This window comes from Adiantum capillus-veneris, chromosome 23 (assembly GCF_014529385.1).
Source record: "Adiantum capillus-veneris isolate H3 chromosome 23, ASM1452938v2, whole genome shotgun sequence".
NCBI classification, from domain to species: Eukaryota; Viridiplantae; Streptophyta; class Polypodiopsida; order Polypodiales; family Pteridaceae; genus Adiantum; species Adiantum capillus-veneris.
The window spans coordinates 29586267-29658355 of NC_140953.1; the positions used below are offsets into that span (position 1 = coordinate 29586267).

At 43.3% G+C, this 72089-nt stretch overlaps 1 protein-coding gene across 2 annotated transcripts; it reads right to left on the reverse strand.

Annotated features, from left to right (window-relative positions):
* Positions 1-13987: 13987 nt before the first annotated feature.
* LOC147427576 (chaperone protein dnaJ A7A, chloroplastic-like) lies at positions 13988-39723 on the reverse strand. Of its 2 annotated transcripts, none has more exons than XM_086497681.1 (6): positions 39381-39723; positions 16696-16825; positions 15785-15842; positions 15673-15715; positions 15447-15579; positions 13988-15371 (listed from the first exon to the last, which is right to left on the reverse strand). In XM_086497681.1, the coding sequence occupies exons 1-6, from the start codon at positions 39488-39490 to the stop codon at positions 14508-14510; spliced, it is 1338 nt and encodes a 445-aa protein (XP_086353807.1). In that variant the 5' UTR covers positions 39491-39723; the 3' UTR covers positions 13988-14507. The 2 variants fall into 2 exon arrangements, with proteins under 2 accessions (XP_086353807.1, XP_086353806.1); XM_086497680.1 differs by having other exon boundaries at positions 16696-16828.
* Positions 39724-72089: the final 32366 nt, after the last annotated feature.

The following is a 72089-nucleotide window of genomic DNA, read 5'->3' on the forward strand; positions in this document are numbered from 1 at the left end:
GTTAAGTGAGCTGTGGCTTGTCAAACCCTTATTCGCTTGGCTAAGTTCGCGCCAAGTCACTGACAATTGTCAGAGGTTTTCTCTTGTTTTGCCACAATCATGCAGTTCTTGCGGGTTTTGTGTAGGCTTGTTATGGTTGTCAATTGATCTTAATGTTACTGCTACTTCATCTCATTTATTGCCTAGGTCTTATACTATGGTACCAAGGCATAGAAGTGATGGGGTTCTCTCTGTTATTTGTCATTAAGCCCTCATTCACTTGGGAAAGTTAGCACCAACACTGTAAGAGGGTTTTTTATTTTTGTCACAATCATGCAGTTCTTGCTGTGTGTGCTTGTTAAAGAACCAATAGAAATTAATTGATGTTTCTTTCAGCAATTGCCTAGGTTTTATGCTATGGTTAGAAGTGATGGGGTTTTCTTAGATCAAAATATTGCAGGTTATCTGTTGGGTGATTTTACGGTAAATGCTAGTTGAGGAGTCTGAGTCTCCTTGCGATGTCTAGAGTGGGAAATGGGTTTTTTTTTTTTTTTTTTTTTTGGTGGCATTGGCACTAAATTAGAGAATCAACAAGCGTAGAGTTTGTGAAATGGGCTTTGTTGTTTTACTTTGGTGGCATTGGGACTAAAACAGAGAATCCACAAACAGAGAGTTTGTCGAAGGACTCTCATGAAACTTGGATTTTCAGTTCATATGACAAGAGGAGAGGACGATGTGCCATGCCATATACGTCACGGATTTATTTAATTAATATTTACTTACGTAAATTCAGATGCCTAATGCAATAAAGGATGATTTGATATAGTAAATATGGAGACTTAGCTAACTCGGTCTTCAATACAGCTTGTAATTGTCAAATTTGTTTGGGTAAAGGCCTTGCGCCTTTCCTCGGGCCAGACGTCCGGTGTCCGGCCACTTGTCCACATGTGTACATGCCCTTATTCATCATACGTATATGAATAAGGAGCACCTCACTCACTACTTTCTGAGGTTGCTCCATCCACACTCTCGTGCTTCTCCCCTTCTCCGCACTCATAGCACGCATCCGCGCACACGTGTCCTCACAAGTGGTATCAGAGCTACGCCTTCTTGGCGACAGACACATGAGCGACAGAGCTTGGCCATGGAGGCTTGAGCTCGGCGGCAGCAAATTCGGCTCGGTGGCGTCGGATCGGAGCTCCTCGGTGAGCACCCGATCGAGATTGCGAATCTTGACTTCTCTTGCGTGTGCAGCCCCTTTGCAAGTGAGGGGATCTCAACAGAAATTGAGCTAACCCTGTGCAACAAATCTGAGAAGGCCTTGAGGCTTGTGTGGAAAGCAAGGCTTGAGAGATCTCGGCCTCGAGAGGAGCTTGGACGATTGGGAATTGGGGGAATGCAAGGGCTGCATCAAAGAAGCTCTCTCTCCTTGGAAAAGCTTGAGAAGGAGATCTGCAGAGCCGGCCAGAGATGGCAAGTCGAAGCAAAGGGAAGCTTTTTTTGCCATTGAAGGCTTGCAAGGAAACAAGAACTCGAGCAAGGAGGGGAAGCCGAATTCCCAAAGCTCTACAGTAGATAACGAATTTCAAGGCAATTTCGGCAGGGCCAGCATAACGAGCTACCATGAGCCGTGAGCAATGCATTCGAGCTTGCATGTGAATAGAGTCAAGTGCAGTAGACAGCGGGCAGCAAGCAGAAGAATCGAGGAGACAGAGCACTGGGCAGGGCCGTGAGAGCAGCAGAAACATTTTGGCATTCTTGCTCGTGTGTGTAGTTGCACACACTCCGGAACCTGGCTCGCTCGCTCTCCTCTGCAGTCGACAATTGACAGAGACAAAACTCGTCAAATTGCAGGAAATCATTTTTAAAAACAAAACCTTTTACACACACTTAATTGTGTGCAGGAGCCACAGGGGCCCTCGACACCCCGACTCTTGACCACCTTCCCCTCGACTCCGCTCCCACGGGGTTCTCGATCCTCGGCCCTCGCCTTCCCCCTCGAGTTCTCAACATCGGAGTAAAGATAGAGAGAGAGGGAGAGATTCTTTCATCATGAGAAAGCTTGAGAAATAAGCGAAAGCGAGGCAAGCGAGAGTGAGTGTGCTCTCGGCACATAGCTCGGCTCAGCTTCCGAGTTTCAGCGAGCATCACCCGGCATCGACCCGTTTCTCGGTGTTCTCCTCGGCATCGGAGACTCCTGTCCGACAACGAGTTTTCAACACTAATTCGGCATTTTTCTTGGCATTCCTCCTCTATGGCTTCGAGCATCGGCTTCGAGCATTGACGGTTGGCTTCTGCGACATGCTTTACGATTGGGCATCGATAGCTCAGCACCAGCTTTAAGCATTGACGGCTCGGTGCATCGGTTTCGACACCGACCATTCAGCTATTCAACTCGCGTACTTCCATCCGGCCCGGCGGAAGACGGCATTGACGACGATTTCCCAACCTCGATACAACAGGAAATCATTAGAGCGAGAGCGACATCGGCTCTCCTGTGGCGCCCATTCCGGAGCGGATTTGGCTCCGACGTACTCTCCACGGCATTACGACTTCGACGTTTTCTCCAGTTTTTCGGCTTCGACGGCACATACCGACAAATACGGCTCCGACAGTTCATTTCAGAGCGGGTTTTTCCCTCGAGCGTGCTTAGCTCTTGGACGGCGTTTTCGATCGACGTGTTTATCGACCGATGAGGTAGTGTGTGTCAGTTTACTAGCGATTTTGCTCACAAGTTGCACAGTGTTTGCAGTACGGCTCATGCGGCACCTGTAGTGCTCATGTACGATTGTGTGGAGCACTTCAGAGAGCTTTTTTGTATGGTTTGGTGCAGTTTCAGGTTATGCATGCATAATGCGTGATGTAGTGTGTGTCAGTTTACTAGCGATTTTGCTCACAAGTTGCACAGTGTTTGCAGTACGGCTCATGCGGCACCTGTAGTGCTCATGTACGATTGTGTGGAGCACTTCAGAGAGCTTTTTTGTACGGTTTGGTGCAGTTTCAGGTTATGCATGCATAATACGTTCAGGAGTGATCTGTTTTGCCAGGTTTTGGCAGTGCTATGTATGTCATTTGTGGATTTTGCTACTGAGACACTAAGTGTATTTTCATGCGTATTTGGTGAGTTTTTTGAGTTTTTGCTTAGTTTTCAGAAGGAAATTTTTTCGGATTTTTCCCAGATTTTTGCCATGGTTTATGCGTATTCGTAGTTACTCTCTGATGGTATAGTGGACGATATATTCCCACTTTGATAGTGATCAAATGTTTACTCTCACTTTTTTTTGCAGGTTTTGTCAGTTTGGACACGGTTTGGTGTTTTTGTACCCACTCTCGCAGGAGTGAGGATTACGTATGCTTGTGTGGCTATAGACTATGTTAGTCACAGGTTTCACAGGTTTTTGCAGGCAGTTGCTTTTGTGAGATGCGTTTTGAGCTAGTTTGCTCTCTACTTACGTATATGGTTATGGGCTTTACGCTCGTTTGAGTTGTTTGTCTCAGTTTATGCTTGCAGATCGTAGATTGTGAAGTTATTTTATGTATATGTGAGCATCAATTTTGATGCTATTGGTCATGGTTTTCATGATTGCGTAGTGATCGAGTGATCTCCCACTTTGTTGTCATTTTGGCGTTCACTTATGGTAGCATACATGTGTGACAGTGAGTGACGGCAGTTTCATTCTTGCTGATACGTACGATGTTGGCATTGTGGTCACACATGGCACATTAGGCGTTGTTGTTTCACGCGTATGAGATAGTAGCGGAGATCTATGCATGATGCACATGAGGTTTTGACACATGCTAGAGCAGTGGCTTCATATGCCAGTGACAATGATGTCACAGTTGCCTTTAGCATTCCTCTTGATTACATGTCTTTGAGCAGTGATACTTCTCCACGTTGGTTGTTAGATGAGGATGCAGTTTTTCACGTCACACCGCATCGTGATTGGTTTAGCACCTTCTCTAGTGGGAGTTTTGGTTGTCTATACTTCGTCAATGGTTCGCATTTGACATAGAGGTTGATGGAGACATTTTTTTGCCTTTGCCCAGTGGTGCGTCATACACGTTAGGACATGTACGTTATCCTCCTCAGCTTAGACAGAGCTTGATCTCACTAAGACAGTTAGCAACTTTTGGCAGTCAGATACTGCTTAGAGAGTCGTCTAGATACATTGCGGTTCACTAGTGATTGCCAGGAGGAGCCCGCAGTGGCCTAGTATATCCTGTATATGTGTCTGAGGTTCGAAACTTTGTTTGAGCGAGAGACGAAACATGTCTCTTTCGCAGGTGAGCTTCACCATGCTCACGAGACAGAGCCTTTATTTGTGCAGGATGTGCCAATAGACTTTGTAGAGACAGAGATAGAGCGACAATGCTCTAGTGAGAGACAGGAAGTGTTGTCAGACTTTGTGCAGGCAGAGATAGAGCAGGTCTGGTCCCTAAAGACGCAAAGAGATATGGAGTTTTTTGACATGCTCATGTTAGAGGCTGATGAGTTGGTGTCAGGACACACAGTTTTGCCTATGGGTGACAGAGACGTAGATTCTCCAATGTCGGTGTTGACACATCCATATGCAATGGGTAGTCCCGATGATGCAATAATTGTAGATAGCGCAAGGGAGGCGAGTACAGTCAGGTTTGCGCAGATTTCATCAGCGTTCGGACGTCCCATGTTCGACTTGTTAGTGTCGAGGTCCAATCTAGCAGCTGCAGTGGGAGCATTTGCAGCAGGGGTTGTGAGTCGTGCGATGGTTGATACTAGCATGATGCATAGTGGAGTTTTGCAGACCATACAAAGTAGATTGCGGGATTTACATGCAAGCTTTAGCGTGGATACGCACGCTCGCCTACCACCCTTGCCAATGCATACAATGATACAATAGAGTAAGCAAATGTAAATTCCTTTTGAATAAACAATTTTTTTGTCTTATAAGAATTTCTCGCTTGCTTTGTGAACAAATTTAAAAGTATGCATACCTAGGATCATGTCTGCCAACGACGTCTCTAAACACCAAGTAGAATTTGTCACTCTACTTTAGGAAGTATGATATGGACTCAAGAGCAGACATACTTGCGGTAGCTAAGTTTCTCAAGCACCAAATAGATTAGTTGTCCATTTTGGAATGATGTCATAGGGTAGAAAGGGATCCTTTGCCCGCTAGGAAACCATGGACTAATGACTAGGCTTTACCTTTTCTACCTCAATAGTCAAGGACGACTATGATTTCAAGAAAGAGGTAATGTCATAAAAATGTACTTTGTGACTCTGCCTGTTGTTGCTGGCCAACCCTAGAGGGCTGGGGTTGGGCCTGTGGTATAGGTCGGGGTCTCCTCCGTGGACAAGCCTTCGCAAGATGGCCCATTGTCGACAAATGAAACACTGATTTGGGAGGCCCGAATACTCCACACTCTGTCGGAACCAACCCCCACTCACCCGAGGAAGTAGTACGACCTTCGGGAGAGTGTGGGTGTCCCTAACCAAACTCATACTGAGGGAATGCCGGCCCCCTTGGTAGCTACTGAGGCTGTCGTGCGAGGTGTCTCCAGGACAGTCCCAATTTCTGAGCCTATCCTGGACAAAAGTGGTAGGTACTCCCTCCTCAAACCAGGAAAGTAGACGGAGATGGGAAGGTCTACCTCTTCTACCAAAACATCCGAAGCTGGGCCAAAACCGTGTCTCCACTGTCGAAAGTGGGCTCGAACTGCTCGGATGGTCAGAGGGTTCATCGCGATGACCTTGGACGCCATCTCGGAGGTCTCAAATCTATCTGGTAGTAGCCGCGTCCGAGGAACTGAACGTCCAAGATCTTACCCACCTCTGCAAGAAGGCGGGCCTAGAGAAGGTCATGCAGCTCTCCTCTGTTGGGTCTGGTACAGAGAATCTTGCAGATGACGGAAGTCACCTGCAAGCATTCCACCTCTGCGGCTAGGCTCGCTTGCTCGATCGGTGAGAGAGAAAGTCGATGGTGGGCTCAGCAGGGTCGGGCGAGGGGACTTCGTTGGAGTCCCTGTGTAGCAGAGCTTGAGCTTCCATTTGTGTCTGTTGTTGTGAAGAAGAGGTGGAGAATAAGGGTAGTGTGCAAGCGGGCGGGGGAGTGGGCAAGCAGGCGAGTAGGGCAGCGGCGGGGGACAGGCGAGGGACGGGCGGGGTTGGGTAGCGGATAGGCTTAGCAGCGGGTGGGGCAGGGGGCAGAGGGCGGGGGACTGCGCGCAATAGGGGAGGGCGGAACGGCAGCGCAAGGGCAGGGGGGGCCAATGATGGCGAGAGAGGGAGCTGCGGAGGTAGCAACGAGCGCCCTATGTTCGACGATTTTGAACTTACGAGTTGCAAGAAGAGCTAAAGCGCTTGCACATTCTCTCTCTCAATCAACCTACATTCTTCAAAATCCTTTTAGTCTAACCTCGTGCAAAAACCACCGCTTCTGTATATAACACGGATCCATCCACTTCGACTTTATTAGAAACATGCTCATGCAAGCAATCCATAAACTTGCTCAACTTCAAACAAAAAAAAAACAATATTTTACACATCAGACCTTGATAAGCAATCCCCAAAGATCCTCGAACTCCTACTTGATAAGCAATCCCCAAAGAGCCTCGAACTCCTACTTGAATTCTCAAAAATGGTCGTCTAGAAGCTTTGCCTCAAACCATCCAGCTTCTGTTTTACTTAATGCAGTTGTGTATCTGACACATACTTGCATCGAAAGGCCGCTTCCAAAGCCACCCAATTCAACTTTTCATCATCACGTAATCCTTCATACCACTTCTTTGCTTTTCTATGAACCAGGAGCAAAAAAACTTGAACTGCACCTTCTGTCCTTCACAAACTGTTGTTTAGTAGAAACAATCCGTAGTCCTGTAGTAGCCATGTTTTTGTGTCTTCAACCCCAGTGAAAATTGGAAAACCCAACCACATTTTTCTTCAGCCGCACCTAATCCGCACATCCAGCATCGCCAAAACCCTGCACTCGCCTTCAATCAGGAGCAATCATATGCTCCTCCATGGGGGCACCAGAAGATGGAGAGGGGGAATGCAAACACACCCAAAAACACTCACAGATTGCCTGTTTATAGCCCAGGAGACTGATGTTATATGAGAGAGTTAGGAAACTTTGAAGTTGCTCTCATTTGGGCATCCACAGGTATTTCATGCATCACATTGTGGGGCACTTGAATTGCATCAAAGCTTCATGGGGAAATTTGTACTTTAATGCAAAGCAAAAGACTATTGGGACAATGTTATGTAAAGGGATGCCTTGTTGTATTTGAAACTAAGAAGCCCAATCAATTTCAATGTACCTACTCGGTCTATAATAAATAGTTATTGCCGATTGTTCATTTTCTTAAAAGGTGGTGACATCACTTTTATGGGGCTACTTTTGGTAATAAGAGTCTGAAATGGATTTCCAATTAAAAAATGAGTACATTTAGGAAAGCTTGGTGGCGGAAATTTTATAGGACTTCGATCTTAGACTCCATTACTATCATGGAAAATATAGTGAGGTGGTTGATACCTTGAGTCACATGCAAGCCATAAATGTCAGGACAAGGGTAGGACCACGGGGCATGGCCCTAGCTACACATGCAGGTTCAGAGGTCTCCTAAAAGATAGAGGAGAGAGATAGGGTGGAGAATGGCACACTAGTATGTCGTATCCATTTCAAAAAAAGACTTAATAAGCCAAATATTTCAAAATCATGTTCAGGAGAGGCAAGGAAGCTTGGAAAAGGGCGACGAGCTCGACGATGCGCTAGCTGATCCTATTCTGGAGAGGCAAGGCAACCTCGAAATGGGCGACGAGCTGGGCGATGTGTTGGTTGAACGAGCAGGGCAAGCCACAGCTATGCACGACGCCACGAGGGAAAAGAGAGAGAGAGAGAGAGAGAGAGAGAGAGAGAGAGAGAGAGAGAGAGAGAGAGAGAGAGTAGCGGTTGAAGATCGCTAGTCGTACTAGTGGATACTAAAGCCTTTAGTAGGCCAAAAAAAAGCTTCATGAGTTTTTTTGAAATTTATTCAGCGTAGTGTGTATCACGCATGCCATTCACCTGCATGGCTTAGAGTGGTAACTACTGTTGTTGGCCGCCTGCGTTTGAGCTCTACATTCATACTCCTTTTACAAAGGGACTTCAAACGAGGTGAAGAGGTAACTAGTCTTGCTTGGTGGGCCTTGCTATATAACATCTATAGAATACAATAAGACATATGCAAATTTACATTTAGTATCTAGCACTCAAGGGAACAAGAGTATGATTAATTTGGCAAGGGCGGCACTGCGTGAAAGGGATATACATTTGAAAAATGCTATAATGTTTATGAAAGGAGACAAAGTTAAGTGCATCAATTATTTGAGATTGTAGGGATGGTTAATTGAGATTATATCCAAGCAAGGTTGTCTACTGATGAATGTTTTTTCTAGTATACCTGCTACATGAAAATTCTTGCAAACGGAAAGTATTTCAAAAAGAAATTTTTCATCAAATGGTTGGTAGCACAGAAGGTGGATGTCAACTGTGTTTTACCTTTCTTCTTTTGTAGTTATTTGTGTTTTTCCTTTCTTCTTTTGTAATTATTATGAGTACAATGAATGAGGTTAGCGATAATTGTAACCTCACCTTCTGTGTTTTGTGTTATGGCATCGACAAAGCATGTTGCACCGTTTGCCACACCGATTTTCAAGTTGGTGTTTTCAGTGATCATGCAGCACACGCCAATTGTGATCAAATCTAGCTCGTTGAACTTAGGGTCTAGGAGGCACTACTGAAGGACATTTATGTTACCTCCTTTCATATTCATTTCAACTTTTGTAATGTCAATTTGATTGTACAACTTATTCAAGGCCAGGTTGTTATAGTATTGGACGTCTAATCTGTGAGTACAAATATCGGAGTAGAGTTGTTGATGTAGTCATGTATATGTGCTTCATCTATAATGCATGCACCCAAAGTATAGTTGATCTTATCTACAATTGGTTTTCTTTCACAAATAATGGTCAAGAACTAAAGCAATTCAACGTCCGTTGCATATCTTATAGAGCATGACATCCTGTAGAAAGTTGCATGTAGACAGTGGACCGAGCTTGTGATATGGCATGTGTTACAAAGCTCCCGTGCATGACTACAAACTGGGGGTAGCTGGACAAGATCACCGAGCAAGAGAACACATTTTTTTGTTGAAGGGATCTACCAACGTATTGCTTGTTACGTTGACATTTTGTCTTACGATAAGGTAAAAAGTCTTTTGGGTTAACATGGATAACTCCTGTATAATTATAATATATGCCTCTATAACATAGATAGCTCCTTTATAATTATAAGATCTGCCTCTTTTTTGTCCAAATATTACCTATCGGTGTCATGAATAGAGAGGGGTTATTGTTGATTCGTGGTTGGTATCTTGAACTAGTAATGGATTTTAGATGCAATGCTGCTAAGTCTTGTTATTCCCGCTCCGATGGCAAAGCGCCCAACAATAATACAGAAGTGAGGAGAGTAGGAGTGTCTATTTCATTTGTATGTCGGCCTCGTTTATCGCTATATATGTGAGGTATGCCGCCGTGTAGGAGGGACATATATCTAGATTGTGAGCAAAGATGTCAGATTGCATACTCCAATGTTTATACAATGCAGTAATTTTAAATCGTGACCTAGCATATGGACGGTAAGCTAGTTTCAAGTTGGTTGCAGTTTGCTCCCTAGCTTATTAATACTTGGACTGTAATCTTCTAGGTTTGGAGAACATCATACTGACACCTAGTACGAGAGAAATGAGAACATATATAGTATGACATCAATTATTTCGACACTTAGTATGATATCAATTATTTAGAGCTAAAGTAAAGATGCACAAGGTAAATTCACTACTGTGATACACCACATGCATTCACTACTGTGATACACCACATGCATTCACTACTATAATACATCACATGCATTGGCTAGCATCAGCATGTAAAGAGTTGCGTGTGTAACTAACATGTGCAGATGTTAATCGACATTAAGTGTATAGTCTTGAAAACGAGATCCAAATAAACCAAAGCAAAGGAAGTAATGCAAAAAATTTCTAAAACAAGCAAATAGATAAAGCATGAATGAGCTGCAATAATAAATGAGGTGCTTTAATGACCTGCAATGTTGTACTACTGCTTTTCGATACAGGCCGATTTTTGAGTCGAGCTACAAAAAAAGCAATGTGAATAGTTAAACATATCGTCTTGCAATGAAACGTCATAGATTGAAAGTGCAAAGTATACAATACACGTCATACAGAGGTGCCATACAAAAGTATGATGGAGACTTGGCACTGTGGTCTCTCCAAAAAATTATAAGAACCGAAAGTCGTGCCCTACTCTCTACCATTTATGTGTTGCGCCAAGCAAACGCATGCGCTTGAAAAATTAGATGCAGATAACAATCCTTGCAGTGTTATCGAGCTGGAGTCGCGCTTGTACAATTGGATCGTGTAGTGTTGTGAATATATGTCCTCCCTGCCATACACAAAACAAGCAGATGTAACTTTATGTTCCATGTCCTCTGATCAGTATTACCAAGAAACGAGTAAACGTCAAAGTGGACATGAGGACAAAAAAGTTTAGGAGGATTGATCACACCAAAGCTTATAATGGTTATCCTCAAGTAATTAAGCCAGCGGCTTCAGTGCTTCGAGGAGCGCCATATAGCAGGAGGCTCTGAGACGTGAATCTCAAGGCAGGCAAAGCGCGAGGGGGACACTTCACAGCAGCGGGGAAGCCAAGGGCCGTGAACTGAGAGAAAAAGGGAGAGACAAAAACGCAGCAGAGAAGCCTCTCTCTCTCTCTCTCTCTCTCTCTCTCTCTCTGGCAGAGACATACCTTCAGAGAAAGCTGTGAACTTAAGAGAGGTGGTGCCTTTTTGAACCTGCACCCAACCTGCCACACTGCTTTCGTCAACTTGAGATCGGCAGCGCGGCATTTTTTTCCTTGTTACTTGCAGGTTTTCATTAAGCTTTTCACGACCTCTTTTTTGGGCATTCAAGCGGTGCGAAGTGGTGGCTTGTGTGATCAGATAGAAGAATAAGAGCCTCTGGCTCACCAAGTAGTGTGGAGATGGACTATTGAATAAGTTGTAGGTGGAAATGGAGATTTTTTTTTTGCCCTCACGAAGGGCACAAAGGTCGCTCACGGGAGGAAGGCCGCCGGAAGCAGCCCCTACAGATACGAGTCGGGGAGACCAGCGTGGGAAAGGGGTGAAGGACCACAGTTGGGCTCCAAAAAGCATCGCTATGCAGCTCCAAGCATGTTTCGTTTCTGAAGCGCGGTCATTGGAGCAGCAAAGCAAGCTGCGCGAATCTCTCTCTCTCCCTCTGTGTTGCAGATCGGCATAGCGAGCTCTTGTTTTCATATGGTTACCGACCACAAGGTATAGGGTAATTCCCAAAAATTATACAATTTCGAGGTCAAACTGCAAGGCCTTTAATCGCTCACTCTTAAGAGTGAAGCCATGATTTATGCATAGCTTAGGGTCTAAGCATTGGCAGGCTGTCAAGAGGATTTTCAGCTACCTTAGGGGCACTTTATAGGGAGGCAAGGCAAGGACTCTCCTGGAGTAATGCAAGCACCCAAAACAGTCAATCAAAGAGGATTTTTGGAGTCGGTAAGCAAGTTACAATTAAAGTTTAAAATCTTTACTTATAGAATATTGCAAAATTCTCCACAATACACACTTGGCAAGCAAAAGTTGCTTTTGTTAAGCAAGGTTTTGAAGTCAGAAAAAGCTTGATAGCTCAGTTTCCTAATATATATGCTCTTAGCATTGGCAATCTAAGGTATGCTTTGTCAAGTGCAATGGTGCAATTATGATATACATTAATTGCAAGTACAAAACATAGCAAAAACTTGAAATTTTCGAACCTTGTTACCCATTTGGTGCCAATTGTTGCAAAAGCCAGAAGTAAATGGTTTTTGAAGAGTGAATTTCAGTTTGATTTGTCAATCCTTGCTTGAATCCAACTAATAGCCATGGATTGTGATAAACTTAGAGCGGTCCTATGCACTATGTAAGCCCCTTGGCTTGGTTCATGTCGGCACCCCTGTGAAAGACCAGGTGCTTGTTCATATGCACCTGCAAAGTGCCCTCAAGTCTGTATATTGATAGCAAAGTAAAGCCTTACATCACATAAGGATAATTCACTAATGAACATGATGATTGAAGATCACAAGGGTCGAGCCCTGATAGTAGCCAAAGTGAAAGTCAAAATAAAATCAACCTTGTCGATCATCAACAAATAATCGACCTTCTCAAGTGCCAAAGCCATGTTCGTTGAGTTGAAATCGACGACAAGGCACTAAGAGTTGGGGTATTATGACAGGTTGAATTGTGATATATCCATGCCAGCTTTGGGGGATAGTGCAAGGCACTTGAAGCCGTCATTGTAGCCAAGGGCTTATCTATTTATTTTACTCGGTCGCATGCAAGGTGTGCAAGTAAGGCGGATTTCATTCCACCCAAGCATGTTGGGTATTTCTAGAGGTTTTGCTCGAGTAAAAATTGGCTCACTATATCAATGCAACCTTAGTCAACTTACTCTTCATCTTGTACCATTCTTCCTTTGAAGTTATTGAGTCGCCAACTTCACACCTCTCTCTCTCTCTCTCTCTCTCTCTCTCTCTCTGGTATTATCATGTTTGCATTTCTCTTCCACTGCACTCTTACAGACTCTACACTCCAATATATAGTGCTCATAATGACTGAAGGGAATTCTATGCAACTCAAAGCATACAAAGAGTTTCTAGTATCTCCAACAAAGAGCTGTTGCACTATATTATCTCATATATTATTACAGCATCATGTCCTGTATCCGGCAGGAATTACTATACTTGTAGCTTCCTGATTCTCTCAGGTATTAAACATTGCATATGCTCAAATTTTTCTAGCTAGATACGTAACTTGGTTTACTTCAAAAATAAAGATGATTCTTTCCATTTGTAAAATTGTTCTACAAAACTCGATTTTTCGTTGCGGAATGTGATGCTTATATCATGTATTGCCCATTTAGCATACCATGCATTCTATCTGAAAACGCTTGAAAATTACTAGCAGAAAATATAGAAAACAAATAGAAAAAACTACCTGTCAAACAATTGTAGCATACCATTCCACGAAGAGAGCTGGGGAAAAACAATACCATCACTAAGTTTCAACCACATCCAATCAATCTATCCATGTTCAGTGTCCCATACCACTAAAAATTGTATATATAAGTGGTTAGAATGGAAACTTTGAAACCATAGTTTTCATCAATTTGTGGGAAACCATACAATGCACCCATTCCTCCTAAGAAATCACACAACACTTATTGGATGTGTTTGCTTTAACCAAATCCAAGCATGTCATCTAAAATCCTAAAGTACTTTAGTTTATTGCATAAAATAAAGCATAAGACACGTAAATGCTATGCCACATGACCTTGAATACAAGGCTTAAAACAGACATGATTGTAGTATATACTCAATAGTCCAATCCTTCGTTCTACATACCATTCGAAGCACGCAAAGTATCTAAATGTAGTACTCTCCAAGTCCTTAGTAGAGAAGACCACAGATTTTGGAAACATTGTTGACCACACAAAAACTAGATCTGCGTCGGACAATTTTCATCCTTCGACAATGCAAAGCACTCCACCTTTTCAGAAGTGAAATAGAGTAGTATAAACCTCTTGGAGTGCAAATTTCAATAATGTCCCATTACTGAAAACGTGTCAGTCTATTTCTTCAGCAGTTACCAACTTGAAACACTCCTATAGGATTCGAACACCTGCCTATATAGACCAGACAATATACATAACTAGCTGAACATTATTATTCATGGATCACATACGATCACAAAATATATATATATAGCATGAGATTGGTAGCTGTGTAGGCTCAACTCACTGAGAGAGAGTATCCATCATGACAATGGAAACCTGGTGCACATATATGGAGACAGTTAGGAATTCCAGCTCCACTAACTTGCATGCTTTTAATCCAAGCAAAGGACACTTAAGAGACCATTGATACCAAAGAGAAACAGAGTATCATGCACTTCTCCAGTCACTTTGAGAAGGATTAGACCAGCTCAATACATTACTTTTCCCAAGCCTTTACAATTCTACTGCAGACAATGTCACTAGAACTCATCTTGATATAGTAAACATTAGCCATGTATGTGTGACTGAAAAATAATTGTATGTTCAATAAAGAATACCCTTTCAACTTCTCCTTGGATCAAACTACTGCTGCATTACAAGCTGCAGCCAGCTTCAGCATTTTCTGTGGAAGCAATGTACTCTAGTTCTATACTAACATGGCAACTGTTAGGGGGGAACCATCAATCTCAAGGAGCTCAGCAGCATCTTGACAATGCAGCCAATATAAGCTGGAATGGCCAGCTACCTTCTCCACTTGCAGATGATTCCTGCATAATGTTGGGATTGATGGCCACTGCCCGACTCACTCCAGCCGGTTCCACCCCTTACCATAAACGGACGCCTCGTGTGCCCCCAGCAATGTATATCTACCGAACATTCACAGGTTGGGCATGGCTCAACTCAGACAGCTGTTCTATAAGCTCTCTTTCTTGAGAACTTAGATGTCGCGGAATATCGACTTGAATACGGACCAACTGATCACCCCGGATGTTCGGCTGACCCAAGACAGGGGCACCTTTCCTAGCCATCACAAGAGTAGTCCCCGGTTGTGTTCCAGCAGGAATCCTCAAGTCTGAATTACCATCTACTGTTGGAACCTTAACGCAAGTGCCCTTGATCGCATCAATATAGGAAATCTTACAGGTATATAGTATGTTGCTGCCATCCCTGCTCAACTGTGGATCTGGCCTTACATACAAGGAAACCATCAGGTCACCAGGCGGTCCTCCTCTCTTGCCTACACTACCCTCAGCGCGTACTCGAAGCCGATTTCCTGACTCGACTCCAGCAGGCACTTGAACCTTTACAGTCTTCTTCTTTCTAGCCCGCCCTTCACCTTTACAAAGGTTACAAGGGGTTGTTGATTGGCCAACCCCTCCACAGGTGTTACAGGGGAAGATTTGTCGGAAGTCTCCAAACGGAGTTCGTGTCGATGAGACGATTTGCCCCTTGCCACCACATCTGTTGCACTTCTTAGGCTTTGTGCCTGGTTTATTTCCCGACCCATCACATGTGTTGCAAAGATCCAGTCGGGAGACTACTATATCCTTGTTCACGCCAAAGATCGCTTCCAAGAACTCAATTTGTAATTCATGCTGCTCATCAGGGCCATGTGCGCGCCGCTTTCGGCTTGAACCCATACCACCCAAGCCACCCATACCACCAATTCCATCCATGTCACCCATGCTCTCAAAGAAGGCTTCAAACAAATCAAAAGGACTGCCATACATCTGTAACAACAAATATAAGAAGGTTAGCCCTTCAGTCCCATAGTATTGTAAAAGGTGAGATGAGATTGAACTTACAGAGTCTCCTCCGGCACCAACACCTTTCAAGCCAGCTTCACCATATGTGTCGTAAATCGATCTCTTGTCATCATCAGATAGAACCTCATAAGCATTGCTTATATCTTTGAATTTGGCCTCAGCTCCTGGATCCCTGAACATTTAACGAGGAAAAATCCACATAAAAACATAGAAATTTCCTCGACGAGCAAAAACTAAATAATCAAAATTGGTATGATACACATACTTATTCACATCTGGGTGGTATTGTCTCGCTAGTTTCCTGTAAGCTGCATAGGCAATGGTTAAAAAACTTCAAATTATGCAGACCTTATCAACAGCTTACACATTAAACTTACAGGTTTTAATTTCTGCTTTGCTGGAGTTCCTAGATACTCCCAGCATGTTGTAGAAATCCTGCATCAATTAATATCATTTTTGTCACGTGGGGCGAAGTTAAATACTGCAACAAGCACCATGCAATATATACCTCCATTACCACACACCTAAGATTGATCTAGTTTGCTAAGAGGAAAGATTCAGGGCCAAATTCTCGGCGCCTGTGGAGCATAATGATATAAATTGACCACACAGCTCATGAGACAGAATGCACAAACTGGATGGAGAAATTTAGATTTTCTATGGTTGAAAACTCATGAGCCAGAATGCACAAACTGTCATTTATGGATGGAGAAAATTAGATTTTTATGGTTGCAACTTGAAACCTTGTATTTCAGTGGCGAAAGATATTGTCCCACTAAAAAATTTCATTGAGATAAGCTCCCGGAATGCTTTGTGAAGTTACGAAGAATATGCTTAGTGGAGACTGTGAAGCATTACATTACACAGGAATCAACAAGCCTTGTTTGATTAGAAGGCCCATTCTCTTGGATCCACTAGTGCTGCTGAAGGCAACAAGGATTGACCGACTGTTCCTCAAACAACCGTTGACTCTGATATGAGTCAATTCTTCACCAGGTAATAAACCATGCACAGAAAGGTGCTTTGAAGACTATATTCATTGTTATTTCTAGCACTGCCACTGAAAGTATGCCACTTAGCCAGAGGGAAACAGGAGGAAACAGCTCATAAGGAAGCTGGCCAAAGTTGAATTGATCTTCTCAACACACACAAAAACAACCAAATTGACAGTAATTTACACTAAAAGTGCTGAGAGAATCAATATCCATACTACTGTGCATTGCCTTTCAGCGTCCACAATGTAAACTCCAAATTTCAGCATAGCATGAGAAACACTTTCGAAACTTACTGAATCGGCCTTCACATTGAGCCGGAAAATACGACTACTCCATTTCTGTGGTGTTCTTAACTCTAAAGACTTGAGTGAAAAGGATCCCCTCAATTGACAAAATGAGCCAATAAAACCATCCTTTGAATTCCTGCTATACACCACAGAAAAGAAAACCATCAAAGACTATGAATGATAAGCAACACAGGCTCACAAAAGATACAACTTACATGCATGGAACAGTTTTGCAACTGGAAGTTCGTATAAAGAGGATTAAGCTACAACTTCTCAAAACTACGAGTTTATCCAGTGGGTAAAGGCATTGCCTAGATATGAAGGAAAATGTATAATTGAGTAAAAAAGGAATATTCCCATCGAAAAGTGGCTATCAAAGGATATGTGACCTTTTACTACACAACCCTTCATTTTCTTTTATATGGAAAGAACTCTTGCAGACTGCTTTCCTCCGTACAGCCAGAATACATAAATTTATGTTAGGAGTCTGAGAGGTTGAGAACAAGGCTCGTGTTGTACTCACTGTACATGACTTGTAAGACCATTCCTCAAATGTATTTTTGTACTTTTTCCTCTGATCTATCTTGGGTATGTGCCCTCAAGATGTTAACTAATGGAAGAGGTTTCCTGTTTAAAAAGACTTCTTCAAGAACCAATAGTTAAATAGTACTGTCAATCCATTGATTCCATGCACGTGGGGCTTGTTTTAAGCCATAAAGTGCCTTCCGCAATCTACAAACCTTGTCCTCCATACCTGCTACCTCAAACCCGGGTGGCTGTTCCACATAGACTTCTTCTTGCAAATTGCCATTGAGGAAAGCTGATTTTACATCCATTTACAAAATAATGCAGATTCTGGTCGATCTAGTTGTAAGAGCAAAAGTATCTTTGTAATCAAAACCCTCTATCTGTGCAAAACCCTTTGCACAAGGCGAGCCTTGTACTTGTCCAATGAACCATCAAATTTGTACTTGGCTTTATAAACCTACCTGGTGTCGATAACCTTGTGCTTCTTTGGTCTGTTCACAAGATCCCAAGTGTGGTTACGCATGATGGTATCATACTCTACCTGCATAGCTTCCACCCGCTTTGGATTCTCTTTTGCCTCTTCAAGGCAGTAGGCTTTTGAACCTTTGTGTCTCTGTCATGAGTTCGTAGTTGACTATCTAGAGCCCATCTTCACTCCTCTATCCTCCTGGACCAACGAGGTGCACCAGGTGTATCATCAATAACCAGTGGATCCCTACCATCCAAGAGCTGAGACACCCAATTTGGAAGTGGTGTTTTCCTAGTGGCACACTTATGCTCTTCTGCTTCTTCTATTTGAACTTCTTCTTGCCTCCTATACACCGTAGGGACTGGCTGGCCTGCTGCTCGTGGTTGAGGACTTCTTGGGTATCAAGAGACATATCCTTATGCTCCTCTTTTATGTTCCACAAACACCACATCTTTGGTTTGATGAATGCACTTGCAACATAACCGAAATATGGATAGAATCTCCCATTCGTACAGAAGATCCAAGGCATGTTCTTTGATGCTATCCAAGTCTTTTCTCAAAATAAGTAAGAGCCTCAAAAGCATCTTCAGATTGTCTGCGAAAGCATGAACTCCACAATAACTCTAAGAAAGTGAATTCTTTCTCCTGAAAATCCATTATCTGGGACATAAATTTTATCACAATCAAGTTGAGGATGGACCCAACAAAGATTCAAGCTGTTCAAGAATAGCCTCCACCTACATTAGTACATGATGTGTACAGCTTCTTGGCTCCATTGCTCTTATTATAGACGCTGCATCAGACACTTCGCACACGCAACCGTTCCTCTTCACAATCTTACAAAGAAGAAAATCCCTTTTATATGGGGACTTAAAAAGAAGGAAGCTTTTGAAAAGCTTAAATATCTTCTAAGTCATGGACCTATCTTAACCCAACCTAAGAAAAACATTCGAAGCTCAATGTATGCATCTGGGGCTTTGTCACAAGGCTGTGGTGACAACTAATCTTAGTTGTTGGTTTCTTTCCCTTGATTTTTACTTAATTTTTGGAAACCCTCTTTTTGAAGTCACAAATGGCCGGACATTGTGTGGCCGACGGCCGAGAGTCACCCGCAGTCGGGATGGGCAGGTCGCCACGAGACGGTCGGGCCAGTCGGCACTGGAATCCGAGCAGTAAAAGGGTGTCTAGGCTCAATTCAAAGTCATTTAGGCCCCTCGCTACACTTATAAGTTGGTGAGTTCTAGGAAATTAACTCAAAAGAGGCAAACTGGACACTTGGCGGCTCCAGAGAAATCTGCTAGCTTGCATGAAGAGGGGGGGCGCCCAAATTTGTGAGAGAGGGCTGATTTTGATCATTCAAGTGCTACTCTATGTGTGAGTAGTGGGTGCAAGTGATCACAGCTTTGATGGAAAGCTTGCCTTCTCCCTTGCTCTATGTAGCACGATGATTCCGCTCTTGTGCATCTCTCCCCCCCTTTGAATACAGAAACGTGACGCCCCGCTCGAGGGCTTTTCATCTGTATGTACAGTTGTGTGGGTTCATGCACGATTGCCGAGGCAAGAGCCTCTTGCACAGGTACTGGATTAGCTAGTTGCTAATCCCCCGCAAGTACAGGTGAATTCGGAGAGATTTCACGCAAGAAATCTCGTCCGATTCAAAGGGCAAGTAGCCCTACAGGTGCGGGAGCTCAAGGGCTTGCTACAAATGCCTACTGTGTATTTTTGCAAGTTGAGGTTTTCAACCCTAATTGATCCCTGATACCCCAGAAGCTTCAAGGAAGTGATGGGATCACTATACAGGTGATCTAGTGCATTTTCAGGGCAGAAGACAAAGAAGTCAGTGTGCTACAGATTCTCACTAGGATTTTATCTGTGAAGCCTCCTACTGCCGTTATGCTGCTGAAATCGGGCTAGAGTAGGCCATTTTCAGCCCAGTAAGAGTGGGACAGCTCGTAGGAACTCGTAGGTTTTATTTCAAGTTAAATAAGAATAAGAAATACCGAAAGGGACGCCAGTCTTTGGGGCCTACAGGGTGTCGTTGTCTGCTTGGTAGCGCTCTAGCTACCAGGCCATGGTTTGTTTGAAGTGTTAATTCCAATCACAGGTTTATTCGTGATTCGTGAAGTTCCTCTCTGTTGTAAAGTTCAAGTAAAGAATCGGGTGAAAGCTAAAGTCTACCGCCCTAGAGCCGGTTTCAGGCTTGCATTGGCTCACTCTTGAACCAACAAGGCCATGTTGTAGCCTTTGAAAGCCAACGACTAAGACACACAAAATTGCATGCTTCCATATATGAACAACAATTGATGGCACTTATTCATAGTCTCTCCACTTGGAAGTATTACCTCCTCGGAGCACATTTCGTAAATAGAGTTGAGCATCAAAGCCTCAAATATTTTCTCTCTTAACAGAACTTATTTGAAAAACAAATGCAATGGGCTAATTTCCTTTCTATGTTTCACTTCTAGATTTTACATCCTTCTGGAAGCAAAAAAGTACTAACCGACGCTCTATCCTGACAACCAAAAGTGGACGCCATATCTAACGTGTGCCATCAAAAATTCACCGCAGAAATATCCTAAAGACCCATATTGCTAAAATATGGTAACAACTTCAAGCAAGACAATCTCTTTTCCCTTTTTCCATAAAAGATGGTTATCTTTTTCATCATCAGGCAATCTGTGGCATGACCACTAAGACAAAAGGTAATGGACGAAGCTCATGCTTCTTCTGTCACATGCGCTCTTCACTTGCGCTATGTGGACATGCTTCTGCTACAATCTAGCACGAGTCATTAGCTTAGGACTGAACCTCTAGCAGGACGTGCATGTCCAAGCCGGTCATAGTTGCATACCCTCTCTTGCACCAGTACAATCATTTCAACGTAATGGCATTTTCCGCCTGAACCACCTCTTATACGTCATTTATTTGACTTTTGAATTCTTTTTTAAATTTGTGAGTTTGTTGGAAAACTTGCCCGACCCAGCCTGTAATTCTTATTTAAAAAACCCTAGCGTTGGAAGAGAAGAGCAGAGAGAGGAGCCTCTCAAGCACAGTGGTTGTTTTTGCCACCCATTGCATTAGCGTTTTCAGCCTTGGTACCTCGCCGTCATCATCGTCTTTGGACGATCAGCTTTCAGCCCAAAGCAGCCAGCCATTCGCAGATTCAGCCCAGATCAGCTAGCGGTTTTGCATTTCAACTTTCCATGCATTGGCGGTTGCAGATCCTTGCCGCAGCAGATCCACAACACAAGTACCTAGCGTTTTCAATCTCAGCCTTGACATCGTCGTCATCGTCAAGTACCGCAGCATCAATACCCATTAGCAGTAGCATCCAATCATTGTATGAGCATTTGTGCAAGCACAGAGAAAGTACTTGCTCTGGCAACAGAGCAAGGGGGCCATTGAGGGTTGGGACCCGACATCTCGTGTCGTCTCCTCTCTCTCTCGCACACGCTCTCTTGTCTCTCTCTTTCTTTCTATTCAATTCAACCTTTCAAGTGAAGTAGAGTGCTCCTTCTCTTTGTGCGGAGTACTAGATCGGAGCTAAATCTAAAAACACTTCCGATGCACCAATGTAAGAGCTCTGTGTGTGCTTCGGCTTCCCGAATTCAAGGGAAGAACTACCAAGAACCCAAGAACCTAAAGAACTCAAGAACCAAAGAGCCATTAAGAACCCAAGCAGAACCAAGAACCCAAGGAACCTCTCCCGGTTTTTTTCCTGACAGAATCTTTGAGTTTCGATCATAGAGTTATAAGCTCCCATCTTCATTGCCCTGTCTTTGAAGGAAGATCGACATCGGATACAAGAAAACCAAGATCTTGAGCAGCAAGATCTACTTGCCTCATATGCGGATATGGAAGGAGTTGGAGACGGGATCCCTAAACCTCTTCTGCACTCGCATTCGCATGTAGTGTGCATCCACTTCCGTCGACAAGAAACCCTTGGAAATACCTCCGAGCACCCTTACCTTTCAGCTTCACATGCAGTGTTTTCACAATAGGACTATTCAAGTGGTAGTACTTGCTCCCAAGGCAAAGTCAATATGAAGGCTGGTAATCTGCGACAGTAGTAAGGGTACCTACATCCACAGTACCCACGATTTTGGAGAAATCAGAAGCAGTCAACATCAGAAGTACAGAAAGAATCCACAGATAGAAGTCGGCAGTTGTGCCTCACCTTTAACAAGGGGGGATGTCACGTGCACTCTTCACTTGCGCTACACGGACATGCTTCTGCTACAGTCTAGCATGACTCATTAGCTTAGGACTGAGCCTGGCACCTCTGTGAGCCTCTAGCAAGACGTGCAGTCGAGGCAGGTCATAGTTGCATACCCTCTCTTGCACAAGTAAAGTCATTTTAGCATACAGGCATTTTACCGCGTGAAGCACCTCTTATAGGTCATTTATTTATAAGTGACTTTTGGAATTCTTTTTAAAAATCGTACGTTTGTTGAATAACTTGCCCTACCAAGTCTATAATTCTTATAAAAGAAACCCTAGCGCTCGGAGAGGAGAGCAGAAAAGCAGAGTAGATGAGCCTCTCAAGCACAGTGGTTGTCCAACAACACTTCCGCTGCACCTGACATCTTCTTATGCTAGACATCAAGGAATTACTCCCACTACCAAGCCTTAGAACTTTTATTGGCCCACTCTTTGACCAAGTTGAAAAGCATATCCAAGAGTGTATACCTTGACAAAAGGTAAAGTATGACTGACATAAAGTCCTAGCTCTCACAAAGTGATGATGTGTGGCATGACCAACTACAAGAGAAATGGCTGAGTGGACGAGAGAAACTGATCCGGCTAACTTGAAGAACTTATGAAGCACAAGCCATGGGGCGTCCCAAACCCTAAAAGACAGAAGCTTGAACCCTTAAAGAGATTTTCGTAAAATACGCTGACGTGGCAGATTGTACGAACTACTTGTGGCAAGACTGTACAAATTTTCGGATTTTACGCTGTTGTGCTAACGTGGCAGGACTATGACCTTTTGGCATATTAGGCATTCTCACACAAAGGCATCCACATCTCTTCTCAATGTAGGCCAGTAGAAGAATGTCTCAACCACTTTAACTGTAGCATCGATACCACGATGCCCTGCATACGGTGAGACATTACTCTCTTCCATAACTTTGCGTCGCAATGGCTTTGTGACACACAATCTGCCATGCATCATCATGAACCTATCTTTGAGAAGATAGTGTTCATGACGTTGTCTATCCATTAGCTGCTCGAAGACCCTTGCAAAATCTGCTCGAAGACCCTTGCAAAATCTTCATCATTTGCATATTGTTCCCTCATATCATCAAGTTCATGATGATAAGGAATTGACACAACTGAAATTTGTGGCTTCCTTGACAAGGCATCAGCCACAACGTTCTTCTTGCCTTCCACATGCACAATCTGAAAATGGAACATGGACAAGATATTTGCCCATCGCATATGCTTCTCAGATAACTTTGCCTGTGTCAAGAAGTATCGCAAGGTCTGATGATCCGTTTGGACAACGAAATCTGCACCTAGCAGGTAGTGTTTCCAACTTACGAGCGCATGAAACACGGCCTGCGGTTCTTTTTCATAGACTTGCATAGTCTTTTCTGGCCCTTGCAAGATTCTACTCTCATAGGCTACTACCCTGCCATCTTGCATTAGCACTGCACCAATGCTACTACCACAGGCGTCACACTGGACCACAAATGACTTCCTAAGATCTGGCAACACAATGACTGGATCTGAAGTAATCTTTTCCTTTAAGAGATTATAAGCTGAAATCTCTTTCTGTGTCCATCTAAAGGTGATTGCCTTCTTTTGAAGAGCATGTAAAGGTGAAGCAATCTCAGCGAAATTTCGGATAAACCTTCTGTAATAGGAGCATAGTCCCAAGAAGCTTCGGACATCGTGCACCGTCTTCAAATCTAGCCATGACTTGATCGCTTCAACTTTTGCAGGATCCATTCTGACACCATCCTTTGAGACAATGTGTCCCAGAAAGTGAATCTCTTCCAGAAAAAATTCACTTTTCCTTGCATTGATGAGCAACCTATGGCTGCGTAGCTCTTTGAACACAATGGCCAAGTGATGCCTATGCTCCTCTTCATTCTTTGAGTAGACTATCATGCCATCAAAGAATGTACCAACAAACTGCTGGTGTGGACGGAAAATTCTCTCCATCATCCTATTGAACGTAGCAGGAGCATTTGTGAGACCAAAGGGAATCACTAAAAATTCGTAAAGGCCAAACGTTGTTCTAAACGCAGTCTTGTGCACATCCTCTGATCTAATGCGGATCTGATGGTACCCACTCTTTAGATCTATCCTGCTAAACATAGCTGCTCCTTCTAATTTGTCCAAAATATCATCAATTCTAGGTATAGGGAACCTATTCTTAATGGTATTCTTGTTCAATGCATGGTAGTCGATACACATACGCCATGAGCCATCCTTTTTCTACACCAACAACACTGGAGATGAACTGGGCTGAATCAGCCCCTTTTCTAACAGCTCCTGTACTTGGCTCATTATCTCTTTCTGCTGAGCCGCACTAACCCTGTACGGAGGCTTATTTGGTGGGCTACTGCCTGGCACCAAATCTATCGCATGGTCCTCGGGTCTCTCTGGCGGTAATTGAGACGGTAATGAATCGGAAAAACAGTCACTATATTGTTTTAAAAACATTGACCTTTCTTTATCTAACGGAGATAAATTTGATTCATCACAATCTGACACTTCACGTACAAAAACCAAGTACGCAGAAAGATGCTTTTTCATTACAGAAGTAATAGCAGAAGCTGATACAGTGGGAATAGACTCCCCTTTAAGCTTTACATCCAGAATGTGAGTCTTTCCCCTGCTCTGTATAGTGATCTTTTTGTTGTAGGCATCCATGATTCCCTGTACACGAAACAACCAAGAAATACCTAGCAACACATCACATCCGTCCAGTGGCATGATGTAAAATTCTTCAGCATCTACATAGGACTGGATATGTAGGCGCAACTTTCCGATGATGGATGTCATAGCCTCTGTATGGCCACGACATGCCAAACCTGCCTCTGTTGTATACCCCATCTCTTCAGGTCTGATTCCCAACTTTGAAGCCAATTCTGGGGAAATGAAGTTGGCTTTGGCACCTGGATCAAAGAAGATGAGCATTGTTTGATCCCTGACCTTTCCCCATGCTCTGCAAAGCTCACTTGCATCTAAATTTGGCTTGTCGCCCACCATATCTGGCACTAGAACAACCATGGGCCTCTTTCCTTTCCTATCCTCCTTGTCTTCAGAATCAGCTGGCCTTTTCTTTTGAGGACAATTGTAAGCAATGTGGCCAGGCTGCTCACAGATAAAGCATTTGTTCTCTGACCTCAGGACCTTCTTTTGCTCTTCCGACTTGCGAGGAAAACGTCTTTTCCATTTCTTTGCTGGTCCCTTTTCTGATTCAGCCGTAGCTTTGCCTTTCCCTGCATTGGCCGGCTCCTGAGTCGCTTTAGGAACCTCATTGGGAACGTACTTCTTCGCTGAATTTTTATTGGCTGATCCTTCCTTGATGCCCGTATTAAATTCACAATCTTCTCCCCTTGAGCAAACCATTGTCAGTGTTTGCTACCTCGATGAGCTACGTCAAAGTAGTGACTTTGGTCTTCGTGCAATACTTTCTCAATCCTTTGGGTAGGCCACAACAGTATTTTTCAATCTGTTCAGTCAATGGCACAAACCTATAGGAAGTTACTGGTAGTAGAGCTTTCCAAAACTTCCGATTGTAGTCATCCAAATTCTTGCAATTGGCAGCATTAAGCTGGTGCCATTCTGTCATGACATCTGCTTCAAAGTCATCAGATAACCATGCTGCTGCAAAAATCTGCTTGAAGTAACTCCATGTGGACGGAGCTTACCCTTAAAGCAATAAAGTTGTCCACCATTGTCCTGCATTCCCTGTCAAGAAAGTGGCTGCCTTGCGGACCTTTGAATCCTCTGTAAAGTTTCCCCCTACATAAGCCTTGTCAAACTGCTGGAGGAATGAGAGAGCCTTCTTCCTGCCATCAAACCTTGTAAAGGTCGTGAATGTCACACCTTTGCCACCTTCTTTGTACGGAGTTGGCCTCTCCAACGGCGTTAAGTTGTCATATGGAAGTGACTGAAACATGAAAACACTGTTAGGGTTCATCTGTGTTCCTTGATCGCTATTAAGTTGACCTGGAAATGCCATATTTGGCTGTTGATTTGTAATTCCAGCCATACCAAAATTTGCCTGTGGCATCCCAAATTGGCCCTGAATGCTTTGAAACCCTGGTAGCATGCCCGTGACACCATACATGGGGTTAGGCATCATTGTTTGAGCACCCCCGAACACTGTTTCTGGCGTGTAAAACTGATTTCCACGTGCATGACCAGCAATGCTCTGGAATACCGATCCACCTCCAAAATAGCCAAGGTGTATTGAAGGTGGTGGGAAGAGTGGTTGCATAGCCTGTAGGTTGCTTCCCTGCCCGTTAGAACCAGCTATAGGCTGCTGAAAGGTGGCTGGCTGAACTGGTACAGCTTGAAAGACTAGCATTTCAGCCACCTGTTCTTGCACCTTAGGCACAGCTTGTGGAGACTGCATGTTCTCTGTTAAGTGTACAGGTGTTTCCATTGATTCTGCAGTATGAATCACCTGTGCTTGAGCCTTAACAGGCTTCTGAATATGATCCAGTGATTGTAAGGTGCAACGGAATAAATGTTGTATTTTCTCAAGATTAGTGATCTTTATTGCTCAAGGTTCCTTTTAGTTCTTAGGGAAAGAGAGCTTTCCGTCTTGTAGAGTGCTGTGGTCACGGACAAAGTGAGTGGATATTGTGCGTGCAAGTGAATGAAACTGAGAGGAGGGAGAAGAGATACGACACCGAGAGGTAGTAAAACCCTCCTCCGAAGGCCCCACTCTCGTCGGCGAGAGTGGTCTACTTTGATTGCACAAAGGTATACAATGCGAATGCAATGGGACTATGCCGATGACGACGACGACTCGATGGCTGGATCTGGGATCTTTTATCTGCTGGTTTTCATGGTCTTCTTGGTGGCTGAAAATGACTGTTTTGGGCTGTGTTTTTAAGGCTGAAAATGGGACACCATCTGCAACCGTCTTAAGGGGAAACCTGCTACTTTATCATGGCTGAAATCTGCGTTTATAAAGGGGCTGAAAAACGCTAGTCAAGCTGAGATTCTGCTGTATAAAAACGTTGAGATACTGCGGACTATGGCTGCGATTGATGAGTTGCAGACTTGTTGCAAAAACGCTAGCAATGGCTGAGGTTCATGCTTGTTGAAAACGCTACCAAGTGCTGCAGATCTGATGTGCTAACGATCTTCAAACGCTGAGGATGGGGCTGAATGGCCTAAGTCCAAAACGCTATGCCCTTGGGGCTGATCTGCAGGTGGGACTACCGCAAGAAGGGGGAGGACTTCAAGCGATGGCTGCAAGAGGGAAAAACGCCAGGCATGGGAGGTGGATGGCGAGGGATCTTGATGCTGAGGGGGGTACTACTAAGAAGTTGCCTGTTGAGCGGGAAGCTCCTGCTGCCTCTTCTGCCAGAAAGTGTGAACTTTGGTTTGCTTATATATTAACTTAGCAAAATTGCCCTACCTACTTTTGTTGGAAAGTCACTTAAAAATAATAAGTGAAAATCCCAATAAATAGGAAAATAGGCTAAATGCACTGGAAAATTCCCCTAACTGATGCTAATGGATTCTGATGGGAATTTCGATGATCATGTTGTGTGCAACCGGAGGATATGCATATATGCTAAGTGGCTGGGCATGCACGGTCTACGAATAGACTCACAAAAGTGTCAGATCACTGCTATTCTAAACTGATCGGAGTGACTGAACCCTACTGTGGTGTAGCTTGTCCACGGACACATAGAATTGGGATGTCACGTGACATCCCCTCCTTTTCAAAGTGAGATACTGGTACCGAACTGTATGGCGTCAAGGGAGATCGCCAACAGCATCTGGAATCCTGGAAGGGACTCTTCACCGGCCCACTCTGATGTGTGGGTCGTGCGGTACTTGAACTTCATAAAGGTCTGCAATGCTTGCTTCTTTGGGCCGCGCCGAAAGCGACACAAAGTCTTTTGAATCTCCTTTCTTGCGTCAACTGCGTCTAGAGTCTTGCTTCTTTCGTCTTCAAAAATCTCCATGGCTGAAAATTCTTAAAACAATCTCCAACACAAAACCATGAACATACCCATTCCATGTAAAGTGAAGGAAAAAAATCTTGTCTTCTCTAAAGACTGTGTATGCAATGTAGATGAACATAGAGATGGAGTGACAACCAATTCATCAAACACATGCAAACAATGAGGTCGAATCTTTTCTGTTTGATCGAAATCAATCAACTGTGGCAAATCACAAAGGAAATGCCCATGCTTGGTGCTCATACTATCATGTGCTCTTTCGAAAACTGTGTCTTGCCACGGAAGAGACATGGAATGTGACTTCCTGACATACAAACTTTTCAGCTTTTCATGAACAATCTGCATACATTCGTGTTCATCCATGAGAGAAACGTGCTCAACATACAATATGTCATGCCTAGGAAAAGGGATCACATAACGATGCTGACAAAAATACAAGAAACCTTCACGAATGAAACACTCGAACAATGCGTGCGTATCAATCATGCGAACACATAATACTTCCTGTAATGGTTCTTTGGACCAAGGCTCGAGAGCCAAGATCGGTTCGTCCTGAATGATCGAATCGTCCTGTGGGGGTTCTTTGGGCCTCGACTCGAAAGCCAAGATCGGATCTTCGCGATTGATCGAATCTACAACGAGGTTAGCTTCGCTAGAAAAAGCATCTACTAACACATCATCCTTGTGAACAATCACATCTTCTTCATGCAATTCATCATGCTTGTCTTTTTCATCCAAATCATCATGCAAATCATTATCATGCAAATCCTGTGTGTCATACTATGGAGAAAAAGAGATTGAGAGAATCTCCTTATCCCGAATCCTTTCAACCTTGTCCTGCATATTGGAAATGAGAGATTGAGAAGGAGCAGTGTCCATTCCATGAAAGACAATAGGAGAATCACTTTTGGCATTGAGAGTTAAAGTGCTCGCCTCCCAATCAACGAGAGGGTTGATTTCACAAAACCATTTCATGCCTAAAATCATATCACATCCTGAGAGAGGAGAAACAACAAATCTTCTAGTGAAGGCAGTCTGTTGAATTGCAAACAACACATCAAGGCACTCCTTCGTGATGAGAGCGTCCATACCAAGACGAAAGCCAAAGACCTCGATAGGAGATCTCGGACTAACTTCAAGGCGGACTCTCTCAACAAGAGAGGGGCGGGCTGATCACATTATGCATACTACCTAGGTCAAACAATATGACAAAACGGTGCCCCGACGTACAACCATAACATTTAATGAGAGAATCATCAATGGGAGGGTCTTGAGAAACTGTGGGCACAATCGTGTTATCATTCATTGCATTGACAGATGTAGTGGGTGCTGGGGGTTCTTTAGATTCATTCGATTCAAGCTTAGGACATGTTCTTTTCATGTGACCCTTAATGTGACAATGAAAACAACGACCTTCTTTAGAATACGTGCTTTGTTCTTCCGAAGTGATGTAACCTCCTACAATTCCTTGTGCTACCTTTTCATCCGGAGTAAGCTTAGGTTTAGCAATTGTGTTAGCCTTACTCTTAGATTCATTGAAAGAATTCTTTGATGAGATACTGTTGGAAGATTGGTTCGAAGAGTTATCATTCTTACCATTCTTACCGTTTTGCGGGTTCTAAGAAGTCTGCGAGGTACTTGTGGAAGTCTTGTTCTCCTTAGGCTTTCCTTTGTTGTGCTTCATCTCGTGGGCGAGAACAAGGCTACCGCTTTGTTGAGATCGATTGGATCGAGTACCTCGACATCATACTTGATATACTCGTCCAATCCGTAAAGAAATGCCTCCTTGCGCTTCACATCCGATTTGCGTAATTGAGTGCCGAGCTGCAAAACCCGATTAGAGAAAGACATAACCGCCGTACCGTTTTGCTCGAGAGCTCGCCAATCATCCTTTAGTCATGCAAGGTACTGAGGTGGCATAAACCGCGCCTTAAGCTTGTCTTGGAAGTCGGCCCAACTAAAAGAGAGGGGCGTGAAATCGTCGGCTGCCTCTAGGTGCGCGGCTAGCTGTGCCTCTTGCCATGCCTGATACCATTTTATGGCATCACCGGCAAGGTACATAACTGCCGTCAAAACTTTGCTATTGCTTGTTTTCTTAGTTGTCGCAAAATAAGCATTAAATTGATGCAACCAAGAATGAATAACAGTAGCATCCATCTTACCGTCATACTTACTGAAAGTCAACTTCTCTGTGACTTGATTGTGTGAATCCGCATCGTGGCTTGCGCCACTTGACGAACTCCCACAATCTTTGGGTGGTTCGGTCTTCGAGGCTAGGATTTGAGCTATAAATTCTTGATTGCGAAGCTTCCTTTGAGCTTCACGCTCGGCCTCCTTTTCTGCTTTGCGTTCTTTTCGTTCAGCGCGCTCGCGTTCGAGAGCAAGTTGCTGTTCTTCTTGTTTTGCGGCAAGCGCAATGCACTCACGTTCCTGAGCAAGGCGCTCACGTTCCTCAGCAAGTCGATTTTCTTATTGTCTTGCGGCAAGAGCAATGCGCTCACGTTCCTAAGCAAGTCGATTCTCTTCTTGTTGTGTAGCAAGTTTGTCGTTTCTTTCATCGCGCTCGCGGTCCTTGGCTTCTTGTGCACGGTCCTTTGCTGCTTGTTCATCTGCTTTGCTTGCGAGTTGTGCCAAGGCAACTCGATTCGTTTCTTGTTGTTGTGCCATCATGTCCAACATCGACTTGACCATCATCTCCATAGGAATGAGGACAACTCGTGGCATAGATGGCGAAGGGGGAGGGTTGGAAAAATCTCCTGGTGGAGAGAATCCTTCGTCGCCTCTCTCATGCTCATCACCTGAATGCGAAGTATCCATGCCGCTTCGGGTGACGACCATGCACTAGGATCTTTGGTTCTTAAGTTCACGAGGAACTTGGGTCTTGAGGTTCTTGAGGGTTTCTTTCGCTTGTAAATCGCGTTGGAGAAGGATCTTCTCTTCACCTGAGTTCTACCCTTTTCTGCGGGTGCACCCCTTGGCGGCCTTGCGCTCACTTTTCCCACCTCACATCGATTGGTCGGCCGCTAAGTGCACGGTCCGCTCTCAATGAGTGAAAAGAGACACAAGGGGAGGCTGTACAAGCCCTTCTTTCTTGGGATTCCTGTCACTCTTCAACAAAACACGATTAGGAATCGCCACGCCCAAGTAAACTTGGGTTCGTGCGACCGCAGCAAGCAAAAAAAAATTTATTGTGGTTCTTGTGGTTCTTTCCTTGAGTAATGCAGAACACTTCCAAAGCTTTGATACCAATGTAAGGTGCAGCGGAATAAATGTTGTATTTTCTCAAGATTAGTGATCTTTATTGCTCAAGGTTCCTTTTAGTTCTTAGGGAAAGAGAGAGCTTTCCGTCTTGTAGAGTGCTGTGGTCACGAACAAAGTGAGTGGATATTGTGCGTGCAAGTGAATGAGACTGAGAGGAGGAGGGAGAAGAGATACGACACCGAGAGGTTGTAAAACCCTCCTCCGAAGGCCCCACTCTCGTCGGTGAGAGTGGTGTACTTTGATTGCACAAAGGTGTACAATGCGAATGCAATGGACTGATGCAATGGGACTATGCCGATGACAACGACGACTCGATGGCTGAATCTGGGATCTTTTATCTGGTGGTTTTCATGGTCTTCTTGGTGGCTGAAAATGACTGTTTTGGGCTGTGTTTTTATGGCTGAAAATGGGGAACCATCTGCAACCGTCTAAGGGGAAACCTGCTACTTTATCATGGCTGAAATCTGCGTTTTTAAAGGGGCTGAAAAACGCTAGTCAAGCTGAGATTCTGCTGTATAAAAACGTTGAGATACTGCGGTCTATGGCTGCGATTGATGAGTTGCAGACTTGTTGCAAAAACGCTAGCAATGGCTAAGGTTCATGCTTGTTGAAAACGCTACCAAGTGCTGCAGATCTGATGTGCTAACGATCTTCAAACGCTGAGGATGGGGCTGAATGGCCTAAGTCCAAAACGCTATGCCCTTGGGGCTGATCTGCAGGTGGGACTACCGCAAGAAGGGGGAGGACTTCAAGCGATGGCTGCAAGAGGGAAAAACGCCAGGCATGGGAGGTGGATGGCGAGGGATCTTGATGCTGAGGGGGGTACTGCTGAGAAGTTGCCTGTTGAGCAAGAAGCTCCTGCTGCCTCTTCTGCCAGAAAGTGTGAACTTTGGTTTGCTTATATATTAACTTAGCAAAATTGCCCTACCTACTTTTGTTGGAAAGTCACTTAAAAATAATAAGTGAAAATCCCAATAAATAGGAAAATAGGCTAAATGCACTGGAAAATTCCCCTAACTGATACTAATGGATTCTGATGGGAATTCCGATGATCATGCTCTGTGCAATCGGAGGATATGCATCTATGCTAAGTGACTGGGCATGCACGGTCTACGAATAGACTCATAAGAGTGCTAGATCACTGCTATTCTAAACTGATCGGACTGACTGAACCCTGTTGTGGTGTAGCTTGTCCACGGACACATAGGGTTGGGATGTGTCACGCGACAGTGATCCAACTTGCTGAGACGGAAGAGGAGGTTGTAGAAAGGCTAAAAACCTCGGGTTCTACATTACTTGTGTGAACATAGCCACAACAGTAGCCAACTGGGTCCTGAATATATCATCATCCGTCTATGGTGGTCTTGAGGACTCACCCACTTCATGTGTCTGTTGACCTTGTGAGGAGGAAACCTCTTCAGTCACATCATCTCGTCTGTCAGCCATAATTGCAATTTCCTGTGTGTGGTCTATGATCCCTTGTGTCTTCAAGCCCAAACTGACCAAGGCTCACTTCTATGGGAAAAAGTGATTTAATCCCGGCGATGGAACCATGAAACCGGCTTGTTTAATCCTTAGACTTAAACCTTATTTGCTTTCACCCATTTAATTTGTCGCCCACTTTACCTGTACTTTCAAGACACAACAAAGGGGAAAGGGATACAGGCTGCTAGATTGCACCTGTATGAGAAGACCGACACCAGACTGGCCCCTAAATTAGGCGCCCCTTTCGATATTTCTTTATTCTTTAACAGAGGGAATAAAAGCTGTGGTTCCCTACAAGCTGCCCCGCACAACCTTGGCTGAATTTCAACTGTTCTGGCCCGATTTTGGCAGCATAACTGAACTAGGACCCTTCACAATCAGTATTCCCACGCACTGGATGACTTTCCCGACGCATACGGACACTTTGCAAAACCTGGCGAGAATCTGCAGCACGCTGAATTCTCTGTTCTCTGCCCCGAAAATGCGCCAGATCACTTGTACAGCGGTCCCCTCGCGTACCCGAACCTCCTGGGGGTATTGGGGTCCGTTTAGGGCCAAAACCCTAAACCTGCAAAAATACACAGCAGGCTGTAATTCACTGTTTCGGGCTCCGTTTCGCGTGCCGGTCGCATCCGTAGCAAGCCCTCGATTTCCCGTACCTGTAGGGCTACTTGCCCTTTGAATCGGACGAGATTTCTGATGTGAAACCTCTCCGAATTCACCTGTACCTGCGGGGGATTAGCCGCTAGCTAATCCAGTACATGTGCAAGAGGCTCTTGCCTCGGCAATCGCGCATGAACCCACATAACTGTACATGTCACCAACGTGTGACTACTATCTATCCTTTTTGTTGATTTCTTTCTTATTATTTATTTACTTTCACTTTTTGGAAACACCCCTCGGGAAATCTAACTGCCCTGCATTGCATAGCTAGTGTGGAACTGTCCAGAGGGAGTCCAGGCCTGAGGGCAAGAGAGCACTAAGGTTGGACAAGGACTATGGTTAGCCAAAATGGGGTCATTGACTAGCCAAAGTGGAATCCTTTGCTACAGAGGCTACATTTCAGTTATGGGTGTGGCTGCAGTGTACAAAGGGGGTCAGATGACCTAGAGAGATACAATGACAGCATCTCCTAAAATTTAGGGCAGTCATAAAATGTTCCTCTTGTCATTCCGGGGATAATGACGCGAACACATTTTCAGGTCCCAAAATAATAGTTCCCTAAATTTTAGGAGATGCTGCATTGTATCTCTCTAGGTCATCCGACCCTCTTTGTACACTGTAGCCACACCAAGAACTGAAATGTAGCCTCTGTACCAAAGGATTCACTTTGGCTAGTCAATGACCCCACTTTGGCTAACCATAGTCCTTGTCCAACCTTAGTGCTCTCTTGCCCTCAGGCCTGGACTCCCTCTGAACAGTTCCACACTGGCGTGCAATGCAGGGCAGTTAGATTTCCCGAGGGGTGTTTCCAAAAAGTGAAAATGAATAAATAATAAGAAAGAAATCAACAAAAAGGATAGATAGTAGTCGCACGTTGGTGACACATCACAAACAAAGTGAATGGACATTGTGCGTGCAAGTGTATGAGACTAAGAGATAGAGAAGAGAATACGACACCAGAGACGTAAAACCCTCCTCCGAAGGCCCCACTCTCTATGGCGAGAGCGATCTACTTATGGTTGCACAAATCTCTACAATGCTTGGACTTGCCGACGATGTCAACAACGATGAGAATGACGACGAGACGGGCTGAAATCTGGAAATGCTAAAGGCTGAAATCTGCAAATCTTCTATCTGCTGAATTCTGACTCTATATCGGTGACGATGTCGATGACGACAGTAGGACGACGACGCGTTGAAAACGCAGATGCTGAAATCTGCGTTTTCCTGGCTGAAACTGCAAACTTCGTGGGATCTGACCGTGCGGCGAGGATCTGCTACGTGTAGGTGAGATCTGCGAGGTTTGAGAGTTCTCCTGCCGTATCTGACTGTTGAAAACTGAAAACGTTGGTATTTCTTGATGTTCCGTCGCGGTGAATCTGAAAAACGTTGAAGTGTGATGCTGATGCAAAAAACGCTAGGACTGAAAATGGTCTTGCAATGGAGAATCTGCTAACGCTAGGGCTTCTGCTTGGTCTGCTGTCGCCAGGGATCTGCAAGAGCAAAAATGTTGGCTGATTTAGTCCAAAAACGCTAGGGCATCTGGGGGTTCTGCTGAGAAGTTGCCTCTTGAGCGAGTGCTCCTGCTACCTTTTCTGCCAGAAAGTGCTAGCGCTAGGTTTCTATATATACAAACTTAGCAAAATTGCCCTACCTACTTTCCAACAAACGTCACTTTAAAATAATAAGTGAATTCTCAAAATAGGAAAAATAGGTTTAAAAATTCCCCTGATAGATTCTGATGGGAATGCTTATGATCATGATGTGCGCAACCGGAGGATACGCATCTAATCTAAGTGACTGGTCATGCACGGTCTGCGAACAGACTCACAAAAGTGCCAGATCACTTCCTATTCTAGACTGGCTTGACTGAACTGAACCCTGGTCATGTTGTAGCTTATCCACGGACACATAGGGTTGGATGTGTCATGTGACAGCAGAAAAGTGGAAACGACCCGCAGACCTAGCTCTAAAAACTTTCCATAACATCAAAATACTGACAAGTGGTTTAGGGGACACCTAGCTAAGATAACTTTCCATAACATCAAAATAATGACAAGTGGTATCATGTCACAAGGCGGGCACCACGTGCCAATAGAAACGAACAGGCTGAATAGACTTTTAGCACTTCAATAACAACTGAACTGAAAGAGAGAGACGACACGCGACACGGAGTGGCGGAATTCCACCCCAGAGAGTATTGGCCCCAAACCTTGGAGCCCCTTTTGGTATTTCTTTATATTGCATCATCAAAGTACGTCGGTACTCCAGACTCTGCACCTTCTCCATGAAGCATGCCAGAGAATGAGCCCTAGCCTCATACTTAAAGGCCCTTGGCCTAAAAAGCAGTTTACATGAAAAGCTTTCAAAATCAAAAGCTTCTGGTCCAAAAAGCAATTTACATGAAAAGCTTTCAAACTCAAAAGCTTCTGGCCAAAAAACAATGCCAAAAGCTGCAAGCGTAAATCACGGAAATTCGTACAACCTGCCACGTCATCATGCCAACGCAATTTTCGGAAATCAACCACGCTGTTGCAGTTTTAGGATTAGGGTTTTTAGAATTAGGGTTTGCAAGTTTTAGGGTTAGGATTTTCAGAATTAGGGTTTCAGCAATTAGGGTTTCTGGTAGAAATTAGGGTTAGGGTTTTCTGCTCTCGGGCAACCACGTCATCACTTTGCGACACTTCTTCTGTTACTTGTTCTTCTTAGGGTTTAGGCCCCTCGACCGGCATCTGTAAGCTGGCTCCATTCTTTAGGCTTTGACACGTCAGCAGTTTGTTACATCTCCCCTTCTTGAAAGAGAGTAATCGTCCGCGATTACAGCATATCTGCAAAACAACTCAAGTTAGCTCAAAATTTCCGAGGAACAATCAGTTTGCTCTTTTTATTAAGGAGATAGCTTCTCCTTTCTGCTCTTTTGATCGAGGAGTTAGCTTCTCCTTTCTGCTCTTTTGATCAAGGGGTTAGCTTCTCCTTTCGTCCAGATCGGAACTCTTGATATTCCGGCGTAGTAAAATTAGCCATCACACCCAAACCGTATTGAACTTCCACGGGTGTCTTGATGCACTAAAATTACATACCCAGGCAATCTCATCCAATTACGAATATTCAATAATTGACACATCACAATGCAACACAAATACTCACATATGCATGTTACAAGACAGAACAAACAGCGCCGTTGAGCACTCCCCTGAGACAAACGGTCTGCGGTATGAAGCTACTCAACGACTACCTCGTCACTCCCCCCGCAAATAACCTAAAAAGGTCCGGGCCGTGAGCTCAGAGGACTGTACAACCAAACGCTCCCCAAACCGCAGTCTGCATTGCTTGGAGGTTCAAGCATACAACCAAACGCTCCCCAAGCATAGGCCTGCGTCGTTCAAAGGTTTTCTAGCATACAACGAAACGCTCCCCAGGCATCGGCCTGCGTCGTTCCGACGTTCAAACAATACCAAAACAGTATTTCTCACTTCTCCACCCGGAAGTAAAAATCACCAATCAATGAAACCAATATTGAAACCATAGTCAAACATTTCAAATCGGCACCAAAACAGGTTCAAAACAGATACCATCCATTTCAAACAGATTCCAAACAAGATCAAACAAAACTCAAACTTAAAAAGAAATCTCGACATCAGTCAAGCTCGAAAAGTCGACTGACTTTCCATGTTGAAACCTACACCAAAAATTAGGGTTAGGTTCCTTCCATGAGGTCGTAACCGAGTACAGCATGGTCCGTTAGCTCTTCGACAAACAATGTTTCTTTAGCGGCGATGGTAGTCCCAAGAGATAGCAATCACACCGAACCTCCAAGGCAATCACACCGAACCTCCAAGGTCGTCTGATCGTGAAGAGACATACTGGGAGATGTCAACCTGCTAGGGTTTCCATGGGAAGCATTTCACGATACCCCACTCTGCCAGAAGTTGCACTCCGAAGGAAGATGTCAAAAACCATACAACTTCGCGCAAAAATTTTCTTGAAAGCTTGCCAAGTACTTGGAGTATGCTGCTTGGTAGCTGTAGACATCAACATCTGCATGGCACTGCTTCTGAGAAAAAAAAACAGTGACTTGAAACAAATTTGGATCCTTCTCTTGCAGGTGATCTTAATTGGATTATGCCCTGTAAGACACTGCGGTGAAGACGGGAGCGCGCCCGATGCGCGATGAAGTAAGGGTGGGAGTGGCTAATAAGTCCGGGTTGGAGGGCGAAGATGCCTCGAATCAAATTCCAATAGCTCTGTCTTGCTCTTTTGGTAGGACCGGTATGCTTTCAAAAAAGCACACGCCTGATGCTCTGATACCACTATCACAAGGCGGGCACCACGTGCCAATAGAAAAGAATAGACTAAACAGACTTTTAGCACTTCAATAACAACTGAACTGAAAGAGAGAGACGACTCGCGACACGGAGTAGCGGAATTCCTCCCCAGAGAGTATTGGCCCCAAACCTTGGCGCCCCTTTCTGCATTTCTTTATATTGCATCATCAAAGTACAAGCTGGTACTTCAGACTCTACACCTTCTCCATGAAGCATGCCAGAGAATGAGCCCTAGCCTCATATTTAAAAGCCCTTGGTCTAAAAAGCAGTTCATATGAAAAGCTTTCAAAATCAAAAGCTTCTTGTCCAAAAAGCAATTTACATGAAAAGCTTTCAAACTCAAAAGCTTCTGGCCAAAAAGCAATGCCAAAAGCTACAAGCGTAAATCACGGAAATCCGTACAACCTGCCACGTCATCATGCCAATGCAATTTTCGAAAATCAGCCACACTGTTGCAGTTTTAGGGTTAGGGTTTTCAAAATTAGGGTTTCATCAGTTAGGGTTTCTAGAATTAGGATTTCAACAGTTAGGGTTTCTGGTAGAAATTAGGGATAGTATTTTCTACTCTCGGACAACCACGTCATCACTTTGTGACACTTCTTCTGTTACATGTTCTTCTTAGGGTTTAGGCCCCTCGACCGACATTTGTAAGTTGGCTCCATTCTTTAGGCTTTGACACGTCAACAGTTTGTTGCATATAAAAAACAAAATTGTGTCAACTAAACACCTGAAAGTGAAAAAATGGGCTAAAAATGTATATGCAGGGCCATTATGGCCATACAAACATGATGTGCAACCTAGGATGTCACCATGTGGTGATGACATATCTCCAACATTGAAGGCCTATCAACTATACCCAATGACCAAACCCTTTGCCTAGAGCAAAAATCTTATAAACCACATCTCCATGAACATTTAAGTGTATGGCCATTAAAGCAGTGTAATGGGCCCATTTTGACCATTTGAAGACCCTCAAAAGGCCAAAGGAGACGAAAAGGAGACGAGAAGTGGCTACTTCAATTTGTTTAAGAAAACACAAAGTTATTGTCTTGTCGCAGATAACGAGTACAATGGTCCAAAAATAGTCCCTGAAATGGTATGTGTCAACCGAGACATGTGTAATAAGAAACCTTGACGGGTTTTTCCTTCTGTATTCCCTAACAGATCAAATGTACCTAGACACGTTGCAGAGCTAGCATTGCATGTCTTCTAGAATAGTAATATGACTGGCACGCCAAATTGGACCACTTTGCAGCTGCTTTGAGTGGGTAGCTCTAACAAAAAAAGCCAGTTTCCAAACACAATAGTGGTTGAATTTTTGGCATACTTCTGGAGGCCTTATTATCAAGGCCAGTATTCAGTTGAGAGGCCACCATTGGTCACATTCATTAGATTAATAGTACACTAAAGACGACTTTCTTTACAGTAAAAATCTTAAATTTATGGAGCTTATACTTTTTCTTTTTTTTTTTATATAGAGTACAAGAACTTTGAAACACACGCACACACCCTATGTACAATGGCCTAACAAGTAGGGAGAGGCATCCCATCACACGCATACACCCGCATATGGGAACAATCCCTAAGGACTTAGATCATGTCTTAGGGGGATTGAACCCAAGACCTTAGGCACATAGGCTTATACTTGATAACACCCCATAGTTCCTTTTTCTAACCTTAAGGCTCTGCTATCTACCAATAGCGTATACATACAGCTTGGAGTGTTTCATCGTAGAAACCCCATCTTAGTTAAAACCTGTCTCTGAGTTGCTTTCGATGAACAGCATTTACCTGGAATGGATAACCTTTGAGCTGGTGGTGCAGAGAGAAGCACTGGCATTGCGCAATGAAGACTCCGGAGTGCAGGAATAGGAGAGAGACCGCGGGCCCATGATCGCCATGGCCAGAGACTAATTAACGTTGCATTGACATGGGCCAAGGAGGAACCCCCATAACGCAAACAAACAGGGCACGTTTGAATGACAGCATACGCAAAACAAAGCAAAGCGAGTCTATCTGGCTACCGTGTAAAAGTCCTTGCTCTCATGCATTCGCTGGCTTGCCAGAAGTGCAGTCACTTCGGCAGCGATGTCGAAGCGAGAGAGGAATAGAAATGTAGTCCCTGTACTATTATTTTCGCAACCCTCACTCAATTTTTATAGCCCTGCCAGTTCTTAGATATTTCCTCCTCTTGCTTATCAGAGCGTTCACACTCTAATGGGTCGTCACACTATCTCACACGGGATCTAAGGTTCAAATTAGTCCTCCTAGTCCACCCAAGGAAACTACGGTGAACTAGGAAGCGAGGGTGAACTAGAGGGTAGTGTACATGCACCATACCCATGGGGCGTGTGATAACATGGAGGTATGGCTTTCGCATGGCCTCCTCAGATCTTGGGTTCGAGTCGAGGGTGGTGGACTAGGGTTGGACTAGGGGCGACATTATTGCCCCCTTTGGAGAATTAGACGGTCTAAATCTCCCATTGATTTGCGGAAGTCTAGATAGGGATGTAGCTTGCCCGTTTTAAAGAAAGTAATGTAAAAAATCCATTTTTATTTGAAACAGTTGTGCAGCCTATTAGTTGTAGCTATGATTTTTTACTATCAAGACGCGTTCTAGTTTTCCCCGAACTTGCCCCCCCCCCCGGCCGGTTGCATTGCTTAATGTCGCCTAGAGTCCATCCAAGCAGATGAACCTATCGCTTGAGTTTGGGCAAGTAGTGTATACATTGCCTTATTAGGCTTATATATAAAGGTGATATAGCCCTTTTAGAGCAGTTTTGACTTGCAAGAAGGGCTGACAAGAACATGGGTTGAGAGAAAAAGTTGTTCTTCTCTAGAATGAGGGTTTGTCTCTCCAATATATAAACCTTTTTGTTTATAAAAAGAATCTATAGTAGTGGTGATGAATAGGCTATGTCATTTGTTATATTGGGCCGTGTGTAGAGTGGTTAGGACTACAAAAACACTAAGCATTCCCGGTCGCTATGTGAGCTCAAGACAAAGAGACAGGAACAAGGCAAACCAATCAGCTTGAAAGAGCTGCTACAAAGTTCAGAAGCTAATTGTAGATCTTTACACAAAGCTGACATTTACTTTAGCATTTCTTGTACTTTTGTTGAATAAAGAGGACCGTCAATGATTGTAAATGCCAAATGTATATTTTTGGTAAAAATCCTAAGGAGGCATATAGAAACCATTTGGGTCTTATGATTCCAGCTTGTAAGTATAAATAAAAGTATATTTATCATATGGGGGCCTATTTTTTTGGTCAGTGACAAACCATGATGTGAGCCTTGCTTTGATACCTATAACAAATAATATCGGTAGTCATTGTTTGACATGAGGCTTTTGGGAGCCCAATGTATTGGCTCAAAAGTTGTACTTGTCTTGCACACAAGCTTATGCATGCGTTTGAGATCATTGAGATTTTGTGTTTCTCTTGTGATGTGCAAAGAAGAACTATCAATTTCACACATTCTTTTGATTGCCCAAGCTTGTTTGATCAACTTGCATAACTACATGATTCTTTAGCACAAGGCGAGATTCCAGTCTCGGGGTGTCATTATATGTAAAACCTATATATACGTGCATTCAGGGGCCATTTATAAACCCCCTTAGCTGTGAATTGTTCACAAATAAAATGTTGGGTTTTCAAGCCCTGGTCCAATTTAGTCTAAACCCATGGGAAACTGCTTTTGAGACATGTAGCTAATACTATTAGTTTTAGTGGAGTTTTGCATGGCAACTTTTAACTCTATACAGGTAAAGCTTCTTTAAAAAGTCAATATAGCGTTATTTTTGCGTCGAAATCTTCTCCTCTCTCTCTCTCTCTCTCTTTCATCTTCCCCATCATACTCTCCATCTACACCATGGATCCTCACATGAGGCACCCGCCATAGCCATTGCACCTTTCATGTGGTATCAGAGCGCAGTCCGGCAGATGACCATCAATGATGTAAATGCCAAATATACATTTTTGGTAGAAATCATAAGAAAGCATATAAAAACCATTTGGGTCTCATATGATTCCAACTTGTAAGTATAAATAAAAGTATATTTATCATATGGGGGCCCTATTTTTTTGTCAGTGACAAACCATAATGTGAACCTTCCTTTGATACCTATAACAGATAATACCGGTAGTCATTGATACCTATAACAAATAATACCGGTAGTCATTGTTTGACATGAGGCTTTTTGGGAGCCCAAGGTATTGGCCAAAAAGTTGTACTTGTCCTGCACACAAGCTTATGCATGCATTTGTGATCATTGAGATTTTGTGTTTCTCTTGTGATGTGCAAAGAAGAACTATCAATTTCACGCATTCTTTTGATTTCCCAAGCTTGTTTGATCAACTTGCATAACTACTCCATGATTTTTTAGCACAAGGCGAGATTCCAATCTCGGGGTGTCACACTATACGTAAAACCTATATATCATGTGCATTCAAGGACCATTTATAGACCCCATTAGCTATGAACCCTTCACCAATAAAATGTTGGGTTTTCAAGCCCTGGTCCAGTTAAGTCTAAACCCATGGGAAACTTTTATTGAGACATGTAGTTAATACTATTAGTTTTAGTGGAGTTTTGCATGGAAACTTTTAACTCTATACATGTAAAGCTTCTTTAACAAGTCAATATAGCGTTATTTTTGCATCAAATTCTTCTCTCTCTCTCTCTCTCTCTCTCTCTCTCTCTCTCTCTCTCTCTCTCTCTCTCATCTTCCCAGCATACTCTTCATCTACACCATGGATCCTCACATGAGGCACCCGCCATAGTCGTTGCACCTTTCACATGGTATCAAAGCGCAAGCGGGTAGAGCTTCAAGGCGGTGTTGGGGCTAGCCTCTCAAAACATAGGGGAAGGAGGTGGAGAAGAAGTCGATAATTGCAGCAAGGTCCAGGTGTTCCCTTTGGCTAGGCAAACCCACGTGGTGAAGAGAGTACACATTTTAAAATGCTATAGTAAAGCATTAAAATTTCAACCCACAAACGCGCCTTTCGAAACGCTGTCTGTAGCAACTTGTTGGCGAGGGCAAGTCAACAGGCATATCAAAACACTACTTGTTGCAGTTTAAGCAAGCCAAGGCTGACGACGGCAAGTGTCTCATGCACACTTAGTATCTCAAAACGCTGTCGGGGGATATGTGTTCGAGACGTGAGCCGGGGGCAGAGGCGTCGGGCCTCTAGCTGTGGGAGGTGCGAGAGAGTAGGTCCAAGACACAAAGCAAAAGACTCTGAAAACACCTTAAATGCTTAAAAATTGACAACCGGAATGTTTTAAGCTGCTAATGATTAGCCAAAGTGAAATTCGATTACAAATGTTTGCCATTAACGGCACTGATGGTGTTAGGAGAGTTTAATGCTCTCAAATTAGATCACGACTGTATATATCTCACTTATGCCTGCCATTAGAGCCATTTGAAGCTCATCAGGACGTATATATTTGGTGAAATTCCCTGCTTGATGCCCTTGTAATTCCCAAATATGGTAGAGAGATGTTTTCCTCTCTCCTGGTTACCTTACCGCTCCCTTATCTTATTACTTAACCCTAGACTCACTGAATGCTTGCCGAGCTCCGACATCTGCTCTTGTCAAATTTCCTTCGCCTTAACTTTCCCTTGCCGAAATCTGCTTATCTGCTCTTGCCAAGCACCCTTTCCCTTGCCGAGATCTGCTTATCTGCTCTTGCCAAGCACCCTTTCCTTCGCCTTAACTTTCCCTTGCCGAAATCTGCTTATCTGCTCTTGCCAAGCACCCTTTCCCTTGCCGAGATCTGCTTATCTACTCTTGCCAAGCACCCTTTCCTTCGCCTTAACTTTCCCTTGCCGAAATCTGCTTATCTGCTCTTGCCAAGCACCCTTTCGCTTGCCGAGATCTGCCTTACCTTCTCTTGCCAAGTGCTTCACTAGCTTCAAGCCTTGAGCTTGCTCTCCACAGTCGAGAGAGAGAGGGAGAGAGAGAGAGAGAACCCTCTCTTGCTTACCCTCACCTCTTCCTGCCTTCGAGCTTCTCCCCTCTTCTCGTTCTCCCATTAGCCAAGGACAAGAGAGAGGATAGAGAGCTTTGCCTCCGTTAGCCGAGGTCTAGAGAGAGGATAGAGAGCTTCCTTCCCCTCTTGCCCTCGTTGGCTTTCTTTCCCCTTTTCTTCCGCTCCCTTTATCTCCTCCTCTTATGCTCTAAAAAAAAACCCTCCAAAATTTTGCCCCCGATCACGCAGTCATGGCGTCGTGACTGACGTGGCGCGAGAAAGCCCGTTTAGTGACGTGGCAGGTCACGGGGTCGACTCCACGGAATTCCATGCAACTGGTGCCGAATCTCTGCGCAAGGAGATGCTAAGCGAGTTTTGCTTCAGTCGCGCGCTCGTCCAAGATCCGAGCTGGCCGGCGCGAGCCCGATTCTTCCCCCTGCGCCCTCTCTGTCTGCTCGTCGCTCGCTGCTCCACGCTTTTCTTTCTTTCTTTTGTTTTGTTTTTTACACAGAAAAGCCCTCCTTTCAAATACCTTCAGGTGGCCATTTTGCTAAAGTGGGCGGCCTTGCCATTTTATACGGGCGGCCATTCCCTTGCATTGGGCGGGCACCGACTTCTGGACGGGGGCACCACATTCAGTATACATATATGGCAAACATGCCTGCCATGCAATGTTTTGCAGTAAGTAAAAGACATCATGTTTGGTACACATGTCAACCAAACAATGCCAAGCATGACTCCTTTCTCCAGCAGTCCTTGACTATCTTTGTGAATTTTATTGCCGTCTCTAGCATCTCGTATAATCCTTGGCACTCGATGAAAATAGACCAACTCCTTACCGCACCCGTGTTGGGCATTCCCTGCAATCATTGGATTCCAAACACGTCATTCCGGACATGATAGTCCTAAAGCACTTACTGCTCCCGCATATCAAAACCCGAATAAAGCTCAAAAATTCCCAGATGGCACTCCGGCCGAGCCGACTAGACTAGCACGGAACCGGCCCTCGGCGAATCTTTAACGGCTAATATCTTGGCAATCGGAACTCCGATCCTCGTTGATCTGAAAAGACCGACGCGCCCCACAAAGTGAGCACTTTAGGCCCGTGCATTCATTTCATTTCTGTCACCTCAGCTGCAGTTGTCCAATCCGGTACGGATCTGCAATCGACTCAAACTTCAATATGCCATAACTTCTTCACCGTAGCTCTAATCGACGAGCCGTAAAGACAGGCCGGTAGAGCACTTCAAGCACTGCAGTTTTAGATCATAATCTCCCAACTATTCTCACTTCAAGCATAATCACTTTTGGCATCATTAAGGCATCTGTTGGCCCTTTTAAACCGCATCTGGCATACATTAATCATTAAACTTGGCCTGTTAACAAGTCCTAATCACTGACCATTAAATGTGTAGACTTCAAAGAAACTTAGCTTGCATTTCTCTACTCTGTTTCTCTACATGGCAGTGGAGCTGCACGACATCCACCCCCTCTGAACCTGCACAGCCTCCAGTCTGTGCCAACTGCACTTCAATCTGCATTTGCTACAAGCACCTTAAGCTCCTTACCCATCATGAGACTCACGTAAGTAGGAAACTTACCAAAAAAAATAAATAAGGCTTATACCCTATCATCAATGTTCTAGCTTAAGCATTAGGTAGCTGCCCATCAAAAATCTTTGAACCGTATCTGTCGTATCTTCAAAGCATTCAGTTATGAAAAACCTGTTTAGTGAACCCAAACAGACTCAAGTGCTCCAGTTTATGATGCACACGGCTTGACCATTAAGCTTGCTTTAAGGAACCCTGTCAAGCTCAAGTATGCCTTACTCTGTCTGCACACGGAATGGCCGTCAAGTCCTTTATCTCAAGTTCTGGTAGCAGAACCAACTCAAAATATGTGAAGATACTTCATCAATTGTCCAAAGAAGTCAATTGGTAGCCAACCATGTAATCTTATTGAACGCATAACCAAACACTCTTCTGACTTAGCATAATCTAGAAAACAAAACCTTGCATCATGCAGCCTGCTACATCAAGCATCTGGTATCCTCTGCATCTATAACTTGCACTTTAGTAGCCCCCAGGATCAAATGGGATAATAAGGAATTGCCCACACATTGGGGCATCATAATATCCACATGAGCATACATTTCCTGTATCAATCAACATCAAGCATTTCTGGTGCAGATATGCTACCCCTGGTTCAAATAGCACGCAATTACTATGCATACTTAACAGCATCCATCCATATTGAATCTGCTTATGAATATCCTTAGAATCTCCTAGATCAAACACCATTGAGATCACATAGCATTGATGAGCTCCACAATATACTAGAGCTTCACCTGAAGCATAGTGAAGCCCCCACATCTCATAAACTTTTGGCAACTTAAGCTCATTACCAGAAAGCATTAAAAAAATATGACTCCCTTTTACTGGCAGCCAAGACATCACTGACATAAGCATCAATAGGGATAGCATCCAAATCCAGCCACATCTGGCACATTGTCCAAGCAAATGAAAAACCCTGTGCATTTTATGCAGTATCAAGGATGATTTAGCATCATCACCGCCTCTAGCTTCATAGCCATCACAAAAAACTTTGGGAGTCTCTCGGCCTGTATCATCAGATGAATTTTCACCTATTGGGATTTCAGCTTGATCATGAAAAACAGCTTTATCATGTAGATCTTCATCCATAACATCCTCGGGAAAATCACCCTTGTAAGTCTCAACATTAATCAAAACTGTAGGAGTTATCTCCTCATGCAACCCATGTACAAGCATAGATGTAAAATTCCTGTCTATAATCTGTTCACAATCAGCATGTTTCGAGCAATCTTCATACTCATCCATATCATCCTCTACTTCCTCATCTGCACTTAGCAATACATTATAGAACTGTAAATGCTCATCTGGCACCCCCTCTGAAGAGGTATACGCATCAGATAGCTCTTCTATACTGCCATAAACATCTCCTTCAAGTCTAAACAAAAATTCACCGATTATAGCATCCTCTTCTGTGACAACAACATCTGCAAGCATATTGTTAGTAGCAATCATAAGTTCATTAACATCCTCAGGCTCATCCTGTGATGGGTCCACAATCTTGGTCACTTCATCAGCTACTGTGTATGTAATAGCTTTATTTATGCAATCATCTGTACCAAACATGTTGTCCTGCTCGGCTATAGTGCTGATAGTTTTAGTAATGTCCTGTAGAGGCTCATCTGCTTGATGAACTCCTTCAGAATAACCCATGTCAAGGTCAACAACTTGCGAACCACTTGTTGTACAATCTATGTCTTCACTGAAACCATTATTAGAGGTAGCGTCCATGCGAGCAATCTTTGAAAAAAAATCATATAAGCCTGTTTCAACATCAAATTCATCATTTACCTTTTCTTCGTTGCTCAAAATAAGCTCCTCTCGAACTAAATCTGCTACTTCCAGTTCCTTTGGCTTTACTTCTTGCAGAAATATGCACCCAGAATTCATCATAGTTGAGGATCTGCATTTGATCCCCTTCACCTTTACTGAAGACAACCTTACTTCGTTCAGTAATCTCCTTTATTTCCCGATCTAGAATCCTCGAGCTTTTGTAAACAAATTCCTCTGCAAAATACTCCCACTGTGTGGGATATGCTTCTGCTAGTTCTTGAACCTGCTTTTTAAAATCCGAGGTTACAACCTCCTCAAAGGATGCAATCATCCGATTTTCTGGAACATTTCGGCTCTTCATCTCAGCTTCATAACATGCAATAAAACCTTTTGGATCATATCCTTGAAAAATATAATACTGCTCCCGAACATCATCAAATGCTAGCTCTAGAGCATCATCGGTCTGCTTTTTTATCTGCATGGCTTTTGCTTCCTATAGATACCCCTGAACCAATCCCATCATTTTTGGAAAATCTGTAACTGCCAGATTTTTTATCAAATCCATTGGCACTCAAATCTTCAATAAACTGCTTTAACTGTTCTGGCATCTCCATCTTTACCTCCCACCCCGGCTCGTTTCATGTCGGGTTCACCAAAGATATCGGGGGATATGTGTTCGAAACGTGAGCCGGGTAGGCGTCGGGCCTCTGGCTGTGGAAGGTGTGAGAGAGTAGGTCCAAGACACAAAGCAAAAGACTCTGAAACACCTTAAATGCTTAAAAATTGACAACCAGAATGTTTTAAGCTGCTAATGATTAGCCGAAGTGAAATTCGATTACAAATGTTTGCGTTAGGAGAGTTTAATGCTCTCAAATTAGATCACGACTGTAAATATCTCACTTATGCCTGCCCATTAGAGCCATTTGAAGCTGATCAAGACGTACATATTTGGTGAAATTCCTTGCTTGATGCCCTTGTAATTCCCAAATATGGTAGAGAGATGTTTTGCTCTCTCCTCGTTACCTTACCGCTCCCTTATCTTATTACTTAACCCTAGACTCCTTGAATGCTTGCCAAGCTCCGACATCCGCTCTTGTCAAATTTCCTTCACCTTAACTTTCCCTTGCCGAGAACTGCTTATTTGCTCTTTCCAAGCACCCTTTCCTTCACCTTAACTTTCCCTTGCCGAAATCTGCTTATCTGCTCTTGCCAAGCACCCTTTCCCTTACCGAGATCTGCCTTACCTGCTCTTGCCAAGTGCTTCACCGGCTTCAAGCCTCGAGCTTGCTCTCCACAGTCGAGAGAGAGAGGGAGAGAGAGAGAGAGAGAGAACCCTCTCTTGCTTATCATCACCTCTTCCTGCCTTCGAGCTTCTCCCCTCTTCTCGTTCTCCCATTAGCCAAGGACGAGAGAGAGGATAGAGAGCTTTGCCTCCGTTAGCCGAGGTCTAGAGAGAGGATAGAGAGCTTCCTTCCCCTCTTGCCCTCGTTGGCTTTCTTTCCCCTTTTCTTCCGCTCCCTTAATCTGCTCCTCTTATGCTCTAAAAAAAAACCCTCCAAAATTTTGCCCCCCACCACGCAGTCACGGTGCCGTGACTGACATGGCTCGGGAAAGCCCATTTAGTGACGTGGCAGGTCACGGGGTCGACTCCACGAAATTCCATGCAATTGGTGCTGAATCTCTGCGCAAGGAGATGCTAAGCGAGTTTTGCTTCAGTCGCGCGCTTGTCCGAGATCCGAGCTGGCCGGCGCGAGCCCGATTCTTCCCCCTGCGCCCTCTCTGTCTGCTCGTCGCTCGCTGCTCCATGCTTTTCTTTCTTTCTTTTCTTTTGTTTTTTACACACAAAAGCCCTCCTTTCAAATACCTTTAGGCGGCCATTTTGCTCAAGTGGGTGGCCTTGGCATTTTATACGGGTGGCCATTCCCTTGCATTAGGCGGGCACCGACTTCTGGACTGGGGCACCACATTCAGTATACATATATGGCAAACATGCCGGCCATGCAATGTTTTGCAGGAAGTAAAAGACATCATGTTTGGTACACACGTTGACCAAACAATATCATGTTGGGGTATAAAGCCCAATGTGGTCGCCCAGGTAAGTGGGCGGGCCGCCAGGTATGTACACATATTCTTTTGTAAAAACCTAATAAGAACTCACTATGCTCTACACATTACAGTAGAGCGAGTTCACCATATCGTCGTGCTCTTCTTCTCGCACTCTCTCTCGCATCACACTTCCGCTCGTACTCCTTCAACTGGTATTAGAGCTCAGATCGAGGCTCGGGGCAGCACTGCAGGAGGCTAGAGTCACCAACTCAGATTGGAGTGAAATTCGACAGGCGAAGACACGGCCCCAAATCTCGTGGGAGATCTGGAAGGGCTTGGTGTTGTCAGAATTTCATTCTGAGGTCATCTCGGCCACCGTTCGGCTTCGACAAAGGTCTGCGTAGGCCATTTTCGACTACGTGGTCTCAGCGGGTGCAGATCCGACTCTGCAAATTTGGGGTTTTCGGCCTATGACTGCAGGTGCTGAGGATATTGACACTCCCAGAGTGTTGATTTGTGGCTGTCTACACATCGAAGGACGGCTCACAGTTCTTGGAGGCATGTCACATACGACAAGGGCGCATCTACACACAGACTGTAGGCGACATCCACTAGTTCATCAGGTAGCTTGTGTTTGCTGCTTGATATTCCAGATTTCATCCTGACATTGCAGGTACTTCCACATGGGATGTATTGTCAGAGATGATGTATGTCTGTTGAGGGTTTGCTGGCTGTGAGTCACACAGCAAACAATCGCCGTAGCGGTTACAGCATACAGTGGGAAATTTGTGGATGTATGACTTTGTGGGAAGTCTATGTACTGTCAGATTTACTGCAGCCTTTGTTGAGGGTCGAGTGAGGTTTTATTGAGCTGGGGGATTCTCGAATGTTGAGATCCTTTCGGTGATACAGGTCTTGGAGCGATCCCTCGAGCACCCGTAGATAGGCAGCTAGGATGTATTGACTGTGAGTTAGACAGTTGGGATTGCATCTTTGCTTTACTGCCATTGAAGCATTGTCGCAGTCTATGCTTACAAGACAGTGACAGGACAGTCAGAGACAGTACAGGTGCAGGACAGGTTTACCCGCAACTTACAGTGTCAGAGAGACAATGTGTTTTTGAGCTGTTTTTGGTCTGTTTTTGAGTACACCAGAGCCATTTTACAAAGGAGACTCTGCCAAAATTTATGCAGAATCTGAAGCTTTCTTGGTTCATTTGACAGGTTGATATTGGTTCAAAGGTCATTTTACAGGGGAAACTCTGCCGAATTTTTCCCAAGAAAGTAAACTACTGTGACGCGTAGCTATGGCTGGATCACAGGACACTTCTCTTTACAATATCAAGAAGCTGGATGGAACCAATTTCCCATTGTGGAAGAAGCAGATTTGGCACGTGTTGGTACAAAAGAAGCAGATAAAACCTATAAAGCTCAAGGGGATAAAACCAGAAGATATGGACGAAGATGAATGGAGCGAAATGGATCAAGCATGGTTAAAGCTGAGTGATCTTTATGAGAAGCAGAGTGCAGCTTCACAGGTATACTGGCTTAAGAAGCTTGTTGACTTGAAGATAAAAGAAGGGACACCTATGTCCAATCATCTGAATGAATTCAACACAATCTATAGTCAGTTGTCAGCTCAAGGTGTCAAGTTTGATGAACCTGTTAGAGCTATGTTCCTGTTGATCACATTGCCGGAAAGTTGGGACACTTTTTGCACAGCTTTGAGTAATTCTGCACCTCCAGATGGTTTGAACATAGCAGGTGTAGAAGGAAGTCTGCTTACTGAAGAAACCAATAGAAAGACAATGGACAAAGGCAAAGGAACAGCCTTAGTTGTCAGGGGAAGGACCAAAGAAAAGTACAAAGGTGGAAAGAGGAATCAGTCTCGTAGCAAGTCCCGCAGTGCTAAAGGCAAGAGTGACATAGAATGCTACCATTGTGGCAAGAAGGGTCACATGAAAAGAGACTGCAGAGAATGGAAAGCAGAAAAAGGCAAAGAGAAAGCTGAAGACCATGGTGAGAAGAACAAGTCCTCAGTGAAGATTCAAGAAATAAATGTGACAAACATTGTTGCAGAGGATGACAGTCTAGTGTTAGGAGACATCTACTTCTTGAAGAATACAATGGACTCAGCTCTTCTTACAGCATCTGATGGAAATGCACTGAGTGACTGGATTATAGACTCAGGGGCATCACTTCATGTGTCTCCAAACAAGGAGTGGTTTACCTCTTATGTGACCACTAAAGATCATGTTCGGCTAGGCAATGGGTAGACATGTGAGATCTTAGGTGTTGGAGATGTTCAATTGAAGTTTCAGAATGGCTCTTCTTTCACGCTGAAGAATGTGAGACATGTTCCCGCAATTACAAAGAGCTTGATCAGCACAGGTTTACTTGATGATGCTGGCTACGTCACCACTTTTGGACAGAACATGTGGAAGATATCCAAGGGTTCTATGACAATAGCACATGGAGTAAAGTCTGGAGGACTTTACATGATTTATGTATCAAATGTCTCTAAAAATGTAATCAATGTAACCGAGCAGCCGAACGTTTCTTTGTGGCATAGCCGGTTAGGACATATGTCCAAGAAGGGAATGGAAATCTTGTCTCGTTCTGGTTATTTGCCTGGCTTTTCATTTAATGATTTTGAATTCTGTGAACATTGTCTGTATGGTAAGCAAACACAGCAGCCACATAAGCATAGAAGCAGTAGAAGAGATACACAATTGGCACTTGTTCATAGTGATTTGTGTGGACCTATGCCTAACCTATCTCTAGGGGGAGCTTCTTACTTTATGACATTTATAGATGATTACTCGAGGAAAGTATGGGTTTACTTTCTCAAGCACAAGGATGAAGCGTTTAGTGTTTTCAAAACGTTTGTGACACTTGTGGAGAATCAGAGTGGCAAGAAGCTTAAATGCTTACGCACTGACAATGGTGGAGAGTATGTTTCAAAGGCCTTTCAGGACTTTTGTGAGTCAAAAGGTATAAAACGTGAACTTACTGCTCCTTACAATCCTCCTCAAAATGGTGTTGCTGAGAGGATGAATAGGACCATACAAGAGAAGGTCAGAAGTATGTTGTCTAATGCACAGCTGCCAAATGGGTTTTGGGCTGAAGCTGTATCAATAGCTGTTCATCTTGTAAATAGATCTCCTAGCAAGGTTTTGCAGAAGGATTCAGTGCCAGAGATGGTATGGTCAGGCAAAATGCCCTCATACAAGCATCTCAGAGTCTTTGGCTGTGAGGCATATACTCACGTTCCAAAGGAATTTAGGAACAAACTTGAGCCAAAGAGTAGAAAGTGCATCTTTCTAGGCTATGGTAATTCTGGTGAGATGGGGTACAGACTTTGGGATCCCGAATCCAGAAAGGTTGTTCGCAGCAATGATGTTCACTTTAATGAATCCAAATATCATTCTAAACCAGAGAGGGTTGAGGAGATTAGAAGAGTTGTCTTCCAAGAAGATGGACCTGCACGTGCAAGACAAAATGTCAGGGCTCAAGAGGAGCAAGGATAGGATAGATTGGAACCACAGGTTGTGGCAGAGCCTGAGCCACCTATTGTGCGTAGATCTGGACGTGTCACGCGACCTCCTGATAGGTTTGTTCCATCTATGAACTATGTCATGTTGACTGATTGCAATGAGCCTTCATGTTACAAGGAAGCAGTGCAAATGAAGGACTCCGGGAATTGGCAATTGGCCATGCAGTCAGAGATGACAGCTCTGCATAAAAACAAGACATGGAAGCTAGTTAAATTACCACAGGGCAAAAAGGCTCTACCTTGTAAATGGGTTTACAGGTATAAGATCACCGCTCATGATAGTCAACCAAAGTACAAAGCAAGGCTTGTTGCCAAGGGCTTTAAGCAAGAACAAGGCATTGACTTTGATGAAGTCTTCTCTCCGGTGGTCAAAATGACTACATTGAGATGCTTTCTTGCATTGGTTGCCATATTAGATTTGGTGTTGCACCAAATGGATGTCAAGACAGCGTTCTTGCATGGTGATTTAGATGTGGAAATTTACATGCAGCAGCCAGAAGTGTTTGTTGAGAAAGGCAAGGAAGATTGGGTATGCCAGTTGTTAAAGAGTCTTTATGGCTTAAAACAATCACCGAGGGCATGGTACCATAAATTCCACAAGTTTATGCTTTCTCAAGGCTACAAACGTAGTGAGTTCGATCACTGTCTATATACAAAGAAGGCTAAGGATGGTAGTTGGCTGATCCTTATTTTGTATGTGGATGACATGTTGATTGCTGGCAAGCACTTGGAAGAAATTTCAGCTTTGAAGTCAAAGATGGCAAAATCGTTTGACATGAAAGACATGGGTGAGGCAAGTCATATCCTTGGTATGCGCATTGAGAGAGACAGATCAAAGAAGTTGATTTGGTTATCTCAAACAGAGTATATTGACAAGGTTTTGCAATGTTTCAATATGGAGAAGGGAAAGGCACTGAGTGTTCCATTGCCACCATATGTGAAACTTAGCAAACAAGATTGTCCCGTGTCTGAGGAAGAACAGGCTGAAATGGATAAGATTCCATATGCGTCTGCAGTGGGTAGTTTGATGTATGCAATGATTGCTACTCGCCCAGACATTGCATTTGCAGTGGGAGTAGTAAGTCGATACATGTCAAACCAGGCAAGAAACATTGGGAGGCAGTGAAAGGAATATTGAGATACCTGAAAGCTACAAAGAGTATGCGTATATGCTATGGGAGTCAGGAGCTAAGTGTAAAGGGTTATACAGACTCAGATTATGCAGGTGACTTAGACAACCGAAGGTCTACGTTAGGGTATGTCTTTACATTGGCTGGTGGAGCAGTATCATGGCGTTCTAGATTACAAGATTGTGTTACTTAGTCTACTACAGAGGCTGAATATGTTGCAGCATCAGAGGCATGCAAAGAATCAATTTGACTTAATCGACTAGTAACAGATTTGGGAATCAAAGAAGAGATGCCTGTGTTATATTGTGATAGTCAAAGTGCTATACAATTGGCTCGCAATCCAGTTTATCACTCAAAGACAAAGCATGTGGATGTGAAGTATCATTTCATCAAGGAAATGCTCGAGGATAAGCAACTTCAGCTTGTCAAAGTTCACACCACAGAAAATCCTGCTGATCTACTTACAAAAGGACTTCCCTCAGAGAGCTTTGCGCATTTTCGCAAGCAGTTAGGTGTAGGGTAGTACATCACTTCTCTACATCTCTTGTATATTAGCTTATATAGTAGCTTTTCTCACACTTAAAGTACCACATTGGACTTTAAGTGGGAGGTTGTTGGGGTATAAAGCCCAATGTGGTCGCCCAGGTAAGTGGGCGGGCCGCCAGGTATGTATTCAAGGTCTGGGTAGCAACAGACCTCAAAATAACCCTTTTTTTGGAATCCCCCTGCCTAGATATGAATGCATCCCAGATGGCCGTGAGGAAAGAAACCAGCCTAAAAATCAAATACAAGCAAAAAGGAAAAACTAGCTCCATCTCTGAGAATTGTAGGTACTTCGCTCAAGCGAGAACACTAGAAGCTGGGTCCCACCGGGCGTGCCACTGATGGATATTTTTCTATGCCTGGGTCATGGAGCAAGACGAGACAAGAAAAAACCAAGCAAAGACAAAAAGACAAACTCCCAACCCAAGCCCACCAACAAGGAAGTATGGTTGGAGATGTGCTGCTAAAATCTGCTGCCAAGGAATGTGCAATGCAGTCTCGGTGCCAGATTGTATCAATGATTATCCACGAACATGATCACTTAACAGTTCAACAAAAGGGAAGAGAGAGAATGTTGTCTTTAGTTTGAAAGAGAGAGACGAAAATTGAGACGAGAACAAGATATTGTGAAATTATTGAGCAATTGAATAGTGAAAATATTGTTTTTACAGCAAGCTTTACAAAACTTATCTTTGGCTTCAAAACCTTTCGTCGATGCAGCTTCGTAGGCTTCCACTTTGCTTGAAGGTATCAGGGCTTACACCCTATAGGGGTGAAAGCATGTTAACCTGTCGCGCTTTTTGTGCTAGTTAGCAGTTTCAAGTTAGCACATCTTCAAAAAGTTGGGCGTCCGGTAAATTTTTTACAAATAATATCAAAATTTGTCGGAGGTTGTACATTTGGATTCCTTGTTTCAAGTGCTTTCTATTGATATATCATATGTCATAGATCTTGGAGATGTAGCTCAAGTTATTGTACTAGTTAGCATATGTCAAAATTGTGCTAGTTAGCATTGTCTAGGACATGAAAAAGCATGACAGGTTAACATGCTTTCACCCATAGGGCAGCGCAAGTATTTGGCTTACACCCTATAGGGCAGCGCGGTAATTTTTCTTTCTTCCCTCTCTCTCTCTCTCTCTCTCTCTCTCAACTTCGATGGCTTGCGGCCATTCTCTCTCGTCGATGGCTTGCAACCCTTCAGCAGTCCTTGGTCTCGCAGCAATCTAAGGATCTTCAAAGCCCTCTTGGCTTTCTTGCATGCTCACAAGGCCCTCATGGCCTGCATACCGCTACTCTCTCAGGCCTCGGCATGTAGCAAAAGTCTCTCGCTACGACGTCCAAACGGCCCTCATCTCATTCTCAAGCTAATCAACTCTCTATGCAACCCCTTCTTGACCCGGCCCTCGCAGCACTGCAGCAAAGCCACATTTCCCTTTGCTTGGCTCGACACCCAAATTGCAGTACAAATCACTCTCTCCATCAACACTCTCTAATGCCTACAGAGAGAATCACTCTCTCTCCTCAATTCTATGGAGACGCACTCTCTCTCGTGTCGCACTTCCGCTCGTACTCCTTCATATCAAGCACGACTCCTTTCTCCAACAGTCCTTGACTATCTTTGTGAATTTTATTGCCGTCTCTAGCATCTCGTATAATCCTTGGCACTCGATGAAAATAGACCAGCTCCTTACCGCCGCAGCCGTGTTGGGCATTCCCTGCAATCATTGGATTCCAAAAGACGTCATTCCGGACATGATACTCCTAAAGCACTTACTACTCCCGCATATCAAAACCTGAATAAAGCTAAAAAATTCCCAGATGGCACTCCGACCGAGCCGACTAGACTGGCACGGAACCGGCCCCCGACGAATCTTTAACGGCTAATATCTTGGCAATCAAAACTCCGATCGCTTATCTGAAAAGACCGAAGCGCCCCACAAAGTTAGCACTTTAGGCCCGTGTATTCATTGCATTTCTGTCACCTCAGCTGCAGTTGCCCAATCCGGTACGGATCTGTAATCGACTCAAACTTCAATATGCCATAACTTCTTCATCGTAGCTCCAATCGACGAGCCATAAAGACAGGCCGATAGAGCACTTCAAGCACTACAGTTTTAGATCATAATCTCCCAACTGTGCTCACTTCAAGCATAATAATTTTTGGCATCATTAAGGCATCTGTTGGCCCTTTTAAACCGCATCTGGCATACATTAATCATTAAACTTGTCATGTTAACAAGCTCTGATCACTGACCATTAAATGTGTAGACTTCAAAGAAGTTTAGCTTGCATTTCTCTGCTCTGTTTCTCTACATGGTAGCGGAGCTGCACGACAACGCCTCTCAAACGCTGCCTACTGCAGTAGTGCAAGGCACCACTTGTTGAAACGCTATTGATCAACCATTGCAGTGGGCAAGGCTAGTTGACACTGATAGTGGTTGCAAGGTGGTACTTGGCAGTAGTGGGAGAAATTGTCCACAATTTTTGCAACATCTGAAAAAGCTACTCATGAAGAAGGTTTGACAAGGCGATAATGAAGGTGAAATTTTGCTCAGCATCTTGAAATGCCCTTGTCAATGACGGTGGCGTTATTGAATCAAACATCAAAGCTACGATTGGTGAGCTTTTTGCAAGTTTTTCAAAACGCCCTCTTTTGGAATAGGGTTGCAAGGAAACACACACAACTTGGAGAAGACGAAGGAAGCTCAAGGCACACAACAAAGAGAGTATTACTTAGTGTGCAATGGAAAGATAGACACTCCTAGAGTGATGGGCATATATACCATGCACGGGGGAAAAAACCTCCTAGTGAGGAAAAAATGCCCAGGCAGTCCTAAGTGTGTTCACACACATCACTACCACATGGATATGGTAACAAATCCCCCCCTAGGAATGATGCGGTGAACGAGAGATGGCACATAGAGTATAGGGCAGTGCCCTGCCTTGAGGACATGATCAATCCACAAAGGGGAGTAAGCCCAAAGCTTTGCAGAAAGCTTCGAACTTCTCATGAGACAATGCCTTTGTGAAAAGATTTTCAAGATTGTCCTATGTTGGCACATAAGCGAAGCTGATCTCTCTTGCTGAGAGCCTCTCCGTGACATACTGGTAATGCACCTCAATGTGCTTTGTGCAAGCATGAAAAATTGGGTTCCTTGCAATTGCTGATGCTCGCTAACTGTCAATGTAGATAGTGTTGGCGGTGTCCTGTCCAATACCCAAATCAGCCATAAGGCGTCTGAGCCATACACACTCAACTATAGCTGTGAAGATTGCCCTGTACTCAACCTCACAACTAGAAGCGACCACAGTGTTGGAATTAGGGTTGCAGGAAAACGCACCAAGCTTGGAGAAGATGAGGGAAGCTCAAGGCACACAACAGAGAGTGTATTGCTTAGTGTGCAATGGAAAGATAAGATATCCCTAGAGTGATGGGTGTATATACAATGCACGTGGGAAAAACCTCCCAGTGAGGGAAAAAATGCCCTTGCGGTCGTAAGTGTGTTCATACACATCACTACCACATGTATATGGTAGCACACAATAGGTTGCTTCTTGCTCAACCATGAGATACATGAATTGTCGATCATGAAACAAAAACCACTTGTGGACACTCGCGTGTCAAAACAACCAGCCCAATCTAAGTCTGAAAAAGCATGTAAGTCTGGCGGCAATGATCCCCCCTTGGGATAAAACAAGCCAAGATGTAAAGTGTCACTCAAGTAGCAAAAAATCCTCTTGATAGCTTGCCAATGCTTAGACCCTGGGCTATGCATGAATCTGTTGACCTATGAGACTGCAAAACTGAATATCCAACCTCGCGTTGTAGACATAAATAAGGTAGCCAACAACAGTTTGGTAAAGGGTGACATCGACAGGATCATGAAGACTCAATTTCAAACCTGTTTCCATGGGAGTGGCAATAGGTTTGCAATCCTCAAGTCCAAACTTACATAGCAATGTCTCCATATAACTTGTCTAACACAAGGCAATACCACCATCATACCGCTTAAATTGTATGCCCAAGTAATAATGCAATAGCCCCAAATCTTTCATCTTGAAAGTAGCATTCAAATCAGCCTTAAATTCAGCAATATGTCTCTCATATTTGGTCCAGTGATCCAGCAAATCATCCACATAGAGAACCACAATGAAAAGTATAGCACCCTCACGCTTTACATGCATTATGTTGGACTGTTACAAAAGCCTCGTTTGACCAAATGAGTGTCAGTTTTCTCATACCAAGCACGAGGAGATTGCTTCAACCCATACAAAGCTTTCTTACGTCTGCACACTTTATCCTCTTGTCCTTTCTTGACAAAACCACGGGGGTGCATTACATAAACTTCCTCAAATATGTCACCATTCAAGAAAGCAGTAACAATGTCCGATTGATGTACATCGCAACCAAAATGAGCTGCCAATGCACATAGAAAATGCACAGTAGTCATATGACAAGTGGAAACAAAAGCCTCTTCATAATCTATGCCTTTTCTGTGTGTATAACTCTTTGCAACAAGCCGAGCCTTATAGCGATCAATCTCACCATCTGGCTTGCGTTTCAACTTGTAAACCCACTTTGGACCAATGGCCTTTTTGCCAGGAGGAAACTCACATAAAGTCCATGTGTAATTTTCTAAAAATGCATCATATTTTGATTTCATGGCAGCCATCCAATTTTTTGAATTCTGTGCTTCATCAAAAGATAGAGGTTCCTCAACATCATATAAACTTGACACAGACAAAGCATAACAATCTAATGCATGGTGAGAACCTGAATGAGTATGACTAGACAAAGGTGCATCCAATTTACTGTCATGCAAAGTATGCACCAGCCGTTTAGGCATACCTCTCACCTGCTCATTCTCAGCCCTTTCCTCATCAAGTACATCATGTACGTCTGCATCAGTAATAGCTTATCTATAATATTTTTTCAAAAACCCCCATAGGAGGGTGTACATTTGCCTCATTGGAATTTACATTTGAACTTCCACCACTGAAAAGAGGCAACAAACTATCATACATGTCCTATGAGCTTACATTATTGTCTCTAGTACATGACAACAAAGGCTAAACTGAATCTTCGAGAAACACATCCCATGAAACCAAGATACGCTTTGTTTGCAGATGATACAACCTGTAACCTTTTCTTTCATCACTATAACCAACAAAAAAACATTTGACAGCCTTATCATCTAATTTTTTACACTGCGTTTGTGGCACCAAAGCATATGCCAAACAACCAAAAACACTCATGTGCTCAATAGAAGGCTTTCTATCATGCCATGCTTCATAAGGAGTCATAGACTACGAAGCTTTTGTAGGATACCTGTTAAGTACATAAGTGGCACACATAATGGCCTCGAGACAAAACGAATGTGGCAAAGCTTGACTTTTGACCATACATCTTGGCATTTCCGTAAGAGACCTGCTTTTCCTCTCAGCAACACCATTTTGCTGAGGTGTACACGGAACTATACATTGGTGTTTTATCCCTTGACTAGCTAGAAAGGTATTAAATTTATGAGACATATACTCCCCCCCTCGATCGGAACAAAGGGTGCCCATAGTACATTTTGAGACATTTTCAGACATAGCCATAAATTGCTTGAAGCACAAAAACACTTTGGACTTTGCCTTAAGCGGATACACGCATGCATGCCTGGAGTAATCATCAATGAAACTCACGAAGTAAAGGTAATTGCCCAAGGACGGAGTTGCATGGGCCCACAAACATCGCTATGCACAAGCTGCAACCTGCATGTGGCCCTAACTGAACCATCCTTTGGAAACTTCGAATGCCGCATCTTACCCAAAATACAACATTTTGACAGGTGCTTCAAGAGGCGAAAAAGAAGCAACCATATCAGATTTCTACAAACGCAGCAAACTAGAAAGATTCAGATGCCCAAAACGTGCATGCCAAAGTTTTGCATCTAAAATAGCCTTAGAATCAATAATTGCATTTACAAAATTTTGCCCACACTTGTCGTACAAAGTGAGCTTATATAGCCCATGGCATAAAATGCCAAATGCAACAATTTCATCACCAAAACTGAGATCATGTATTTTACATCTGTCATCCACAAATTTGACTACAAGACCAAGTCTAGCAAGTGCGGATACAAACAAAAGATTCTTCTTGATCCCAAGTACATACAATGCATCAAAAAGTGTGAAAGAACTTCCATTTGTAGCAGTAAGCACAATCTTTCCAACTCCTTGAACCAGATAAGAGGCATTGATGGCACAAGTGATTGGATTCTCATGAGGACATAATTAAGAGAGGTTAACAAATCACGATGTGAGCTAATGTGCTTTGCAGCACCACTGTCAAAATACCATACATGTGAATCTGCAGCAACATGCACGCATGCATCATGGACAAAAGGATCATAAGTGCACTTTGTACTAAAAGCCCATTTTGCATCAACATCAACATCAATGTCTCCTTTCACAGAAGACTCAACAATAGCTGCATTTTTAGTGGAATCAGTATTTGTAGTGGAACCAACTTCTTTCTTCTTAGCCTCTTTGGCCTTCAACTTAGGACATTGCTTGATCAAATGATCATTAGCTTTACAATAATGGCAACGCATCTTCTTTTTTTCCTTTCACCAGAATTCCCATACGAATTGCTGCTAGTGAAAGCATTAGGAACATGTGATTTACCACTCGTAGAAGTACCGTGAGAAGTGGCTACATTGGTGTTACCACCTTTTCTTTGAGCAGGAATAAAGGCCTATTCAACCGCACACTATCTAGTCCTTTTTTTCTGGAAAGTGACTGTTGCAACAGCAACGTGCATAATGCATCAAACTTGACAACTTTTGGATTTCCTTGGGTCATAAGTCTCCAAGTACTAGCAAAAGTCTGGTAAGAATCTGGCAAAGCATCAAGGATAGCCCGCACAAGGAAACTGTTAGAAATGGTTTTGCCTGCTAAAATAAGTTGCTCATTGATATCCTTGACACCGGCAAGAAAAGTGTCCATATCATCTTCCTCATGCATAATCTTTGACTCCAGCTCTTTACGTAGCAATGCAATTTTTGCCTCATTGCGACTTGCATAAAAACCAGTCAGAATATCCCAAGCTTGTTTTATAGATTTCATCGAACGAATGTGAGGAGTAATAGTGCACTTCACAGACAACACAATCAATGCATGGGCCTACGCATCTTTTACATCCCAACGAGCTTGCTCAATCGTAGGCAAAACAACTCTGGCAGCATCAATCTTGTCGCCAAAACTTGCAACATCCTCAACATCGCCTACATCCTTAGGACGTACATCAATGCCCTGCAGAATATTCCAAACACCCTTTAACACAAGGACATGTTGCATCATATAAGCACACATATAGGGTAATTGTCCCCATCCAATATTGAACATATCTGTGTTGTTGTCATCCATGGCAAATGTTGCACCTGACGTGAAAACTGTTGGGATACAGGCCAACTGGCCGGACATCCCACTTACTACTAACCCATCAGTTAACTTGACCATTATACACTTATTCTTTAATACAACAGAATAAGGAGTTGCAAAAGGATTACGTTGCTGTCTGCTCCACCCGAAGAATCTCTGTGTGTGTGTGTGTGTGTGTGTGTGTGTGTGTGTGTGTGTGTGTGTGTGTGTGTGTGTGTGTGTGTGTGTGTGTGTGTGTGTGTGTATGTGTGCTCTCGTAGTTGCACTCGCACATGCTTCCCGCGGCACCTTCAACTGGTATCAGAGCAGGGTTTTTGCTTGTGATTCCGCGCGCGCACTTTCAAAAGTGCAAACAGGTTTTTGATTTTGGCATCGGCAAATTCAGTGTTCTGAGAGCGTTTCCAGTAGGAGTCCTGCAATTTAACCCCCTTTCGAACCTGTTTATGTAGTCGAAAGCTTCATCCGAGCTACGCTTCAGGAGTTGTATTTTTCAACTCCACTTTTGCTACAGATAGAGATACATGGGTACAGGACACATGTACAAGTTGTTCAGAGACTATTTTGAGATTGTATATAGCCATTTTATGGCTATTATGTGATATTGAGACGGTGTTTATGGGCTGATTAGGAGCACTTTTTGGCATCGACATTGTCTCGGGTTTTTTAGGCATCTATCTCCTCACAGGTTCTTGCATACATACAGGACATCCAGGTTTCTTACAGGTTGCAATGTTTTGCATCAGCACAGATTTTAGTGGGAGTACTTGATGCACATATGCATTGTTTTGGCACTTTTGATAGTGCTTGAGCTCTTTTGAGAGCGGTTTTACTCCCCGCAGGGATTTGTTTACTGCTTGCACATTTTGTTTGGCACCTTTTTGAGCGCGTATACTGCACCTTGCAGTATTGTTGATAGTGGATGTACGTTGAGTTGTAGAAACTACCATATGTACCTTTTGTGGAGCCGATTTGGCTTGTTTCTGGCAGTCCTGACCGTTTCTAAGACTCGGTTTGGAGGCCTTTTCTGAGACTGGGCTGGTTTCTTGTCTGCATAACCTTTTGTGAGGGTCGATAGCATGAGGTTTTCTTGAGTTGGGGGATTCTCGAATGTTGAGATCCTTTCGGTGATACAGGTTGCTGGTTTACCCCTTTTTTCGTGGCCTCGCCATAAGACATGTATAGAGAGGGCTAGGTGCATTTGACGCTGTGTTGGCAGTCTTGGGTAAGCTTTTGACTTTTTATGCACAGTTAGTGGTTGATGCGCCTATCTTATGCTCTGAGAGCATTACTTTTGAAGCGTTACTGATCTCTTGTGACAGTTTTGGATTGAGCTTCTGTCAGTTTTTATGGGGAAACTCTACCGAATTTTTCCCAGAATTACCAGTGTTTATCTCCATATTATCTTTAGCTTGTAGCCATGTCATCTAGCAGTGAAAAGGATATTTACAATATCTGGAAATTTGATGGGACGAATTTTTCTATCTGGAAAGATCAGATTCAAGATGTTCTTATACAAAAAGGCCAGCTGGATCCTATCATGGAGCGCCCAGAGGGCGAGTATATAGATGTTGAGTGGGAGAAACATGATGCTAAAGCCAAATCTACCCTCCGTTTGCATTTGGCCGAATCTGTGTACTTTACTATAGTTGGAGAAAGGACTGCTAGAGATGTATGGGATAAGTTGTGTTCTAGTTATGAGAACAAAAGTGCCACTAATAAGGTTTTCTTGATGAAGAAGCTGTTTGACCTTCGTATGAAGGAAGAGGGCACTATTTCTACTCACATTAATGAATTCAATATCATTTTCACTCAGTTGACCACTCAGGGTTTGGTCTTCGATGAGGAAATCAAATGTATCTTCTTGCTATGCAGTTTACCCTCATCTTGGGATACCATCTATACTGTGATTAGCAACTTAGCACCTGGTATCGGTCTAGTGTACAATGACGTCCTTGGGAGTTTGTTTACCAAGGACATTCGCAGGAAATCTCTCGAAGGCAAGAAGGATGGTGATGCGTATGTTGCTAGTGATAGACAGAGGGATCGCACTCAAAGTCGTGCCAAAAGCAAGGAACGTGGGGGCTCACGCAGTAAGTCTCGGGGTTCTATATGTAATGTCAAGTGCTATCACTGCCATAAAAAAGGGCATTTGAAGAAGTATTGCAGGATATTGCAGCAAAGCAATAAAGATAAACAATCCGGTGACACTTCTACGTCTGATGATTCAAACAAGGGCAACACAAAGTTAGAGGAGATCAATGTGCTAGAGTCTTCAAATGCTCCTATTGTAGAGACTCTTCAAGTGGTTGTTATGCCACTTACCTCTGACGTATTGGTCTTCACAGCAGATCTACCTGTCGAGGCTCTTGTTACAAAAGATGTGCAATATGCACAGAATTGGATAGTAGATTCTGGTGCGAGTTTCCATGTGACACCACATAGAGAGTGGTTCTCTACTTATTCTCACTCTTGTGGCAAATTGAGACTTGGTGATGCTTATGAACTAGACATTGAGGGTGTCGGAAACGTCAAATTGCATCTAGGGAATGGCACGCACTTTACTTTATGTAATGTCAGACATGTGCCCAAGTTGACTAAAAGCTTGATTTCTGTTGGTCAGCTTGATGATTTGGGCTACAACACCACATTTGGCAATGGTTCGTGGATAGTACGCAAAGGTAATTTTGTTGTACTCAGAGATCAGAAGCATGGTACCTTGTATTCCATGTATGTGTTAGATGTTGGTCATGATTACATATCTATAGTCAAGCTGCCGTCTACTGAGTTGTGGCATTGCCGGCTAGGTCATATTAGCCAAAACGGAATGAGAACTCTGACTTGTTTTGGCTACTTACGTGTCTTGTCTTATGTTGACTTTCCTGTTTGTGAGCACTGTATCTATGGCAAACAGATTAGGTCCGTGCACTTACCATTGGGTCAAAAGCGAGCTGAACCTCTAGATTTAGTACATAGTGATGTTTGTGGTCCTATGTCAACCAAATCTCTAGGGGGGTCCAACTATTTTGTGACATTCATAGATGACTCTACTCGAAAGGTGTGGGCATATCCTTTGAAACATAAGGATCAAGTTCTTCCTGTGTTCCACAAATTTTTAGCACTGGTTGAGAATTAGTCTGGCAAGAAACTCAAGAGGTTGCGCTAACAACAATGGAGAGTATGTTGCTAAGGAGTTTGACAATTTTTGTGCTAAAAGGGGGATTAAAAGGCAGTTTACTGCACCATACACACCAGCTCAGAATGGAGTTGCCGAGTGCATGAATTGTACGATTCAGAAAGAGTCGCAGCTATGCTTTTTAGAGCAAATCTCACACAAGGCTTTTGGGCAGAAGCCATCTTGACTACAGTGCACATTATAAATCGTTCGCTTAGTACACCATTGAATTATGAGATTCCAGAAGAGTTATGGTCTAAACGTAAGTCCCACTATGACCATCTACGTGTTTTTGGTTGTGAAGCTTATGCTCACGTGCTTAAACAACTTCGACAGGAGTTAGAGCCAAAGTCACACAAATGTATTTTCATTGGATATGGTGCAGATAAAGAGATGGGATATCGTCTCTGTCACCCGAAATCTCGTCGACTCATCATAGTTTAGATGTGATCTTCAATGAGTCAAAGATGCATAAACAACCTATCAAGGAAATAGAGATTTGGAGAGTCATGTTTGAGGATGATACCTGAGAGACAATGAAATCAACTCAGCGGGCTAGTGATGTACCTTCCACTAGCAATGCTCCAGAGGGAGCGGATAGCAATGGTCAAGGAGTGAGATGGTCTACTAGAGTCTCTCATCCACCTACGTGTTTCGAGCCAGGTCTTGATTACATCATGTTGACTGATTGCGGTGAGCCAAGCTGCTACCAAGAAGCCATGATGACGGATGATGTGGTGAAGTGGAAGCAGACTATGGAATCTGAGTATAACTCGATTCTAGCTAATGACACTTGGGACTTGGTAGGACTGCCAAATGATGCAAAAGCTTTACCTTGCAAATGGGTTTACAAGAAGAAATTTACCTCAGGTGATCCAAATCCAAAGTACAAGGCTAGATTTGTAGCCAAAGGGTTCAAACAGCAAAAGGGAGTCAATTTTGATGAAATCTTCTCACCTGTGGTCAAGATGACAACGCTTAGAACTTGGTCTTGTAGTGATTGAGGACATGGAACTTGTCCAAATGGATGTGAAGACAACATTTCTTCACGGGGGTCTTGATGAGGATGTTTACATGTAGCAGCCTGAAGGGTTTGTTCAGAAGAACGCATCTCGTGAGGAGCTAGTATGTAAGCTCAAAAAGGCACTTTATGGCTTAAAGCAGGATTCAAGGCAGTGGTATTATAAATTTGATGCATGTATGAGGTCTCAAGGATATAAAAGGAGCAAAGAGGATTACTGCTTGTACACAAGAAAGCTAGATGATGGCTCGATGATCATTCTAGTTTTGTATGTTGATGACATGCTTATAACTGGGAAATCCATTGCGAAAATTGCCAACTTGAAGAAAACACTTAGCAATAATTTTGCAATGAAAGATTTGGGGGATGCTACACACTTTCTTCGCATGCGAATCAAAAGAAATCGCAAACGTTGTATTCTTGAGTTATCTCAGGAAACATACATTGAGAAAGTTTTGCAGCGTTTCAATATGCAGGGGGGGAAAGCATTGAGTACCCCAATGCAGGCATTCTTGAAACTTAGCAAGGAAGATGCACCCAAATCTGATGTTGAGCGAGCTGAAATGGCTAAGGTACCATATTCATCGGCAGTGGGCAGTCTCATGTATGCTATGTTAGCCACAAGGCCAGACATTGCTTTTGCAGTGGGAGTGATGAGCCGATATATGGCAAATCCTGGCAGCAAGCATTGGGAAGCAGTGAAGCACATTCTTGAGTACCTCAAAGGTACGGTCGACAGGTGTTTGCGCTTCGAGAATAGTGATGCATCCATCGTGGGTTATGCGGATGCAGACTTTACGGGTTGTGTTGACAACAGGAGATCGACAGCTGGCTATGTCTTCATATTTGCTGGAGCAGGAGTATCTTGGAGGTCATGTCTTCAAGATTGTACGTCGTCTTCCACTACGGAAGCAGAGTACATTGCATTGTCGGATGCAAGTAAAGAGGCTGTATGGTTGTCTCACTTAGTCAGAAATCTTGGCATTGATGAGACTCCAGTGATATATTGTGATAGTTCGAGTGCTCTTGCATTGGCAAAGAATCCCGTGTTTCACTCAAATCGAAACACATTGAAGTCAGGTATCATCTCATGAGAGATTCTTGGCCACAAAGCTCATTGATTTGGTCAAGGTACACACTAACGACAACCCAACAGATGCTTTGACAAAAGGCTTAGCTTTGGAGCAGTTTACACATTGCAGTGAATTGATGGGTATAGGTTGAGGCCACTAGATTGCTTCACGGTTGTACATACCAGGTCACTTGGGCTGCGTTGGCCTTCAAGTGGGAGTTTGTCGGGATCCAAGCCAACTAGCCGGACATCCCACTTACTACTAACCCATCTACTAACTTAACCATTATACACTCATTCTTTAATACAATAGAATAAGGAGCTACAACAGGATTACGTTGCTGTGCGCTCCACCCAAAGCAGGTCTCCTTCTCTCTCTCTGCTCTCGTAGTTGCACTCGCACACGCTTCTTGCGGCACCTTCAAAAATTGCCAAAAAAGAGGTTAAAAAAGCGAGAACAACACGTGCTATATAGCAGAAACCATAGTAGATTGTAAGGATCTTGTTATGCAAAAAACATCACTGACAAAAATTCTGCACAAAATGACAAAATTACTTGTGCAGCACTGCCTGTAGTGGCAACGGAGGCCAAAACGAGCTCGAGCAAAAAATTTGACTAGACCAAGCTCTATGAGAACTCCCGAAGTGTTTATAAACCTCTATTGATGCTCGCCAAAGCTCATAAAAATGGAGAAAGTAAGCAGGCGTGTGTTGGAGCTGCTGTTGACTAAGCTCGAGAGGACACGACTTGCTCTAATATCAATTGTTGGAATTAGGGTTGCAAGGAAACACACACAACTTGGAGAAGACAAAGGAAGCTCAAGGCACACAACAGAGAGAGTATTAATTAGTGTGAAATGGAAAGATAGATAGCTCTAGAGTGATGGGTGTATATACAATGCACGTGGGGGGGAGGGGGGGGGGGGGAACTTCTAGAGAGGAAAAAAAAGTCCCGACGGTCCTAGGTATGTTCACACACATCACTACCACATGTACATGGTAACACCCTTGGCAATGAAGTTGTACTTGGCAAAGAGGCGGTCCTTTGGTGCAAATCAAAACACCTACTACTACACCATGGAGGATTTTTTGAGGGATGAGGATTATGCAGCGGTTGATACATTGGAAAAGAAACAGTCTAATGATGATGGTAAGAATATTAATGTTGAATTTGATCAGCTGGTCAACAACTCATTTTTGGATATTGATACCAAAGAGAAGCCAAAGGGTGACTCCAAAATCAAAGCTTATCAAGAAAGACAGCAAGTGAAGAATCATCCAACAGTTTGCTTCAAGCACTTAGTACATCAACAAAGAGTACAAAAAATTGTTTTTTCTTGTTCAATGTCATAGATTTATGGGTTTGTCTGTTGTCAACACACTTACATATTTTCGGTCAAAGCTTTGTTTTAGCCTATCCGTTGTCAATTATTGCCATGTCCAATAAACTGTACAGGTTATAGACACTACCATACATAAGTGGTAAGACCTCCTAAAATCTTTTTGGTTCAAGTCCTTGTTGTAAACCACGTCTCATGAGGTTATTGGGTAAATCTAAACCCAAGGTTTGGAAGTAAACTAAAACCTCCATATGTTGGTAGCTACTTTGACCTACACCCTATGTGTTTGAAGGGGGGTTCATTGTCATAGCACCAAGTTATGGACATACCAAAACCCTTGGTTGTGAGCACACCTAAAACTCACGATTTATGAGTATACCACAAACTCATGGTTAAGAGTAAAGCTAAAACTCTATGTCATGAGAGCGTTGAGTCTAGTTTAGGCTTGATGTGGGGATTGTTGGGTTTCCAAGCCCTGATCCAATTAAGTCTAAGCCCGTGGGAAACTGCTCTTAAGGCATGCAGTTAATACCATCAATTTTAGTGGAGTTTTGCATGGAAATTTTTAACTCTATATATGTAAAGCTTCTTTAACAAATCAATATAGCGTTATTTTTGTGTCTAAATCTGCTCATTTCTCTCTCTCTCTCTCTCTCTCTCTCTCTCTCTCTCTCTCTCTCTCTCTCATTCATCTTCCCCGCATGCTCTCCATCTACACCATGGATCCTCATAGGAGGCATTTGCCATAGCCGTTGCACCTTTTATAAAAGAGAGCCTTTTCCTATTCAATCTGTAATTTTTTTTCAAGATCATATTTTGGACACCCTTATGTATGTGAAAATGTGAAAAAATAATCCCTAACCCATGTGATATACAATTTTTTATTGTAGTGATCCCCAAAGATTTCAGTGCCATTATTATGTGTACATGGGCAAGCCTTCAATATTGATCACAAAATTGCTATTGCATTGATGAGACTGGCTACAGGGACCTCTCACAGAAGAATATTCAAGCTTTTGGGATATGGAATATCACCTGCCAACATGATAGTGGATGCTTTTGTTGATGCTCTTCTTCAACACATGAATCAATTTATCAAGTGGCCATCTACCCCATTGGAAATGCAAGCCGTCAAAGGTTGGGACGAAAGAAGCTCAAGGATTTCCTAATTGTTATCTGATTTTTGTGTACCAATGATTGAGTACATATTTGAATACATACCTCAATTAATGAGCTAAGTAGTTATTGGCATGATAGAAAGGGTCTCAATACTCCATGAATCTACAAGGAATTGTGGTTAGCACCATGCATTTTTTAGAGTACAAATGATAAGAGGGTGTTGCGATTATTTTCCTTCTTTTGTTAGCTCAAGCTTCCCAAGTTTTGAATGGGTTTGATATAATTTAAGGGGGTACATAATTGGAGATGGAGGCTACTATGAGTTGCCATGGTTGCTCATTGCTAATGCAAAAAGTATCTAATAAGACTCTCTTCTATGACCATGGTGGTATAACGTGCCTTTGGTCCCTTAAAGACAACTTGGTGAATCCTCCATGGTGTCATCTAGAATCTTGACATCAACAAAGTACCTAAGCTCATTGCTGGTTGCTCTATGTCCATAAGTTGGCCACTGATCATGGGCTAGCAATAGGTGATGTTGACCCAACCCCTTGCTATTTACAATGAGGCTGATGTGAATGTATTTAATTCTTGAATGCCATAAGTATGGATGATGTCGCATATATCTACATAACATTGATGGTTGTGTGTAAGCTTAAGCTCTTGCAATTTTCTTGTCAATTCGTTTTTCACTTGCGTCTCTCTCATGGAACTTGAACGTTGGTACTTTCATCTTTTGCAAGTGTTGCTATAGTAGAGGCCTATATCTTACTTGCTATAAGGACCAATTCTACTTTCTCTATGAAAGTCAAAAATTGTTCTCTTCATAGCAATTAGTTTTGATGAATATATTATGCCCCTTGTGTGTTAAGACTGTCAGCTGAGTATACATTCTTAGTCAATTTTTATATAGCTTTAGTTTTTTTCCAAGTATGCAACTCCATAAAAAGATGCAAGCAGGTGTGTTTTTTCATTGAAAAATTCTTTGTTGAGAATTTTCAAGAGTTGTAAGTGTGAGACCTCTTTGATTTGGAAATTTTGAGCAAAGTCTGCTCTTAAGATTGAAAAGTTCAAAAGTTTTGAGTAGCTAAGCAAAAGACTTGTAGATACCTAAGTACCCAAGTGCCATCAAGTACTTTGAGAGTTGTTTAAGCTTGCATTTGTGTATGCAAGTGCTGATTTTGGATGTGAACTTTGAGTTGATACATATCCAAATGGGGTTTTGTGACATGTCCATGCTCATGCTCTTATATATGCTCAATTGTGAGAGATTCCTTGGCATACTCGATGTTTGGATATGTTTTGACATACAAATGTGATTTGTGCCTATGTTCATACTTTATGGCAAGATGCATCTTTGTGTATTTTCCTCAATGTCAGCTATGTTGTCGATATTGATTTATGGAATATGCGCTACATTTGGTAATGTTTTGTTGTTGAGAACCCTCTTATAAACTGATTTGAGTAGCACGAGTTCATACAATTTGTGGCTACATTTGGAGCCATTTTTGGAGCATTCTGACTAACTGTATTGCGTGCAACTTATTGACGTTTGTGTTGATCAACATTATGTTAGATTTGGGGCTCTTTAAAGTTTGATGGTACAAACTTCTTGACGTTGAGAGAGTGCATGCTTGATGCATTGACTACGCATTACTTGATGATCCTTTTACATAGAAAGTCATGGAAAGATAAGTCTATGTCGTCTAACAATGATTACAACGATTTGGGTGCATTAGCTGACTCTACAATTAGATTTCACCTTGTAGAGTCCATTTGGTTGAGAACACTCTTTGCTTAGTGCTTGCATTGGTAGTGATTAAGGATATGGAACTTGTTCAAATGGATGTCAAAACGGCATTCTTGCATGGGGATCTTCATGAAGATGTTTATATGCAATAACCTTTTTCTATGGGATAAAACAGGATCCCATCAATGGTATCATAAGTTTGATGCTTCTATGAGGTCTCAAGGTTTTAGAAGGAGTGACAAAGATCATTGCCTCTACATTAAAAAGGCTATAGATGGTAGTATTTTGGTATTGATCTTGTATGTAGATGACATGCTTATCGCTAGAAAAAGTAAAATCAAAGATACATGCATTAAAATCAAAGATGCACAAGAACTTTGATATGAAGGATTTAGGAGAAGCCAATCACTTTCTTGGTACAAGGATTATCAAAGATAGGAGCAAGAAAATGCTTTTCTTATCTCAAAATGAGTACATTTCCAAGGTACTTCAATGTTATAATATGGAGAGGGGGAAGGTATCCAATAGCCTGTTACCTCCATATGTAAAACTTAGCCAAATTGATTGTCCTAAATTAGAGGGGGGAAAGGTTGAAATAGCCAAGGTTCCTTATGCATCTATTGTTGGTAGCTTATTGGTAGCTTGATGTATGCCATGATTGCTACGTGCCCAGACATTGTATTTGCAGTGGGACTAGTCAAAAAATACCTGTCTAATCCTAGTAAGAAGCATTGAGAGGTAGTGAAAGGAGTGATGAGATATTTGAGTGGTACAAAGGACAAATGCTTATGCTTTGGGAGCAAGGATTCATGTGTGAAAGGATACAGAGATGCTGATTTATGCAAGGAATGTGGACAATAAAAGGTGCACTAGTGGCTAAGTTTTCACATTTGTTGTGGGTGCAATATCATGGAGATCTCGTTTGCAAGATTTCATTGCTCAATCAACCACTGAGTCAAAACATGT

What these genes read in the sequence shown, in the direction of transcription:
- LOC147427576 (XM_086497680.1), bottom strand. Translation starts at nt 39,490, where the DNA reads ATGGCGATCATGGGCCCGCGGTCTCTCTCCTATTCCTGCACTCCGGAG. An exon ending in TCAAAGGTTATCCATTCCAG is followed by an intron (nt 16,829 to 39,380) that starts GTAAATGCTGTT and finishes TGTGGTGTATAG; the next exon opens with CAGGAATTCAAAGGATGGTT. An exon ending in TCAATGTGAAGGCCGATTCA is followed by an intron (nt 15,843 to 16,695) that starts GTAAGTTTCGAA and finishes TAATTGATGCAG; the next exon opens with GATTTCTACAACATGCTGGG.